Source organism: Lutra lutra, chromosome 2, assembly GCF_902655055.1.
Source record: "Lutra lutra chromosome 2, mLutLut1.2, whole genome shotgun sequence".
Lineage (NCBI taxonomy): Eukaryota > Metazoa > Chordata > Mammalia > Carnivora > Mustelidae > Lutra > Lutra lutra.
In genome coordinates this window covers 161,979,020-162,050,571 of record NC_062279.1, presented here as the reverse complement: position 1 = coordinate 162,050,571, position 71,552 = coordinate 161,979,020, and the positions used below count along the sequence as shown (strand labels likewise).

Genomic DNA, 71,552 nt, shown 5'->3' with positions numbered 1-71,552 from the left:
CCCTACCCCCCAGCTCTACACACACCAGTGGTGAAATACCTTTCCTTGCCCAGCAAACTCCTGTTCCTTCAAGACCCACCATATACATCACTGCTCCTCTCCAGTCTCCCTTGACTTCTGCAGATGGGGAATGCCCCCCTTGACTTCCACAGACAGGGAATTCCTCTCCTTGCCCCAGAGCATTGGGACACACTCCTGTTATGCAGGGTCTGTACTGTCTCTTTAAGGGCTCTCCTGCCCTCCGTGACTAGAGGCCCTAGAAGGAGGAGCCAGGTGCTGGCCTGGACCAAGACAAACAGAGGAGGTGCCTGAAGTTCTCAGTGGACAGATGACAGATGAACAGTGAAGGAGTCATAGGGAAGAGGTCGGCCACTAACTCACTGTCAGCTGTGCCCCTCCCAGGGTGCAGGAGGAGACCTAATCTTAGGCTGGGAGCCAGCTGCCTGGGTTTCCATCCAGCCTCCACCAAATCCTCCCTCAGGGATTCCGGGCAATTGCCATGCCTTGATTCAGTGCTGTATAAAATAGGGGTGATAATAATGCCATCCCGTGACCTGTAGAGTCACTCAGAGGATTAAAGAAACGAACACATAAAAATACTTAGCACACAGTCATCATTCAGAAAGTGCTAGTATTATTATGGCAGCTCTTGCTGTGGCAAGGCAAGAGGGCAGCAGGTAGCAGGGCGAGGGAATCTTGGAGGGAGGTGAACTCTGCTTCCTTCTTCCCAGCTTTGCCTGGGGCAGCTCTGAACCACAAGAACCATTCATAAAAGGCTCCTGTCAGAGGCACTGGAGGGAACCACATTTTCATTAACCTCCCTGTAATGTCAATGTAAAAACTGTTGTATTCCAAGACTTGCCCTTGACTTCGTGGGACCAATTACCAGCCCCTTTTCCTACAGAAAGAGCTGCTTTAGAGAGACAGAGGTGGGGTGGGGCCATGGAAAGACGTTGAACCCCCGAGCAAGAATACTGGGGTTAGAGTTCTCACTCCATCACCTGTTGGCTAAGTGGCCTTGGGCAATTTGTTTCACCCCTGATTTCCTCCTGGAAGGAAGAGAGAGGTTAATGGCCAACACAACCTCTGCTGGCTGTGGTGGGGTAGGGACAGCACCCTCTGTTAGCTGTGGGCCTCGGTGAGTTCCCCAGTCTCCCTGCACCTCAGTTTCCTCAACTGAAAAATGGGATGATAACAGCACCTACCTGGTTATGGGCTGAATTGTGTTCCCCTCCCCCAAATTCAGCCTTTAAGTCCTAACCCTTAGGGTTTCAAAATGTGACTGTATTTGGAGACAAAGTCTTCAAAGAAGTAATTAAAGTAAAACAAGGTCATTGGGGTGGACCGTCTTCCAATATGACAGGTATCCTTATAAGAGGAGGAAATTGGGCCATACACAGAGGGAAGCCATGTGAAGACACAATGACAAGCATGCCATTCACAAACCAAGGAGAGAGGCCTCTGAAGAAATCAACCCTGCCTACACCTTGACCTTGGACTTCCAGCCTCCAGAACTGTGAGAAAATACATTTCTGTTGTTTAGGGCTCCCAGGCTAGATCTTTCATTATGGTGGCCCTCGCAGGTGAAGATGCATCCCATTGGATGGTTGTGAGTGAGAAGATGCATGTCATATGCTTTGAGTTGGGCCTGGCAGGCAGTGAAGGCCCACCCGTGCCAGCTCTGCTCATCATAGGAAAGTCCCCGTGCACACAGGGCTCACTGGAGGTCTGCCATATCTGAAGGAGAATCCTTTCTCTTAGTTCTACTCAGACCTGAGGACACTTTCGATATTTATCACATGCCTACTGTGTTCTGGGCATCCACAGGGCAGGTGGGGGGACACTGCCAGCATGGAGCTTGCAGTCCAACCTGCAGAAAGAGAGAAAACAAGGAAACCATGGAATAGATCCTCACTGAAGGAACTAGAGCACACACAGAAATGGGGGCTGTGTGACAGAGAAATAGGGGTCTGACAGGGGCTGAGAAGGTGCCCAGATGTGTTGAAATGGATCTGGGAGGCAAGGCAGACCAAGGCAGCAGCATTTTAAAAGCCTGAGGTGGGAAGGGACCGAGAATGCTGGGGTAAGATTAGACCAGTAGTCAGTAAGGAGTCAGGATGCCCTCCTTTCTCCTTTTTCATGGGTGTGGGGCAGAAGCCAGGGTTGGGGCCCAAATGTGTCTCATTCTCCTTGTCAATAAAATGGGGAGGTAACAGTAGTAGCCCTCGGATTGTAAGGATAAAGACTTTATACATGTTGGAGACTTAGCACAATGCTTAGCATGCAGGGAGGTCTCTAAGTGTTAACTGTATTATTATTACTCCATAACAATAATAACAAACAACATTTATTGAGTACTTACCAAGTGCTGGGAATCTAAAAGTTTTACCCAGAATATATCGTTTAGTCTTTATAACAGCCTTTGGAGACAGCCATTGTCAAAATTTCTATTTCACTGGTGGGAAGCTGAGGCACACAATATTGTACCCAAGATCACATAACAGGACATTACCCAAGGCAGCCAGACACCAGGAAAGGGCACCTGGCAGCTGAAGCTAACACAGTCCTGGCAGGTAATGACACCTGTTGGTGTCTTCATTCAAGGAGTCTCAAAGCACACACGTGTGCACACACACACACACACACACACCACCACCAACAACAACCGATGTCCTCTCCCAAACCTCCAAAGTTTGCTCTACATCTGCAAGGGAAGCATATCTTTCTCTTTCTCTTTTTCCAGAGGCTTAGGAGAAGGCAAAGCTGAATTTTAAATCTCTAGCAAGAACAGAGCCTCTACACCTTGCCTTATCAGTCTCTGTTGAAGAGATCTGCGTGTTTTATTCTTGCACTGCCAATGGGCAAAGCCCGGAGGAGCAGAACAGAAGGTATTTCCTCCTCATGCTCACCGAGAAGAGAACACAGTGCTTGACAGATTTCCTCATTATGGTTTTGGTGACGTGCCATTTCTTTACACTGAGAAGAGGAGAGAATGGGAATGGCTGTGTGGAGCCTTGATGTCTTTGCTGGCAGCTCCTGTTAATGCCATAAACTCAGTGAGCAGGACCGGCCTGGCAGAAGGGGCAATGACGCAAGTCGGGGCAAGTCGTGGCTGGCAGAACCCATTCAACGTCGGTCTCCCTGACGGTTCCAACTGCTAGGTTCTCCAGGGTCTTTCTGTTTGGTTCTTAGAAGCAAGGCCATCCCTGGGCACTTCTGTGAAAAAGGCCAACTTTGCTTCTGACACTCCATCTTCATTCTTTGTACTGTATCAGTTAGGATTACATTTGGCTGAAACAACAGAGACCCAAAAGAGTAGTGGCTAACATTAGACAACTAATTATTTCTCTCTCACATAAAAGCCAGGAAGCCGGAAGTCCAGGGCTGGTGTGGTACTTGGCCAAGCCCCCAGGGACCCATGCTTTTTTCAGTTTATTCCTTAAACTTCTCAAGGGCCAGGATCATCCCCATGGTGCAAGACCACAACTAGAGCTCCAGACATCACACTCGTGTTACTGGAAGGTAGATGGAGGAAGGCATAGAGAAAAAGGGGCTCATTAACCACATTTTAAGCAAGGTTCCTAAAAGAGCCACATGACAATTTCACTTAATTACAAGGCCACATGGTCTTGCCAAGCAGACTAGGAAACATCACCTTTATTTGGGACAGTCATAGCCCCGCTAAACATGGTGGGATCTATGTTACAGAAGAAGGGAAAAATGATTATAATTTCATGGGGCAATGTATCAATCTCAACCTACGTCGTCACCACCAAACTTCCCAACAGAAACAAAACTAACATTTTGTGTAATGTGCTAGGCATCATGAACTTTCCCATGAGCTAAGTCACACTGGGTCAATGAAGAAGTGTAGAGTGGTAGGTAAGTGTTGGATTTCTAATCCCGACCTAGCCATCTACATATGGTGATACCTTGGGCAGATAATTAAACCTTAGTGTTCTAATAGACAAAGTGGGTATTATGAAACCCTATGAAACGTCCTAGGGTCGTCATGAGGATTGAACAAAAGGGCAGGTAAAGTTCTTGGCACACAATATGCGACCCTGGCTTTGCCAAGCTTCTGCGTCATCCGAGCCCGAGATTCTTCACTGATAAAATAAAGACCTGCTTCATAGGGTTTCGAGGATTAAATGAGATGAAAGATATAAAGCATTGGCATAATGCTTAGCTCTTAAGAAAACAGGTGGGGGTTGCTATTGTTTGGAACACTCAAAATTCCTGCAAGATGTCAAAATACGATGTTTAAGGAGTTAAAAACATGACTCTTAAAAAAAATTCCTCTTAGAAAATATAGAATGAGCACAAGTCAAAGTGTTACTGAACTCATTAAATACTGAGGGAACCAGTATGGTAACAAAGCTGATTTATAGATTATTTGAGTTATTTGTAGGCAAGAAAGAAAGAAAGAAAAAGGATATAGAATAAGATCATCCGGTTAGGTACAAATGGTTAATGTGGCCGTGAAGTCCTAGGTTGTCTTTTCTACAAGGAAGAAGTCACCTCAACCATCATCTCTACTGGGCAGAAATCTACTAGTTAATGTGCAACATTTAGTGTCTGGGCTCCCTTCAACAGCAAACAGCAAAGTCAAATGTGGGCACGTTTTCCCAGGGAACTGAATCATCCTTGAGGAACCTGGATGCCTCGGCACGACACTGAAAGGGGACGCAGTCGTTTTCTTGCTTTCTTTCCATGTTTTGGAAATTTTTTTTTCACAGAAGAATTCACACAGAATTCTCAATGATTGGAGAAACAATTGCTGAGTCCCTAACGGTGACCTGAAGGAGAGCAAGAAGGAACCCTTGCCCTCCAGGTTCTCCTTGTCTGGTGTGTGTACGTGGCGGGGAGAGGGGTGTGAATTGTTGAGTCGACTATGTGAACACAGTTGGCCATCTGACCCCGGGCAGACATCCAGGGCAACCGAAAGATGAGAAGGAGTCAGGTGGAAAAAAGGGAGAAGAACGTTCCAGACCAAAAGGTCCCTGAGAAATGGCATGACGATGGGGGTGGGGATGGGCACCTGGGGGCAGCTGTAGGCAGCGGAGTCTGGTCAAAGCAGAGCTCTCGTGTTTTTACAGATGAGAGGTTAATTAACTTGTTCAAAGTCCCACGGGGAGTAAGAGGAAGAACTGGGCTTGGATAAAGTCCATTCATTTCCCCACGCCTCTTCTCCTCTCCTGGCTTTTAAAAAATCTGTCCTCAAGGGACCAAAGGTCTGCGCTAGTCATTTGCACTTTGGTATTAATTCAAACCAGTATATTGCTTCTCCTGAGGCAGTTTGAATTCTAGGCCTGTCCTTCTGCAATGAAATGAAAGGTGCTGACCTGCATTAAAGGAATCCTTGGCATCCCGGGGGGCTAGAGGAGAGGGAGTGTCCCCCTGCCCCTGAAATCCCAGCACCCCCAGAGAGTCAGACCCAAGATGCCCGGCAACCAGAAACCAGAGACAGGAGCCTGAAGACTGTATGTCTGTTTATTTGTCACACGGAGAGAGATCACAAGTAGGCAGAGAGGCAGGCGGGGAGGAGGGGCGTGGGGGGGGGTGGGAAGCAGGACCCCTGCTGAGCAGAGAGCCCGATGATGCGATGCGGGGCTCCATCCTAGGACCCTGAGATCATGACCTGAGGTGAAGGCAGAGGCTTAACCCACTGAGCCACCCAGGCACCACTCCACCATTTTATTTTTACTCTAATGTGCTACCTCTCAGTCAGCCCAGGGACCCATCCCAACGCGGCATCCAGCCCGGGGAATCTGGGAGGGCTCCACAGCCTGGCGTATAGGCACCTGCCAGGGCCCTCCCCAGCTACCAGAGATCTTCCCTGCAGGAAGGTCTCCATGCTCTTTGGTAGAAACTACCCAGATGTCAGCTCCTCTTACAAGCCCGTTAGGTTTCATGAGATGTTGGCCTCCGGGTCCAAAGATGGAGGTAACAGAATCCTCTGACATATTCAGACTTATAAAATGGGATGTGGTTTAATTGCCTGAGAAGTTATTTCAAGACGTGCCCTGGCCTTTGCAGAGCCTGAGATCGCGGGTGATACTGGAGGGGCGAAGGCGGGAAGCAAGCTAAACCAAGTAGCTCTTACCGTTCCACACTTTACATCATTTGTTTATTAGTGGTGTATCAGTGAAGTCCCTGATGCACATGGATGGGAAGAAACTGTGTTTCATTTCACCCGGCATTTAAGTAATTCATAATCAGATGCAACCAATCTGCACCTTTGCCTCTGGGTGCTAACCTTGTTCAAAGAAGGCAGCTCTCCTCATTTTGCAAACAAGCCTCGCTCATTGTCACCGCACTTGCATGCGCAGCCCATCTCTGTCTCTCTGAGCTAGAAAGCACCCCCTTCCTTCTCCCACCATCCCAAATCCTCGCAGGTCCAGTTCAGGTGCAACCCCAGCCTTCCACAGCCATTCATTTTGCAGAGCAGGGGACAGTGGGGTCTCCATCTATCCAGCAGCCTTTTCCTCACCCCATTCATTTAACAGATTTTTTTTTTAAGATTATTTATTTATTTATTTGACAGTAGAGATCACAAGTAGGCAGAGAGGCAGGCAGAGACAGGAAGGGAAGCAGTCTCCCCGCAGAGCAGAGAGCCTGATTCGGGGCTCCATCCCAGGACCCTGGGATCATGACCTGAGCCGAAGGCAGGGGCTTAACCCACTGAGCCACCCAGGTGCCCCTCATTTAACAGAAGTTTATCAAGCACCTTGTTTGGTGCCCGGCAAAAAGATGGGAATGTGGCAATGAATCAAAAGACTGTGATCCCTGGCTTTCACGGAGCTTAGTTCCAGTGGAAAACCTGTTCCCACTCCAACCATGAGAAGGAACTGCCAACTTTATGTTAAGCTTCTCATTTATTCAGTTGATGAATATTAATGAGTGCCTGCTATGTGTCAGGCACTGTTGTCGGCACTGGGGCTGCAAAAGGGAACAGAACAGACGAAGCTCTTGCTCCCTCCAAGATTACATTCTAAACTAGGTGGGCTAGACCATAAGCCAATAAATGCATCAATTAGTCAGAAATCAAGGGAATGAGATAAGGGGGATGTCAAGGTGCATGGCTAGTTTAAAGACGGTAATCTGGGAAGCTTGCTCTGATGTGGTGGCATTTGAGCAAAGAGCTAAAGGAAGGGCGGGCTGGGTGGATGGGCAGTGATAGCACTTGTACACAGGGCTTCTGAGGGGTGCAAGTCCGGGAGTGGACCCTGCCAGGTATTCCTTGAGAGAAGGAGGGCAGCTTCCATGACCTTGTCTCTTATGGATGAGGAAACTGGGTTTCAGAGAAATGATCTCACATGAAGGAAAGGAGTCTGCAGCCAGGCCGTCCAGCCCAGAACCTGCATGTCCCTTTGTAGAATTGCTGAGTTGTTTCAGAGTGCCCTGGTCTCAACAGGTGGGCTCAGACTTCTTTTTTCCCGCTCACCGCATCCTGTGAACAGTGCTGCTTTGTGTCCTGGGTATGGGTCCCAGCTCTGCTCTCCGTAGCTGTGTGTGACTTTGGCCAAACTTAACCTCTCCGGCTATCTGATTTCTCATCTGTCCAGTGGATATGGTAGAACCTACTTCCTTGGGTCAAGGTGAGGCTCACAGGACGAACAGAGCCAATGCACTGGAAATGGTACCTTACCTGTCCCTAGCAGTATCCTGATGGAGATATGGGGGATACTGTGGGTTGAACTATGTCCCCTAGAAAAGGTACATTGAAGTGTTAACTCTCAGTACTTGTAAATGTGATCTTATTTGATAACAGGGTCTTGTTTGTAATTAAGTTAAGATGAGGTCATGTTCAGTTAGGGTAGGCCTTCAGCCAGTAGGATGGTGTCCACAGAAGAATACAAGAGACAGAGATGAACAAGGTGAACCCCGTGGGACCCTGAGGCGGAGACTGAAAAGCTGTGTCTACAAGCCAAGGAATACCATGGATTTCTGGCAGCAGAAGCTAGGAGGAGGGCACGGAACAGATTCTCCTCCAGAGCCTTTAGAGAGAGCATGGCCCCGTGGACACCTCGACGTCGGGCTTCTGGGCTCCAGAACTGAGAGAGAATATATTTCTCTCATTTTAAGCCACCCAGTGGTGGTACTTTGTGAAGGCTGGTACGGGAAGCTAACGCAGGTAAGATGGAGAGTCTCTGGAAGAGCTGGGTATCCAGATGGGGATGGGTGAGCTGGAGCCTGGCACGTGTGTTTGGGGATCAGTTCCTTAAGAATCTGCTGGTACGTGAGGCTTTGGTGCCAGATAATTACATCCTTGGGGTCGGTTTGGAAGTGGAGAGAGAAACCTGGAAAAGGTTCTAGTTAAATCCTAAACCAGAGCTCCGTCAACCTGGGGCTTTTGCCCACAGCTTCAAGGGTGGAATCTTGGGGTTCAGTCCGAGTGCAGGGACTGCCACAGACTTCTTGGCTCAGAGAAGGTGAGAGTCCATGAGCTTTTCTGGACATGAGGCCAGAACTCACAAAGCTGTCTGTTTCAATGCAGATGAAATCAGAAGCATGGGCTCTCAGCAGCGCTTACATAAAACCCAGATTGTCAAATTCGAGGGAGAAAGAGTCAGAACAGCCTGGCCAGGGTCTGCGCCAACATTCCAGAGGACTGATTCAAGATAGGGAACAGATTCTGGGGGCCCCTGGCCATCTCTAAACTGTCTGTAAAAGTATCAACACGAGCTCGGAGTGAAATCGTCCAGGCAGATACGGTATCATATCCCTGTGAAGATTCAGAGTTACAGCATCTTGGGGTGGGAGGGACCTTAACAGTCAGTCTGTCTGGTATGGCTGTTGGAAGCGAGGGTTTTGGAAGCAGCTGGACTTGGGTTCAAGTTCCGTCTCCTTGACTCTGAGGAGTGTCAGCTTCAAGATCCATGATCTTGTTCTTCTCTTCTTCTCCTTCTCCTTCTCTGTGGAACAGGCACCAGCTACTGGCATCCCGGGATCCAATGACGCTGGTACGGCACTTAGCTGAGACCCATGACAAAGACCAAGAGAGACGCGACTTGTGTGACTCTGATTGTTATTTAACTCCACTCCACAGCGGTGTTGGGTTTTCCTCTATGAAGGGCTCTCCTGTCTGCTTCCAGTGTCTCCAAGCCGTGCATCTCTGAATACCTCTGTTAGAACATTCTTTGCTACAGCGAGATGGCTCCTTGTAAAGAAGTGTCCCTTTGATGGGATGTGCTCTATGTTTACAGTCAAATGGCTTGGGGTTCGGGCCACTGGGCCTGCATGCAAACCTGTCTCCAAGTTAGGAGCTCCATATGAGCAAATTACTAAGGCTGTTGCTTAACTAAGGGTCATGAAGGTGACATTCCTTCCCTTAACCTTCCAGTAACTTGGTGTCCTTCTCTGGGAGATGAGGATGATGATGATAGTCCCTGCCCCCTACAGTCATCCTAAGATTGAACTGGAGAACATACACTTCATTAGAAGAAAGCCTGATGTACAGGAGGGGCTCTATAATTAGCTATTACAGAGGTAACATCCATCCCTGGGCTTAATCTGATCATGTCCCTCTGCCAGGTTTGTTTGTTTGTTAGTTTTTAAGGATTTTATTTATTTATTTGTCACATGGAGAGAGATCACAAGTAGGCAGAGAGGCAGGCGGGAAGGAGGGGAGGGGCATGGGGGGGTGGGAAGCAGGACCCCTGCTGAGCAGAGAGCCTGATGCGGGGCTCGATCCTAGGACCCTGAGATCATGACCTGAGGTGAAGGCAGAGGCTTAACCCACTGAGCCACCCAGGCACCACTCCACCGTTTTGTTTTTACTCTAATGCGCTGCCTCTCAGTCAGTCCAGGGACCCATCCCAACTCGGCATCCAGCCCGGGGAAACTGGGAGGGCTCCACAGCCTGGCGTATAGGCACCTGCCAAGGCCCCACACTTGGTTCAGTACTCTGCAGTCTCCATTTGGAAGTTCCTAACAAGTTTTGAACACCGGGCCCCGCAGTTTCATTTTGCAGTGGCTCTACCTTGTTGGTCCTGCCTGGGAAATTGGCCGTATTGACCCCTTGCCTTCCCGAGTAGGCAGAGCTGGGCAGGGTCTGCTCCTCCCCCCCACACCTGCCATTTCCCACTGCATGCAGCAGGACTGGTGAATTTGGGATTTGGTTGTCCAGTATACCCCCTCTATTCTTTCCTCACTCAACACTCCTCGCCATATCCCTGGCTCTCCACCCTATCCTCCAACTTTCCCTGCTTCTGCTTGGCCATCAAGGTCAGAACCCCCTTGTGCCAGATCAGGTGCCCCTGGCCTGTCAAGAGGCATCCTCCTTCAGAGGGGCCTCTCCTTTTCTCTACCGTGACGGTGGGAACAGTCTATGTGGGTCAGCTTGCTGGGGTGAAAATAGACACTGTCTTTGGCAGAGTGGGAGTCACAGCATCCTTTTAAAATTCATAAAGATGGTAGAGTAAGAATTCCAGTTTCTGAGCCTGGACGTTGGGTGTGAGGCTCAGCAAAGGGCTCCAGACTGAGGGACGCCCGAGAGAAGATTGGTGGGCATCGAGCTTTGCATCCAGTCATCAGGGAAATCAGGAAGGATCTATCCCTGTGCTTTCAACTGGAGAGCTGGCCCATCTGTCATGTCCCCAGGGTCCGGCATTATCTCACTTCCCTTGCCTATTAGAGGATCAGAAACTGGGTTAGCACTTAGCAAATGAAGTGGCCACCAGGAATGTTCTGGTCCCGCTTACCACATAAGATGTGCATGGAAGCAAGCAGATTGAAGAAACAAGGCAGCGTGTGCCTTAAGCAGAAAAATAGCGAATGGGTCTGAAGTCGCAGAAAACTCCTATCCCACCAGATGGGTCCCCCTGGAAGAAAGACCCCACCCAGCTAGACAATGGGGTAAAGGCAGCCTGTATCCCTAAAGCAGGGCAGGGGGTGGGAAGGAGACTCCTCCCTGGCTGTCAGGATGCGGAGAGCACTTGGCCCAGCTCTGCCTCAGTCCTGGGCCTTGGGGGAATCTCTAAGGCTGGGGTTCAAGCTCTGCAAAGGGAGGACATAAGGCCTGGAAGTCCACTTGTGCTGCTTCGGATCAAGGCCCCCAGGCTCCTGCAATCAGGCACAGAGCGCACAAGATGCCTGAGAATGGCAGATGGGGTGCTGGGATAATCCTTCTTCCATTTCACACATAGGGAACTGGCTTTCAGCTGGATGAACTGCTCCCCAAGGGCTCACTCCTCCTTTAATCATGCTGGGCCAGAGCCTCCTCTGGGTTGCCCTAGTAACCAGAGACTCCTACAGGGGTGAGGGCAACTGGCCTAGGCTGGTCAGGCCCGAGGGCATCTCGGAAGGGCAGTGCAGCTGAAAAGCTGGGGTGTCCCTGTCCCTGACTCCTGGGACAGCTCCAACCCCTGCAGTCTGTCCCCTGACTCAGAGAGCCTGGAGGCCGGAAGAAAGTCCCTGGGGCTTAGCGGCAATCGTCAAAACGGTGCTTTCCTTGCTTCTCCAGAGCCCGGAGGCTTCACCAGCAAGGGCCCTAGAGACAGGAAGGCCTGTTGTCCGGGGACTGTTTAGTCAGCCCTGAGGCACAGTATCTGCAAGCTAGAAAGGCAGCTGCTCTACCACGCCACACCCAGGGATCTGAAACCAGGACTTGATCCAGAAGGAGGCTGGGAAGGGGAGCGTGCAGGAGAGGAACAGCCGCATGCCCCAAGGTCCGTCTTTGGCCTGGGGTTTTAACTGGCCAAGCTCTGACTGGGGCTGGGGAATGCCATGGAGACCCGGCCTCAGGAGGAGAACCCCAGCTCCTGACAGGTGCTGGGATGGGGGGTAAGGAGAGACCAGGCTTGGCCACGGGGACAGGGGCTTGAATCCTCACCTTGTCACCCACTCCCTGACCAAGTGTGGGCATGTCACCCCCCCTCTCTGGGCCTGGTTCCTCATTTCCCGCTCGGAGGGGCTGGAACAGTCTCCCATGGGAGCTTCCAGCTCCAGTTTTGTGATGATTTGAGTTTACCATGTCCTGAGCTGGCTTTGCAGAGAGCATGTGGGGAACGAGGAGGCTGCAGAGAGCTGACTGGTGATTTCCCCGAAGGGTCTGGGACTGGTGGGGAAGCTCCCGCTGCCTGGGCCCCACAGGGCAGCTGTGGGCATAGGATTGGCTGAAACGGAGAAGATGAACTCATTAGATTTTTCCATGTCCATCGGTGCCTTTCACAGCTCAGTGTCCTGGGGAGGGGAAGGTTGAGAAGGCAGCTCAGCAGGGCCTGAAGCCCCGTGCCTGAAGTCTGGGCTGACACTAAAATGAGGCTGTAGGAGCATATTTAATGACACGGAAAAGTGTTCAGTGATAAAGCGAAAAAAAAAGCAGGTTATAAAAAGCAGCATATGTAGGACAATCCTCTTATTACGGGGAAGAAATATTTCCCTCTAAATGCACACACAGACACACATAAGGAAAAGGTTCTAAAACGCAAGGAGTGATTATCTCAGTGCACTGGGGCTCCCTGCGGCTTTTCTTTTCTTTTTTCTTTTTCTTTACTTTTTTTCCTTTTTTTCCTCATCTATCTATCTATCTATCTTTCTTTCTTTCTTTCTTTCTTTCTTTTTTTTTCTTCACAGCAAGCTTGGGGTACTAACCCTATCAAATATATTGGCTTCATTATACGCAGGAAGTCCTTGCCCACAACTTGGCTGAAGATCCAGGTCCTAGGTGGTCGGCCACGTGTTAATTTACACTGACCCATGTTGGCTTTAGAATTTCACCCCTGGAGTGATCTAGCGGGACAATCTGATTTGGAATTTGAAGTTACATTCAAAATAAATGGAGAAAACATCAATTGTCCATATAAAAGACTATGGGAGAGGCTAAACCTTCCACAACTTTCTCCTCTGCCATGGCCATCAAACCTTCAGGCATTTCCTGTCCCATCTTCTTGCCTCCGCACAGCTGATGGCACGGGCTGTGATCAGCTGACCCCACCGTAGCCAATCTGTGCACTGGCCAAGTCTCTATACAAAAAGGATGAGCCGGCCCATCAAATTCCAACAAAGGATGTGAACTGAGAAATTAGAAAAGAGTGAGGCAGTTGGCAGTGGGAATAGTAGGTGAAAGGAGACGCAGCAGCGTGACAGGGAGGGCCAGGAGGAGTGACAGACGGTGCGGAATATGAGAAAGTATAAATAATCATTAAAATGAAAAAGCAAAAGCCATGAGAGCAGACCTATGAGTTTTTGGAAAGGTTGCAGAGATTAGAGGCAAGGAGAACCCAAATGATAAAAAGAGAAGAGAGCAGAAGTTCAAGAGACCAAAGTTGCCATGTTTCTTCTTGGTTTGTGTTCTATGAGGAGCATACTCTGAGACAAGGATCTGAGTGCAAATCTGCACTCAAAATATTGGGTCAGTGGTCCCAGGAAACTGCAGAAGAGGAGTGGGAAGGGATATGGACAAGGAAAGGCAGCCACGAAATGGTGCATTGTCAAGCCTGCCACCGAAGTAGGCGACGAGGTCTTATTCCAGGGGGATATCTGAATACGCACACCTGGGTTAGCCCTAGCCAAGTGATAAGGGGGTTGGGGCATCCATACAGCAACTTCTGGAAATCACTGGTGGAGGGCTGTGCCCTCCACCCCAGAGTTTGATTCCTTGGCACTCTGACCCGCTGCTTGTAGAAAGAGCTGCCTTCCAGGCACCTGGTGTCTCAGTCGGTTAAGCATCTGACTCCTGGTTTTGGCTCAGGACATGATTTCATAGGTCTTGAGATTGAGGCCCCCATCAGGCTCCACACTCAACAGGGAGTTTGCTTGAGACTCTCTCCCTCTGCTTCTCCCCTCACTCCTGTGGGTGCTTTCTCTCTCTCAAATAAATAAATAAATCTAGGAAGGAAGGAAGGAAAGAAGGAAGGAAGGAAGGAAGTTAGTTAGTTTAGAAGGAAGAGGAAGGAAAGAAGGAAAGAAGAAAAAGAAAGGAAGGAAAGAAGAGAGGGAGGAAGATGGAGGGAGGGAGGGAGGGAGGAAGAACTGCCTCACATGGCCTCAGACAAAAGCTCCCTAGGTACAGAGATGATTATACTGGCTGTGGAAGGAACAGAAGCACACTGAAAGATCAGAGAGCCACAGACAAGGTGCCTGAGGTATCTGCCTCACTAAGAGGGAAGAGTGACAGCTCGGTTGTGAGGGAGATGATGATGGAATGGTCAGCCCCTTGAGCTCTCTATTTCTTATAGTTACCTAGATCTTGAGCTTCATTACAATAAGTCCCCAAGATTTGGACAAGTACAACCAAGACATTGAGAGGGAAGACAGAAGGAGTCACTCCTCTTCTCCAGAACTCCGTACCCTCCCCAGCCTCCCACAGGGAACGGGCTACCCTATATTGTCCAGGATTTAAAAACCATGAAAGACTGTCACCTTGGATTGATTCTTTTTTTTTTTTTTAAAGATTTTTATTTATTTATTTGACAGAGAGAGATCACAAGTAGGCAGAGAGGCAGGCAGAGAGAGAGGAAGGGAAGCAGGATTCCTGCTGAGCAGAGAGCCCGATACAGGGCTCGATCCCAGGACCCCAAGATCATGACCTGAGCTGAAGGCAGAGGCTTTAACCCATTAAGCCACCCAGGCGCCCCTTGGATTGATTCTTAAATAATAAAGTTTGAATCACTGACATAATCCCTCAATCCCTCTTCTAATTCCCAGTCACCATGCTAAAAAATTATATGGGAGTTCGCTGGGTATGGGTTGAGAAACCCTAAAAGGTTCTATGCCTTTCCATCAGTGCTTTCCATCAATGTCACCATTATGACCTCCTTGGGCATATTTAATCAAGTCTACTTTAAGCCAGGCACCGTGCCTAGTCAGCGTGGCAGGACCTCCTCCTAGTCTAGTAGGCAGTGGGTGCAGACACTTATAATTCCTTCACAATGGGGCAAGCGTTAAAATGGAACTGTGTTCACAATGGTGGGGAATATCAAAGCAGAAGAAATGAATTCTGCTTATGGCCATTAAGAAAAGCTTCACAGAGGAAGTGGCCCTTGAACTGGGTCTTGAGGGATGAATAGAAGTTCACTGGGGGATGGGGAAGGCTGGGGGATAGAGGAAAGGAGACAACTCCAGCAGGGAGCCCAGCTAAACAAAAGGACTGAACTAAGAAAGAACTGGCTGGTTTGGGGAATGGGCAAAGACAGCAAAAGCTAAATGGCAGAAAAGACTAGGAAAGTACCCCCACCCTTGACTGTAAAGAACTTTACATGTTGGGCTGAGTTTTAATTTTCTTTGGTGATCACTGAGGACCCACAAAATATTGCCCACGGGAACTATTATAATGTGGAAGCTTTAGGAGGGCAATAATCATCAGTTTTAAAGGGAGTGAGCCCATCAGATCACTCTCCCACCAGAGAACAGATCTACCAGAGCATTGGGCAAATCTGAGAGCAAAGTTTATTTTCTATATTTACTGAGGACCTAATTATGAAGCATAGCTTTGTGCTAAGCATGGCAGGGGTCCGGGGGATAATGTCACTTCAGAATAATTGGAGAAACAAAACTAATAGGCCTAAGAAATTAAACAATTCCTGTGGTGAGAAGAAAACAGATATTACTTTAGGAGCTAAAAGGGGAGTTCTTTTAGAGAGAGAACTAGTCTTTGCTCAGCAAAACATGTTATAAACCGTTTGTACTGGGTCTAATAGTGTCTCCTCAAGACTCACGTCCACTGGTCAGGTTAAGATGAAGTCATACCAGCTTAGGGCAGGTCCTAGATTCAATGTGACTGGTGAGCTTGTAAGGAAAGGAAGATTTGAAAACACACCGGCTCATACAGAGGGAAGAATTCCACAGGACATGTGACACTGAAGCAAGGACCGGAGTGAGGCAGCTGTAGGCGAGGAAGGACAGGGATTGCCAGCAACCACCAGAAGCCAGGAAGATGCAAGGAAAGATTCTTCCCTAAACTTCAGAGAGAACATGACCCAGCTGAAGCCTCACTTTTGAACTTCCAGTCTCCAGAATTGGGAGAGAATCTGTTTCTGTTGTTTTAAGCCCCCAGGTTTGTGAAAGATGTTACAGCAGCTCTAGGAAACAAGGACACCATTTGATTGAGAAAAGATCCTTGGAAAGAACTGGATACAGAGAGGTCTGAGCTGCTCCACAGGGAGGAGGACAAACAAGTGAAGTAGAGGGGTGGAGGTTGTAGGGAATCCAGACGGAGTAAAGGCTGATCCCCCCTGGCAGGAAACCGTGCCAGGGGAAAATATGGTGAACATGAAATTCGTCACTGGCAAGGATTGCACAGGGGCTTTAAGAAAAGAATCTGTAATGTGTCTGCTGAATTTAAAGATGGTGGAATCAGGCACTTTGCCCCTCCCTACTTGTATCAAAAATCACTCTCTGGGACACCTGGGTGGCTCAGTCGGTTAAGCATCTGCCTTCAGCTTAGGTCATGATCCCAGGGTCCTGGAATCAAGTCCCACATTGGACTCCCTGCTCAGCGGGGATCCTGCTTCTCCCTTTCCCGCTCCCCCTGCAGTACACTCTCTCTTAAATAAATAAATAAAGTCTGAAAAAAAAAAAAAAAAGAAAAGAAAAAAACACTCTCAAACAAGGAGAAGGAGGAAAGCAAACAAATACATCTTAGATGCACCTTTGTCACCCTGAACTGCAATATACAAAAATGGAAACCAGACGAAGGAACTAGAAGGAGGAATGGATGGACAAATTTTGTGGACAGATTTTTAAAGAAGGAACTCCTTGTGTACCCCCAAAAGGATGCCATTAGATAAAGCTTAAAAATAACTGTATCAAGAAATAGTGGATATGGAAATGTATACCTGAAGAAAACCCTAGAAGAATGGCTGACTTTCAGAAAGGAACAGGGTATTACTATTATTTAGTTTGGGTTTTATATATATATATATATACATATATATATATATATATATTTAGTTGTTATTGACTGTTGAAACTTTGATGTGATACTTTATTTTAAAAAAGCAATTTAAAACATGGATTTTTTTTTTTTTTAACATCTCACTGTTGCTCCATTGTAACAGCCCAAGACTTCAATTCCAGTTTTACATGCTGCCATGGGAAACTCCGGGGAAAAGAGTGTTCTCAAGACGGGGAGGACAGAGGGGGGCCAGCTGCTGGAGGGGCCGAAGGTGTGAGGTGATCTCCAAACCTGAACCCAAAAGGACAGTAACAGGAGGGCCACTCTCTGGGTGCAGCGGGTAAAGCCAGTTTACGGATTGGCGAGGACCAGTGGAGAGCAGTCCAAAAAAGAAACTGATCGTGTAAATTTAGCTCAGTGTCTCTCAAACTGCAATGTGCATACAATGTACTTGTACAGAGCCATTCAAGAGGATTCTGCATTTCTAATAAGATTTCAGGTGATGCCAAGGTTCCTGTGCACTCTGGTTGGCAGGGCTGGAGGCTGAAGGGGTTTGAGAGGGGAGCAAGGGCTTGGCCGAGGAGAGGGAGGAATGGATTTCACGGGTGCCAAGTCTGAGTTCATGGGACAAAGACCCTAGTCTTGTGGGGCTAAGACTAGACAAGCAGGACATCAGAGGAATTGGGGGACACATCAAAGACAACTTACCTCCGAGGGGTTACCTCTGGCCAGCTCTGACAAAGCTCTCAGTGTTTTGTTCTGGGCAAAGCTGGCCCGCTATGGGGCAGATAAAGAATTGCCAGCCAGACCTTGGCTATCTGGCCTCACCCTCCCCTCACTGCCCTCGCTGCGGAATGACATACGCTGATGATCTGTGCAGGAGCCCTGACCCAGGGCCGGGGGATGGCATAGGAGAGGATGTCAGGCTCCTCAACTTTCCTTCCTTCCCCGCAACTGTCAAAACCCCAACCTTGTCTCCTCCATCTTCCCTGTGCCATCTGCCCTTCCATAATGGCTTCTGTTGGGGGCACCAGACTCGTTCCTTCCTTTCCCACAGAAACAGTCTAAATGGTGGTAACATGGGTGCTCTAAGTCAGTTTAAAATAATAGACCAGTAAATACAATGGCGATGACTCACATTTAAAAGAGGGTCTCTCGGGGCACCTGGGTGGCTTAGTCAGTTAAGCATGTGCCTTTAGTTTGGGTCATGATCCAAGGGTACTAGAATGGAGTCCCACATTGGGGGCTCCCTGCTCAGCGGGGAGTCTGCTTCTCCCTCTCCCTCTGTGCTCTCTCTCACTGTCTCATGTAAATAATACAATCTTTATGAAAAAATAAATTAAAGAGTGCTTCCCTTGTGTAATCATTCTCTTAAGCACTAATTTATTTCTCCTAACAGTATCATTATCCTCCTCTTTCGGATGAGGAGACCGAGGCAGAGAGAAGGCAGTCCCCGAGGACACGGAGAATGGAGCTGGGATTCAAGCCAGGCAGCTGGTCTCACCATCTGCTTTCCTAAGAGGCTATGGCTCCTGGCACAGAGAAAAATTGCATCATAGGCAAATTTTCATCTGTAGGTAACAAGAGACAATGAGAGAGAGAAACACTTTTTAAACTGTAGACAATTGCCTGCCATTGTTCCCACTTAGCCATGCCCTAGAGAGAGTGTGGCACCTTCCAGCTATAAATCTGAGGTTCCCTTGGTCCATCCCAGTTCCTTCTCGCTTGTCAGACTCTAAGGGAATAACATCCCCAGGCACCGAATTTCATTCCATTTTAAAGACACATTTCAGCACGCGGTACAAATCCTGGGATGCAAGCCAAGTGCTTCATCCTGTGCCCGGGTAAAGAAATGGTTACCTGCTCTGGGCTGGAAGAAAAGCTGACGTGTGGGACTTACCAACAGACAAAGTGGCTAAGACTCCCCTTTAGAATTCTCTACTGTTGTAAACGTCTATAGTCCTTCAGGTCCATATTGTACCCCATCGGCTAGCTTGGGGACCTGACCATCCCTGAAAGCACCCCACCGCATTCCTTCGCCTCCCTGCCTTCCGCTGACTGGTCTCTCTTCTTGGCTTGCCCCGATTTCTTTGACTGGGTAATACCTACTTATCCTTTAAAATCCAACCCCTCTCAGAAGCCTTTCTTGGTCCACTCTGGATGAATTGAACACCCTGTTCTGTAGCCACAGCCCGCCCCACAGAGAATCCATTGCTTTGCTTGGTCAAGTTCTCCTGCCTGCTTCCTTCACTGTTAGGGTCAATTCCTTGAGGGTAAGGTTTTTGTCTCTATAATTTGCAAAGACTAACCCGTGCCTGGTTCTTAATACGCTCTGAACAAGTGTTTATCGAGTGGACACGGAAAATGTCTGAGCAGTTCTATATGCTGCCTCTCTATCTGGGGCAACTTACTCTTCTCCAGTGTGCACTTGCTTCTCTCTCTCTCTCTCTCCCCCTCTCTCTCTGTGTGTCTCTGTCTCTAATCTACATTGTATTTCTCCCTCAGTCTTCAGTTACAGTTTCCAGGTCCTCCTGCCACAGGTGCCCACCGCACACCATACTTCCCTCTCTTTAAGACGTGTCTCTCAGTTTAGTTTTTTTTTCCCCCACGTTTGTCTTCCTGGCCAGGCAGTCAGCCCCTTAGGGACAGAAACCTCGTCTCTGCCCCTTCTGGCACCTACCACAGCCTTGGGTACTCAGGAGGCACTCAGTCAACGCTTATTTAGTAAATGAACAAACAAATGAGTCAGTGGGTGATTATATTTTTGAGTTCCCCAGAGTCAAACCTTTCATTTGTAGCTGGGGCCGGGGAGAGGAAGGCCCAAGAGGCCAAGGGCACAGAACGGGAGAAGGCGCTCACTTCAGAGGCCAACTGTGAACTTGCATCAGCCTGGCAGGGAGGCCTCCTTCCCTCCAGGCCCTTGGGTGCTTGTTGTCTCACCCAAGTCCTGGCCCAGTTCCCACTTCCTCCTTGGAAAACTCTGGCCTCTCTCCATGCAGGCAACAGAAATCAAATACACCCCTATTAAGCCAAAAGCTGGAATTGATTCACTCACATAAAAGGAATCAGAAGAAGGGGAAGGCTCGGGGATTCCTGGAACCAGGAATTCCAACGTAATTGGAGCTCTTTCTACTTCCTTCTCTTTCCCATTTCCCTCTGCTCCCGTGTATCATTCTCTCAGACCAGCTTACTTTGGATTCTAAAATCTCCTGTTGGTTCTGTTTCTCTGGAGGGCCCTCCCTAATACAGTGCTAATGCAAGTTTCTTGAGAAATTGGATTCTTACTCTCTCCCCCTCAGCCAGTTCTAACCCCACCCTGCATTTTGGGTGTGGAGAAAGTGGCAGGAACCTGCCCAGGCCTCCCCCGTGCTCTGAGGCACGGGCTTTCATCCTTATCTCTTAGATCACGGTGTTGAGACCATCCAGAGGGCATGGGCCCTGCGACGCAGCAAGGGGAGTGCGGAGTTCCTCCGGTCCGGGGGCACCTGCTCCACATAATGCAGGGGAACAACCGACCAAGGTTGGCAGGGAAGTCAGGGCTGAGATGAAAAGGAACAGCTGGCACCCTTTGAAAGGCTCAGCGCATCGGGAAGCAGCAGACGGGTTTAGTCATTCCTAGCAACCCGCCCGGAGGCCCCCGGAGTGTGACTGCTCTTTAGAGACAGCGGGGGCTGGAGGAGAAGGGGGAACCGAACCCACAGAGCCGCCCTGCCGTGTCATGTCCTCCTCACACCGCCCCGCGACTAGCCCGGGGCATTTCTAGATTGTTAAAAAATAAGCCCTTGCCTCAGAGCGGGGGGCCAGGACCCTGGGAGCTTTCTGGAACTCCAGCTCCTGCCCGCTTGCTGGCTGTGCCCTCAGGTCATTCAACATCTTGAAAAACTAAAATGTGCGTCTTAAGAGCTACGTCTTAGATATGTTGTGAGGTTTATCCAATCCCATGAGGCACGGCAAGCCCTTAGCTCAGCAGGGGTTGCACAAATGCCAGTGGTCGAGGGCCGCGCTCTTCTCCCGGAGGGATGGCGCATCCCAACACGGGGAGGCAGAGCAGGCGGCCTACTCTTCACCCGAATGTGGGGGTTCTCCAACTTCACTGTGCCTGAGAATCGCTGGGGGACTGGCAAAAACCGGTGGCTGGAGTCCAGCCGCGAAGCTTCGGATTCAGCCCAGTGGGGCGGGGCCAGAGAAGGGGTTTCCCAAAGAGTGCCCCAGGGCTACCGCTCCTCGGGATCACAGGGATCACACTTTGAGAACCGCTCTTCTCCCGAGCCCTGCAGGCCCAGCTGCACCTGAGAGGTGCCAGGGAGGTTTATACACCGCTGAGATTCTGACTGAAGGGATTTGGGGTGTGACGTAGGTATCAGCATTTTTTAATGCGTTCCACATTTGTCCCCTGTGCCGTGCGCGTGGAGAACCGTGCTTCCAGCGGCTGTGAGGAGACCGTGCGAGGCTCATGATGTGTGGGTTAGGACACTGGGGTTCTGCCAGCTTAGGCCGTGCACCTTCCGAGAGAGAAAGGGCAGCTCCTACACTCAATTGGGAAATTTTCCTCTCCTGGGTGCTTTCTCTCAGCCTTGCCTCCCTTTCTCCAGCACGGCCATCTCCTCTGCCCATGTCAGGGTCCTGGGAGAGCCCTACCAAAGGCGTCAGCCCCAAGGTCTAGGTCAAGGCTCACTGGCTTCTGTTTCTGGATCCAAATCTGTGTGTGTGTGTGTGTGTGTGTGTGTGTGTGTGTGTGTGTGTGTGTGTGTTGGGTTTCTGGGGTTGGGGCCCTACCACTGATCACTGGACTCCAGGCTCTGACCTGTGTGGGTCCAGCTGCCCTATGCCTCCTGCTGGGCCTTGGGAGGGGGGTGCACTCACCCGCTGGACTTGACCCAAGGTCTGCTCCCTCTGAGCCCAGGTCATGCTGCTGGACTTCTGCTTCCTTTGTGAATCCTGTGACATTCTGGGCATTTAAAATGCCAGAGGTAAAGCCTTATATTTAAATTTCAGAAAGGGACCCTCCTTACCCTTTGATGTTCAGAACACAAATAGATCTTCAAAGGGTATAATACTAACCTCAGCTTCTTGGCTTCTTTAAAAAAAAAAAAAAAGTGCTCCATTGCTGAAATGCATCATTTCTAATTAGGGCCCTTGCTGGGCTGAGGAGGCTGTGGAAATGCTCCACCCATGTCCCCTCTCAATCCTCCCCACCCTGGCTTAGCTCCCCCATTGCACCTTGAGTCGGGTCCCCCTGATTCTCTGCTCCCAGCCTCTCCTTTCATGAGACCCACTCCCTCTGACAACATAACAGCTAGGATCGTCAGAAAGCACAGGCAACTTCCCATCACCCCCCAAGGATGGAGGTAGGTAGGGTGATTTCTTACCATCTCTGATATATTTCTAGGTCTCAACTGGGACTTTTCTCCCCTGCCTGGCCATCTCCATATCCAGCTAACCTCAGGACATGATAGGCAATGCTGCTGTAACAGGTGCACCTCCAAATCTCTGAGGCTTCTCCCCAAAGAGGGCTTTTTTCCCACGTAGGTTAAATCTAGGCTGGACAGCCTCCTCCAGCTTGAAGCTGCCATGTCTGGAAACCGTGGTCTCCAGAGCACCTGCGTCACTGCTGGAGAGGAAGAGAGAGACAGAGGAGGCTCAGTGGCTCATAACCACTTGGCCTAGTAAGTATCTCTGCCCCCAGTCCTTTGGCCCAAAGTAGGTGTGTGGCCCCAAACTGACTATAGGAAGCACGTGGAATTTTGGGTGAGCGCTAACTGCCACATCGTCCTTTCCAGGCAAACATACACTGTTTTCATGATAGTGCCTTAGATTTCCCAGTAAGACAAGTCCAAGGTACAGAGGGAGAGCTCTTAAAACTCTGCACTTAACTTCCAGATCCATACTCTGCCCTTCCCGGACTTGGAATCTCCTGTTCCTTCTGCTCCTCGACCCTCAATTGGGTTCAGTCAGTGGAAAATGAACACTGGGAAGTCAGCAGCAGCAATGGGAAGTTACCACCAGGAAATCAGGAGGTTGGAGGAAAGAGAGTGCTTTCCCATATTGACCTATTAAATCCTTGTGACAACCCTTGAGACAGATTCTACTATTTTCCCCAATTTTCAGATAAAGAAACCAAGAAACAGAGACTATGGAACTTGCCTGAGAACACACAGCTCTAAATGGTAACATTTGATTTTGAACCAGGGAGTCTAGCTCAAGAGTCCTTGCTCTTAACATCTATCCTACTATGCCACATTCTGACCCACTTATGTTTCCATTGAGCCCAGCCTGCATAGGTCTGTGGGCTTGCCAAGGGTTCCTTCCACCTTCGTCTCCTGGTTTCAGTGATTGTTCTGGTTCCCAGACCCCCCAATATCTAGGTCCAAGGAGGCTGTACTTGTGTGATCTCTGAGCCTCTGTCCACTGTGAGACATCTGTTTAGCCTATGATTAAATTATGTCTTCTTTCTCCCCTTCTTCTTCCTCCTCCCCCTCCTCCTCCTCCCCCTCCTCCTCCTCCCCTTCCTCCTCCTCCTCCCCTTCTCCTCCTCCTCCTCCTCCTCCTCCTCCTCCTCCTCCTTCTTCTTCTTCTTCTTCTTCTTCTTCTTCTTCTTCTTCTCCCCCACCTCTCTCTTAGCTCCTTAGTTCAGCACAGTATTGCCTTTTTTTGGTCTGTGCTCTCCAATAAGATACATTGAAGCCCTAACCCCCAGTACTTCAGAATGTGCTTTTATTTGGAAATGGGGGGGCTACACATGTAATTAGGTAAGATGAGGTCCTATGGGAAGGGATATGATGATGTCTTTAGCAAAAGAGGGAAGTTTAGACACAGATTCACAGGGACAACACCGTGAGAGACAGTGGCAGACAATGGGGGGAAGATTCTACAAGCCAGGGAATGCCAAGGATCAGCCATGGCCCCCAGGCGCTAGATGAGAAGCAAGGGATGGGTGCTCCCTCCCAGCTTCCAGAAGGAACCAGCCCTGCTGATGCTTTGATTTTGGACCTCCAGAACCATGGACAACAAGTTGTGATTGTTTGAAGCCATCCAGTTAGCAGCACTGGTGAAGGATCAACCTCTGTCACCATGGCAACCGCCTCTGTCCCCATCCCCACCTCTGTCACCATGGCAACCACCTCTGTCCCCATCTCCACCACTGCCCTGCCTCGGAGTGGCACTGCAGTCCCACAGTCCCCTCCAGTTGGGACTCCAGGCAAGATCCTACTGTAGAACCTTTGCACTCACTCTGCCCTCCTGGGGTGATTTCCTTCAGACATTCACATGGCCCCTTCCTTCATAATACAGTCTTAGGCGAGTAGAAAGACTTAAAGAACACCACTCATACTTCAGGTTCTCTGGTCCTCAGGGAGATTACTAAAATCTGCCCATACTGTAAAAAAAACAAAAACAAAAAACAACAAAAACCAAAAAACAAACAAACAAACAAACAAAACCCAAAAAACAAAAACCCAAATCTCAACAAATATTCACTAGAAAAAGCAAACCTCCAGGCAAAGGTACTGCTGAGAAATGGATGTTCTAGAATTAGCTGGAACTGGCTTTCCCACCCTGGATCTTCTAGATCATCTCTTCCACCACTTCATGTCAGAAATCAACTATCTAAAGTGGAAACAACAACATGTCTGTCAGAAAAGTCTTTGGCTTCCAAAATTTGTAGAGAAGCCAATAATGAATGCCTTGGACCGTTTAGTAAACACCAAGTGCTGAAGGAACTGACAGACTTGTTAAGGACGATAGCAAGGGAGCACAACTGAAGACGAGGAGTCAAGAAGAAACGGACACCTCATATATATGAAGATAGCTGCCATCAAAACCAACCAACCAACCAACAAACAAAAAACAGAAAAACCCAGCAAGTAAGTGTTGGCAAAGATGTGGAGAAATGGAAACACTTGTGCACTGTTGATTGGAGTATAAAATGGTGTTGCCACTCCAGAAAATAGAATTAGTGTGTGAGCCAGCCATTCTGCTTCTGGGTACATACCAAAAAGAAGGAAAAGCAGGGTCTTGAAGAGATATTTGTACACCTACATTCATAGCAGCATTATCCTAAATAATGCTAAAAGCTAATATAGCCTTCAATAGCTGTATTATATTTTAGCTCTAAAGTAGCTAAAAGCAACCCAGCCACAGATAGATGGATACACAAAGTGTGGTATACACTCACAATGGAAGGGTGTTCAGTCTTCAACAGGGAAGGTGCTCTGACACCTGCTACAACATGAAGGGACCTTGGAGACACGATGCTCAGTGAAATAAGCTAAGCACAAGCGAGACTCTGTGGTTCCACTTCCGAGAAACACTGAGAGCAGGTCAGTGCATGGCGGCAAACAGCAGAACACTGGTGGCCAGGGGCTGGGGAGGACGGGGAGGTGTGGTTCACGGACATGGTTTCAGATTTGCAAGATGAAAAGCATTCTGGCGGTTGGTTGCAGTATGGGTGTATTTAAACAACGGAATTCTGCACTTAAAAATGGTTCAGGGGCGCCTGGGTGTCTCAGTGGTTTAAAGCCTCTGCCTTAGGCTCAGGTCATGATCTCAGGGTCCTGGGATGGAGCCCCACATCGGGCTCTCTGCTCAGGGGGAAGCCTGCTTCCCCCTCTCTCTCTGCCTGCCTCTCTGCCTACTTGTGATCTCTCTCTGTCAAATAAATAAATAAAATATTTATTAAAAAAATGGTTCAAACAGTCCATTTTATGTGATGAACATTTTACCGAAACTAAAAATTCCATTTAATTAAAAGGAGAAATATGAGACAGAGGCCCCTGTGTGCACAAGAGAGACAGAGACAGAGAGATGGAGAATGGGGGTCTGGGTCCTTTGTTCAGCTTGGTCGGCGAGCTGTGGTGGCAGCACAGAACGGTGTCTCTGGGGCCTGTTCCTTCAGGGTGTTCTGAGAGAGGTAGGACTTGAAAGCCTCCCCCAAACCTAAGATCCTTCAAAGCCCAAGACCTGCTCTAGACTACAAATGTCCTGCTTAAGATAGAGAAATAAATGCATGGCTCTTTTGGGGTTGTTTTTCTTTGAAATTGTATTTTTTGAATAGGTAAGACATGCACATTGTCCCACGTTCAGAAGGATCACAGGGCATATGGTGTACACGGAAATGTCCCTTCTCCCCTGGCCCAGCCACTCATTTCTCTTCTTTGAAGCAACCACGGATTTGTGTCCTTTCACAGGAAAGCAGATTTATTCCCCTGTCCCTCTTTTGTTTTGACCTGAGTAATAGTATTCTAAGCCCCTTATTCTGTCTCTTGCTTTATCTTGAAGGTGTATCCCAGAGATGTTACATATCTGTGTAGGTAGACAGGCTTCCCTCTCCTCTTCTTTCCCCTGGGCGAATGTATTTACCAACTGACAAAAAAGGGACCGTAAATAGCCTGTGGCCTAACACCCACCTTCAGAATGACCAGCTTTGGAAAGTCACCACCACTTTCCCCTCCCATTGTTTATTGTATTTTTCATTTCAAACAGAACTAGGGGAGCTAGTACAAGGAGCCCCGTCTGCCCATCACCCAGATGCAATAATTATCAAGATTCTGCAACATTGACTTCATCTTTATCCTTTTAAACATGCTCTTTGTATTTTTGTTCTTGGCTGATGTAGTCCAAAGCCAACGCGGGCATCAGATATTTTTTCACAACTACCCTCTTCACTGTGCAGCTCTAAAACATGTCCATGCTGTGTCATATAACCACAAGTTTGTGACTGCACCTAGCGAAATGAATAGTAATTCTCTGATATTGTCTTATGCCCAGTTTATAAGCAAATTTCCCCAAGTGTCTCTTTTATAGTTCATTTGTTTAAGAAGATTCATATGTTTTGTTTGGTTGTTAGAAGATTTTATTTATTTATTTGAGAGAGAGAGAGAGAGAAAGCATGAGCAGGGGAAGGGGCAGAGGGAGAGGGAGAAGTGGATTATTTGTTGAGCAGAAATCCCTATGTGGGGTTCAGTCCCAGCACCCTGGGACTGTGACCTGAGCTGAAGGCAGCCGCTTGACCGACTGAGCCACCCAGGCGCCCCTCTTCATTCTCTTCTCATCTTGAATACTTCTACCACCATCTTCATCTAACACTGCTAACTTGTAGAAATTGGGCCAGTAGTCCTATAAAATGACCTACATTCTGGATTTGTCTCTGCCTCTTTGCGGTCTCATGGAAGTTGTTTTACCTACTCCATGATGCCTCCCTTGTTCCTATAAATGACAGTTGTCTTCAGGGTCTCAACTGGCATTTGTGGCAGACACACCTCCTGGTTTAGCGCAGGCTGCCTATTGCAACACTTTGGGAAACACACGACATCCTACTTTCTGTGGCTCTCAGATGGATCATTGGTTCAGAGAGCGCAGCCCGATCCCCCCATGGTCACGTCCCCCATCAGTCTCTCATCTAATGAGTTCATCCACTGGTGATCACTGCCTGGACCAATTATTTCTCTACGAATTACAAAATAATGATTTTCTCATTCTCTCCTTCCTTCCACATGTGTCAGGCTGTGTTCTTCTGCCTGATGTTTTAAGGAACCAGAGAATGCCTCTTATCCTTGCTCTTAAGTCTTGCTCTGAATGAGCACCTTCGAGATTCACACCTACAAAATCTCATTTCTCAAACGTGGAAAAAATTCTGAAGACTCAGCCTTCAACTCAGAAAGCAAGTCTGAGAGGGGAATTCTAAAAATTATTTCCTCAAGGTGGCATTGCTAGTATAATTATGTGGCAGTCCAAGGTAGCTGCTCATTTGGTTATTTAGCTTCTGAAAGTTGTGCTTAGAACAGAAATCAATCACACTGTTTACTACCATACCCACACGCACACCCACACTCAGCTCCCCCCACCACATGGATTTTGCAAAACTAGATCAAGGATTAAATCCTAGCGCAGGATTTCCTGTGTGCAATGTTTTTCCAGAAACCTATGGTTCCTTCCTGGAGCACCCACTTAGAGAGAGGCCAGGGCAAGGTGGTGACATAAACACCTGCTAAGATTTCTGGGAAGATACTGGTAAGGAACAGGACACCCCCTGAAGTTCAAAAAAGCACCCGAGGACGAGGCTTTGAAAAAATTCATATTTCCTCTTGCTCGTAGCCTTTCTTAGATTTGTCAGAGCAAGTTATCTAGTCTTCCTTTCCTCCCTGCTGTCACATGGATGAGAGTAATTGTCCATGGATCACCTTCGGCCGAGAGGAAATAGATTTCAGAATGTCCCTGCTGTGGTTGTCCTCACTTCTGTTTGTCTACTTGACACTTCTTTGCTCATCTCTTGAGCTTCTTGCTTGGGATTAGCCCAACTGAAGGGAAAGTGTCATTTTATTTTTACTTAGGTTTAAAAAAAATCAATCTCTGAAACAAATCAACTCCAAAACCAATAAAATCAGAGATTGTGAGAGCTGGAAAGGGATGCGGGGACATCTAGGCCATCGGACTTGGAACCCTGAGCTAAAAGACATCTTAGAGAGTTTGAAATCAATTCTCCATTTATAGCTGTGGAAAACTGAGGCTAACCCCAGAGGGATGGATTTACCCAAGATACTGTAGCAAAACTTGGAACTTCAAACCAGGTCCCTGCACTAGATCATGAGGTCCCCCTCCCCAAATTTTATACATGAGGACAAAGAGATCTGGAGGGGATCATGTCATTTGTCCAAGGTCAAAGAGTTAAGGCACTAGAAGCCTGCTCTGTTCCAGGTACTGTGCCAGGCATGTAATTACACTATACTGCTTCCGGAATGAGTAAATGTGTCCTTAGTACCATTCTTCATGTACCATGCAGCTGTTTCCCACAGAGAAGCTCATTAGATGTAAATACTCAGCATTTTGTCATTGCAGCTTATTTTTCTCCTAATGGGTAAAATGCACTCACTGTGCTTTTTAAGGAAAATTTTGTCTCTATAAAAATATCCTCCAATGAAACAACAATCCTAGATTCTCCAAAGTATGCCATTTCCTTCCTGTGTGGAGTAAGAGTGTGGAACTGGGAGTCTAGGGCCCAAGTTCTAGACCGGCCCCTTCGCCCCCAGCTGAGTGACCTTGGCCAAGTCCCCAGATGCCTCTTGTGAAGAGCAAGGAGGTTGGGCTGGGTTGGTTTAGTGGTTCCACTGTGCTTACACCAAAAGCCTCTGCTTAGAAAGATTCCTTCAAATACCAATGCTCTTGATGAATGAGCAACTGTCTCCTTACTTGGTAAAAGTTAATCTTAGCTCCATAACTGTAATAGCTTTTGGTCAGAATAATATACCATAAGAAGGATAGATGCCTCCAGCCCCTAATAGTGCATGTCAACATTTGGTCTGCATGGTTTTGTCATTGGTAAGTGAATGATTTCTTTCAGGCTTATTGAGAGCAGTTCTAAGATCTCTATTCCCACTGTGATGAAACATCCTTAACCTGTTCTAAGAAGTCTTGCGATCCACTTGGCTGAAAGCTTTAGACAATCCTATGGTTCTAAAATTCTTAAGGGAGTAACTCTTACAATTTTCCTCAGGGGTAAATATTTGGAGTTTCATCTACTGGTCAGTACAAAGCTTGTTTTTAAGAATGTGGTTGACAAACATAATACTCCAAACCGGGAGACTGGCTTAGTCTACATTTCTTTCGATTGAAGGCAAGGCTTGAAACAAGGATTCAGGATCATGTCAGTTATTTGGGAGGTGATGGGAGAACGGGAAAGTGGGATGGGGGAAAAAAGGAAGCCAGGTAAGGGGTATCAGTGAGTGGATTGGTGCTATGCCCAGTTGGAGGCTGTCCCATGGAGAGGCAAGAGAGCAGCAGGGTTTCTCCCCACCAACTCCCATGGTTGGGGGTTGCTCCTTGGAGTGAATTCCCTGGCAATTCTGACTCCGCCCATGAGTGTGCAGTCAGAGACCCTGCTTTGGGGGAACTACCTAAAGGTAATGGAGGGGATGCCAGTGGGACACCAACAGCTTTTCTGCAGACACTAAACCAAAAGCCTCTCACTGTTGAAAGTCATAACAAATATCCAACCATTCATTCAACAAATATTGGTTGTTAGGTTCTAGGTGCTTGGATACATCTGTGAGCAAAAGGGACGTGGATCCTGCTTTTCTGGAGTATAAATACCAAGAGGAGAAGGAAACACATAATATATATGATAAATACATGAATTATACATAGTGTTACAGATTAATATTCACAATAAATAGTGTAAAGTGTACAGTCCTGGAGGAGGGTAAAGGGGAGCGGGGGTGCCAGGTTCTGTGAGGAAAGGTTATACTTTTAAATGGAGAGATGAAGGGAACCTCTTGAAAAAAAATTTCTAGGAGGTGATGGGAGGAACCATGGAGGAATGTGGTGGGAGAGAACTCCAGGCCAAGAGAACAAACTCCGTGAGGTAGAAATATGAGCAGACCTGATGCATTCATGGAGTAGTGAGAAGGTCATTGTGCCTGGAGCAGAGAGAACAAGAGATAAAGTAAGAAGACATGAGGTCAGAGGTCAGAGGTGGTAGAGGTCAGAGCATGGAGGATGTCCTGGGCTTTCAGCTTTTGTTGCCAGGCCAATAGGAGACATTTCTGAGAGAAAGAAGGACAGGCATGGTCTATTTGCATTCTGACAGGATCACTCTGACAAGTGTGTGGAGAACAAGTGGGGTGTATCCATTCTTTGTGCCACAGAACAAACAACCACAAAACAACTACATTACCAATAGCTTAAAACAACACAAGTTTGTGTCAGTTTCCTTGGTCAGTAGTCCAGTATGGGTTAGCTGGGTCTTCTGCTAAGGGTCCCACCAGGCTGAAAGCAAGGTGTCCTTTGGGGCTATGATCTCATCTGAAGCTCCTGGTCTTCTCCCAGGCTCTCTGGTTGTTGGCAGGATTCATATCCTTGAACATCAACTTAGTAACCTAATCCCGGGCCTGACATCCATCATATCTACAACTCCAGCTCACACTCAGAAGGGGAGTACTCTGAGATGGGAGGATCTGCCTACCACAGGGGATGAAGATAGAAGCTGAGAGTTCTGTTAGGAGGCTGTCATCGTCATCCAGGCAACGGCAGATGGTGACTTAAACACTGACTCTAATAGTAGAGAGGATGAGAAGGTTTCACCGGTGTTTGGACAGTAGAGTCCATTGGTTTCCTGTCAGGTTAATTGTTAGATATGAAGGAAGAGAGAGGAGTCAAGGATGATGCCAAGGGTTTTAAGCTGAGCTGAAGGTGGAAGGGAGTTGTCATCCACTGGTGATAAAAATCACAATCCAAGGAAGTCCTGCCACTCTATGCCACATGAGTGGTATGAACCCCTAAGAAGCTAAAGGGGAAAGTAAAGGTCAAGGAAGCCTTGGAGAGAGAGTGGGGAAAATTTTTTATAGGTCTGGAAATTACTGTGGTGTTAGGTGATGGGAAGAGAGTGTTCCATAAGGAGTGGAGGAGGGCAGAGGGATGGGGAGGGGAAGGAAGGAATTAGTGGCACCCCGAGGAGCATGAGTAGATCGGAGGACTAGAATGGAGGGTCATGTGGATAAGCAGTATGGGAAAGTAGGCAGGGGTGAATCTTGGAGGAAGTTCAGCCTCAAGCTAAGGCCATGATCCTATACGATAAAGAAATTGAGTTTGAGAGAAGTGTATTCACAAGAGATAACAAAATGGCACCAGGCAGATGTGTACCGGGCGGCCACTGCATTAGTTTACCACAGATTGGGTGGCTCCAATAACCAAAATTGATTTCCTCACAGTTCAGGACCCTAGAAATCCAGGACCAAGGTTATGAGTAGGCTTAGTTTCTTCTGAGGCCTCTCTCCTCAACTTGTAGATGGCATCTTCTTCCCGTGTCTCCACAGTCTTCTCTCCCTGTGAGTCAGTGTCTTTATCTCCCCTGCTTCTAAGGACATCAGTCACACTGGATTAGAATGACAGCCCTGATGTTCTTGTTTTATCTCAATCATCTCTCTCGGATCCGGTCTCCAAATACAGTCACCTTCTGAGGTGTTGGGGGGTTAAGACTTCAACATATGAATTCTGAGGGGACATGACTCACCCCACCATACCGACTATGTTTATGTAATTGTGTTAGGCATTCTAGACACTGGAGAACCAACTGCCCTTACTTGTCTTCCCTTTCCTTGGCTGGAAGCTTATCCAGGGTGCCAGAGCTGGTGGGGCAGGCTGTACCAAGTTCACTGACATTCACAGCAATCTCTCTCTCCTCATCCCTGAAAGCCACTGTGTTTGGCAAGAGCTGGTATGAAGTTCACAGAGAGACCAGATGAACCAAGTAGTAATGAGTCTGGTGAGCAAACAATAACAGAAAAACAAGAGCAACCCTTTTGGGATTCTCAATTTCTTGCCTAACTTGCTCCCCAAAGCCACAGACCAACGTTCAAAAGGAAGGCACCAGCAGAAACTGAGTCGTGCTCTCTTGATTACAGAAACCAAATAATGGTTTTGTGCTCGGGTATTTTATATCTGTAATGGGAGTCCACATCAAGTGGGAGCACAAATAAAAATAAAAAAATAGCCATTTTAGAAGGCAGATTCTGCTTACTCCACAAGATAAGTCACCAGGGCTGCCATTTTCTTAGTAATCTCAAAACCAGACTTCAGTTATATTTTTTTTTTTCCCTAAACACAATCATCTTCATTTGAGCTTCTCAGAGAAAGTGTGCCCCTCTGGGTTTTCACTCAAGTTAGCAAGGGCAGCTGGCCGCACGCCCCTTACAGATGTTTAGCCAATACTCAGCATCACATTTATGAGGCTTAAGTGGCTCCGATGTGTTCCAGGGTGCATATACTTAGCAGAAAAGTTCAGAAGCTGGCAACTCACATTTGCTCAAATTGATTCCACATCTGCCTTAAGGGAACCGCTCTGGTACAAGCGTGCTTGGTTTTTTTCCCTTCCCTTCACGAGTTAGTGTATGTGATTAGAGGTTGAAAAGAAAGGGGTTATTTTAGAAAAGAAGCAAAACAAGTTAAAGGTCAGCATGGGGTTCAGAATATTGCTGTCAGTTACTGTTCCTGCTTTGAAGGAAACTGAGTTAACTTTGCTAAGTTATAAGACATTTCAACCCTGGCTCATTTGCTCACACTGTGTAATCCGTTAGTGCAAAAATCTTGTTACGGTAAAAATCTCAACCAGCAGAAAAATCAGGAAACCTCATCTATCCAGAACCATGCAGAAACAAAAAGCGAATACCAAAACTATCCCCGGGGCAGCCAAAATGTCACAAAGCCCTCGAAATTCATCCACACCAGAGCCTCCAAATCCACATTAAAGGCGTTTACTTTCATTTGATGCCAGATTCCAACATTTTGGCTAACTGTTTTCCAGTCTTACTGCAGACCAGAAGCAAAAAATCCGAGATGAGTCCCGAGCCTGCTCCTTACAGCTGTGAGGCAGGGCAGACATAAGAACCACGGAAGAGCCAGAAAGCTCACAAGCACGGCAGGAACATGCCTGACCCGTCCCGGCAGCCCCTCAGCGACATCTGTACAGTTACAATAAGCCCAAGTCATAAGGAGAGGCGGAACTGTGTTGAACAGCCTTTATTTAAGGTGGAAATGACATGTAAAACACATTAGGAGAAGTAATTAAAATATAAACTGGAGGGGGCGCCTGGGTGGCTCAGTTGGTTAAGCATCAGACTCTTGTTTTCGACCCAGGTCATGATCTCAGGGTCATGAGATAGAGCCCTGCATTAGACTGTGTTCTGAGTATGGAGCCTGCTTAAGATTCTTCCTCTCCCTTCCCCTCTGCTCCTCCCTCTCTCTCTCTTTCAAAAAAAAAAAAAAAAAAGGCAACATAAAACAAAAACAAAACAGTCCCCATAACTTTTTTTTTTTTAAAGATTTTATTTATTTATTTGACAGAGAACACAAGTAGGCAGAGAGGCAGGCAGAGAGAGAGGAGGAAGCAGGCTCCCTGCTGAGCAGAGAGCCCGATGCGGGGCTCGATCCCAGGACCCTGAGATCATGACCTGAGCCAAAGGCAGTGGCTTTAACCCACTGAGCCACCCAGGTGCCCCATAACTTTTTTTTTTTTAATGAAAGATTGTATTTATTTATTTGACAGAGAGAGAGAGCGAGCACAAGCAGGGGGAGTGGCAGACAGAAGGAGAGGGAGAAGCAGGCTCCCTGCAGAGCAGGGGAAGCCTAATATGGGACTCCATCCCGGGACTCCAGGATCATCACATGAGTCATGAAGGCAGTGGCTTAACCCACTGAGCTACCCAGGTGCCCCACCCCATAACTCTTTAAAATATAAAATTGAGACGCCCTAGTCAAAGGTCCAGACAAAAACCCAATTTAAAATGGTGCAAAAAAGGAACATATTAACAGTGTTTATTAATCCAGAGGTATCCTTCCTTCAGACACAAATGGATCCAGGAGGTGGAAACAACAGCATCAGGACCTGGCTTCTATCTCCTGCTGTTTCCTCCTCTAATGGTGTTAGCCTCAGACAGGCTCCAACCTCATAGTGGCAAGACAGCTACCAATACTTCCAAATCTGGTGAAAAAGACACCTTCCTCTAGTCTGACCATACAAGCCGGCAGGCAAGATTAACTCCAGCCAGACCTGATTAGCCTGGTTTGGGTCACATGCCCAAGCCCAAATCAAATCCCAGGGCTCAGGAATTTGTCCAACCTTCTGATTGGCCAAACGTGGACCACGTGCCTGCTCCGGGACAGTGGGGGTAAAGTCAGCTTCACCCAAAGCAGGGAGATAGAATCAGCGGGGTGAGCCCATGGGGAGTGGCGGGTGGTGATGAAATGTTCCCATGAGAGAGAGAGAGAGTGAGGCGCTGGGTAAAGGGAGCAGGTAATGTCTACCAGGGGAGGTAAAACCTCTAACTGTCTAGGAGATCCAGCAGTCCTCTTCTTTGAGACTCGGGCGGTAACACTTTTTACATTCGCAAATGATTGTGACCTAGGACGTTTGTATTTGAAAAAATGACCCTGATGATATAAACTGACCGTGACTCTAGAGTTTTCAGTTACACAACTGAGTTCCCTTTTGCACCATTTCCGGTTTGGTTTTTCTGTCACTTGCAACCAAAAGGGTCTGAACAAAGCATATTTATTTATTTATTCATTTACTTATTTTTAATTTAATTTTAATTGTGTATGGTCACACAGAGAACCCCAGGAAGAGGAGAGGGCTGCAGAGTGTTCCCCAACTTTTAAAAAAATTTTTTTTAAGATTTTTAAAATTACTATTATTCATTTGAGACAGATACAGAGAGAGAGAGAGAACAAGCAGGGGGAGAAGCAGAGGGAGAGGGAGAAGCAGACTCCCCGCTAAGCAGAGAGCCTGACATGGGGTTTGATCTCGGGACCTGGAGATCATGACATGAGCTGAAGACGGAGGCTTAACTATCTGAGCCACCCAGACGCCCCTGTTCCCCAACTCTTGTGAGGAATAGCCACCCCTCCTTTCTCCCCAGTGTGTTCAGATGATCAGTGTTTGGGAAACACCACTTAGGGGAGGAGCGAAGAGCACCCTGCTGCTTTCCATCAGCTGGGAGATCCTTAGGGTAAGCTAGCTGCTCCCCGGTCCAGGCTGGAAAGCCCTTCTCCAGGGACGCTGGCAGCCGAGTTCAGGTCCCTCTTCAGGCACATACTCAGTGGGATGCCCCGTCAGCTCCCCAGGGGGTCCCCCACCATCGCGCGCATGCACACACCCTGGGGTGGCCAGGGAGCTGTGCATTACCCTACCGACAGGCAGAATCAACAGCAGAAGGCCTCAGGCACAGAGCAGGGGCAGTCTGGGAGAGTGAACTGCCTGGCTATCCAGGAGTATCGCCCAGGGCTCAGGGCAGGTGTTCTCCTCCGGTGCTGCATCAGAACCAAGGAGCCTCGGGCAGGCAGGGCGCGCTGAGCACGTGGGACTTGCGGCCGGGGACTGGCGTGGACCTGAGAACAGGAGATCTAGCCCCCAGCTCAGTGCTTTTCAACCTACCTGGGGCAACGCTCAGCTTTTGTTTCTGAGTACCAATCCCATCACGGACCTGTAAACTACAATACAATTAGTTTCATCAGAAATTTTTAAAAAGCAAAAAAATATAAAATGCAAGCTCATTGTTTTAAATCGGATTCCAAAAATTAAAAACTTGTCCGTCACACTGCATTAACCTAAGTGCTTATTCTTTGTATCTGTACTTAGCTCACGTGGACAGCGAATAGGGTCGCCCAGCTCGGAGCACCAAAGTGATTAGCCCTGCTCTGGGGCGAGCACCTCGGCTTTCTTTTAACGCTTTCAGACTGCTTCCTGCTTCTGATGCTTCATGTTTATCAATTAAGTAGAACTTACCAGCTTGACATTCCGGGGTGTCCTCCACATGGTCGAAACTGCCATTCCCTTTATCTTCTCCTCTCTCATTCTTTTGGCCAATCATTCAGTCCACCCAAACCCTAATGAGCGCCTGCTCTGTGCCAAGCCCAGGCTGTGGCGCACAGGGCAGGCAAAGCCCACTGTTCAGTTGTTTCCCCACATACACCTGCCCCCAGCCCAAGCCGCTCTCAAAGAAGGGCTTAGTTTTGCTGAGTCCACACCTTTGTCAGTCACCGCATGTCTGAATCCCAGGCGCTTTTCAAAGCTCTGTTGGAATGTCAGCTGCTCCACCAGTGATAACAGCTCTCATTAATCTGGCCTCTGTTGGCCCAGGCGTCTGCTAGGCACTTTACCTACAGCGTCCGAATATCCCCAGCAGCTCTATGCCCCTCCTAAAACTGCTGCTCCTTCCACTGAACAGCGGGGCTCTCCGGAAAGTTTCCTGATTCCACTTCCTGCTCTTTTAAATCACATTCAACTTGTTTTCCTTCTAAAGCCAATCTCTGCACCACTTTTTTTTTTTCTTTAAACTTTGAGTATGACTTACATTTAGAAAAGAATGTGCACTTACATAGCTCAGGAAAGTAGCCGAAAACTCAATATACCCATGGAACCTGCACTCAGATAAAAAAATTCTAACCTATCAGCACCCGTGAAGACAGTCTGTATCACGTCCCAGTTACTAGCCCTCCCTCTTCCCAAGAGTAGCCACCATCCTGACTTCTAACTGTATGGCTTAATTTACCCTGTTTTTTATTCATCTAAATTAAATCTAAAAGTACTTTTGCAACTGGCTTCGTTTATTCAGCATTGTTTGTGGGATTCATCGTATAGTTCGTTCTGGTTGCTGTATCGTATCCCATCATGTGACTCTATTGCAGCTCATTTATCCATTGTACTGTGGGTGAGCATTTGGCTGCTGTGAACATTCTGGTCCATTTCTATTGGCGAGTCTACAAATGCATTCTGGCTGCATCCGGAACAGAACTACGGGGACACAAGACTGTCAGAAGACACTGTGAACATCTTGAAAGGCACTTCTCATGTTCTACTTCTCATGTTCAATCTTGTTTGTGAATTCACTTCATTTCCCTTACTAGATTATGCATGGCTCTTAACTGAAGAAATACTGTTTGGGTCCTGCCTCATTTTAACATGAGGGCTCTATCTAACATGCAACACAAGATAGAAAACTGGAGTGAGAAAATAGAAAAGAGAACAAAATCAGGGGGAAGAAGGGATAAAGTGAATGCAGTGGTCTCCATTCAACTCCACAGGGTTTAGGGACTTTGTACAAAGCTGGGCCACAAATGTGGCTGAGCTTCCTGTCGGCCTGTACAAAGAGGGGAACAAGTTACACACATGAGCCTCACAGGATAAATGTAGTGACTGCTGGGCAGTGAAGCTGTTTCTGGTTCTGAGAAGTAAAACCTGTCAGCCCGGCCTTCCTAAAGAGCATATTGTTTGACATTGAAAATGAAGGATCCAACAACTTCATTTTGTAGTAAGATTAAAAAATCCTGTATCTCTCCTCATAATCTCCCATAACGTAGACATGACAAAGCACATTCACAAGCGACTATTGGAAGGAACTGATTCAAACAGATACACAATTCTCAAGAGATCTGACTTAACCCAAGAAAAACAACTAGATGCAGAGTGTGGTCTAGGAAACTTTAGGGGTCTCTGAGAGCTTCTCATGTCTGCAGAGTCGAAACTATTTTTATAATACCACTAAAGTTTTTTGCCTTTTTTTTAAGTTTCAGAGGTAGAATTCAGTGATTCGTCGCATATAACACCCACTGCTCATTACATCATGTGCCCTCCTTAGTGCCCCCCACCTATTTACCCTATGCCCTCCCTCCCCTCCAGTAACCCTGCTTGTTTCCTAGAGTCAAGTCTCTTATGGTTTACCTCTATTTTGATCTCAATTTTTCCTTCCCCTCCCCTACATTCGTTTGTTTTCTTAAATTCCACATGAGTGAAATCATATGGTATTAGTATTTCTGACTTACTTCGCTTAGCATAATACCTTCTAGCTCCATTCATGTTGTTGCAAATGGCAAGATTTCATTCTTTTTGGAGGCTAAGTAATATTCTATTATATATAATACATTTTCTTCATCCGTTCATCTATCAATGGACATCTGGGCTCTTTCCATATTTTAGCTCTTCTGGACATTGCTTCTATAAACATTGGGGTGCAGGTGCCCTTTCGAATCACTGTATCCTCCGGATAGATACCTAGTAGTGTAGTCGCTGAGTCATAGTGGTTCTATTTTTAACTTTTTGAGGAAACGCCAAACTGTTTTCCAGAGTGGCTGCACCAGTTTGCATCCCCAAGAACAGTGCAGAAGTGTTCCCCTTGCCTTTTACTTTTTTTAAAGATTTTAATTAATTTAGTTGACAGATCACAAGTAGGCAGAGAGGCAGGCAGAGAGAGAGAGAGAGGAGGAAGCAGACTCCCCACTGAGCAGAGGGCCCAATGCGGGGCTCAATCCCAGGACCCTGGATCATAACCTGAGCCGAAGGCAGAGGCCTTAACCCACTGAGCCACCCAGGTGTCCCACCTTTTATTTATTTTTTTTAAGATTTATTTATACATTTGAGAGAAGCGGGGAGGGGCAGAGAGAGAGAGAGAGAGAAAATCCCCAACCAGACTCCCTGCTGAGCATAAAGCCAGACACTGGGGCTCCATCCCAAGACCCTGAGATCATATCCTGAGCTGAAACCAAGAGCTGGTCGCTTAATTGACTGCATCACCCACGCACTCCAGCTATCTTGCCTTGTTTCCTCTCATCTTCTTATGAGTATGTACTGTGGAGTTTTCAAGAGGCCATAGGACTTGTGATAGAGCAACAGATCAAATGCAGAAGCAAGTATTAGAATCTAGCTGTTAAGAGGATTTATTATGCCAGACATTAATTTGCAAAATTATTTTTTATCTTGGAAAACAAATTTTTCACACAAAAATATGTCATGTCATTCTATATATGGGTTTGTTATTAATATTCTTAAGTAAATTAGTAAACATTTTAAAATTTTAATTTCTAATATAGTATCTATAGGCATAATCCACTTTGGGGTCCTCAAAAAATTTTAAGAGTTTTAAAGGGTCCTGAGATCAAAAGTTGGGGAACCACTGATCTAGAGAAAGATTTCCCAAAAAGGATGTTATCCCAGAAGATAATCCACGAAAAATATTTTGTGACCAAATACATTTAAGAAATGGTAAGCCTCTTGGAAATCATCAAATTAGAAGCCAACAGGCCAAGTTTGCTTTAACTCTGTGTTTCCTAATGGTATCCGACCAAGATCCCTCTTCCAAGAGCTTCCATTATTGTCCTGGAGGCACACCGGGGCACCTCGGGATAAGGCCGTCAGGCAGTCCCCAAGAGAAGCATCTCTTACAGCCCAGCTTTTGTCAAGCCTGGGCAGCAGAGTCTGATGTGACACCTCTGACAACATGAAGACTGATCCTTTTATAAACATCAAGGCAGCTGAGCAGGACAGAGAGTTCCTTTTACCTCTACAAAGAGGTGTACCAAGGGCAGGGTCAAAGCCAGGACAAAGATCCCACTGAAGAGAAAAAACGGAGTCTGTTCCATCTGCCAAATAGGCAGGCGAGGTCCCAGAGTTCTCAACGACATCTTCCAGAGCAGATGGTCCATGCGCTTGCCTCCGTCATAAAGAAATCTCAATTAAGCGCCCACAGAATGCCAGACTTTAAGTTACACAACTTCCTGGTGCCTCCTCCAAGGAAAATAGTGGCCAAATATACCCTGAATGAGTCAACTTCTTTTATTGGGTTATTAGCCGTAAATCGATTAAATGTTAGGGAATGTCTACCAAAAAAATGATGCCTTTGGTTTCGGAACCATCGGTCTGAGTTCTTTTTGACAGTAATCACATAACTGTGTCAGTTGTCCATTAAACAAACTCCCAGTTCACAGTAATAAAATTATGTCATCAGGCAGCTCATCTAAAGAGAACCCACAGTAATGTGCAAGGCACTCTGGGAAATCTAAAAATGAAAAAGAGGTGTCTCTTCAAAAGCATATAATCTAGTAAGGGGCCAGACAAAGCACCAGAGAGAGAGAGATAGAAAGAAAGAAAGAGAGAGAATTCTCACGCTCATTTCTGCAGCAGCTGGTGAGAAAGCTGGTAGAGCACGGCAACAAGTAAGTATCTGTCTCAACAAATTTGCTATTTACCTTTAAAATGTTTACCTGAGGGCGCCTGGGTGGCTCAGTGGGTTAAGCCGCTGCCTTTGGCTCAGGTCATGATCTCGGGGTCCTGGGATCGAGTCCCGCATCGGGCTCTCTGCTCAGCAGGGAGCCTGCTTCCCTCTCTCTCTCTCTCTCTCTGCCTGCCTCTCCGTCTACTTGTGATCTCTCTCTGTCAAATAAATAAATAAAATCTTAAAAAAAAAAAATAAAAATAAAATGTTTACTTGAACACAAACTGAGAAACGCCACACAATCGAATATCTTATCAAATAGAATCTAGTCGGGACGCCTGGGTGGCTCAGTTGGTTAAGCAGCTGCCTTCGGCTCAGGTCATGATCCCGGCGTCCTGGGATCGAGTCCCGCATCGGGCTCCTTGCTCAGCAGGAGCCTGCTTCTCCCTCTGCCTCTGCCTGCCATTCTGTCTGCCTGTGCTCACTCTCTCCCCCTCTCTCTCTGACCAAAAAAAAAAAAAAAAAAAAAAAAAAGAATCTAGTCAAATAGTGCTTCTTAGTGCGATTTAATGAGTTTATATAGGATTTAAAAAAAAAACCACCATTGTGAATTAAAAATAGATCCTTTTAATATACATATTTTCACTTCTGTTAATTCAACACTGATTTCTACTATGCATGCACAGTCACTGGGTTGAACTGGCTTCATATTTATTTATTTTCCAACATGCAGCAACAAGACGGCTAAGCTGAACTGGTTATTCTTAAAGAGTACAATGTACCTTGTCCTCAGAGTTTTATCAACTCTAATGTTTCCAAAGAGCCCCATGAGGCTGCTCAGCACGCTGGCTTTTCACTGAAATTTCCTATTTGGAGGACGGCAAGACAGACTAGGATCTTCCCGGGTCTACCGGCTGCTTGCATTCACATCACAGCTTGGCTGGGAAAGCAGCAGAGACTGAATAATAAGTAGATCTCCTCCAACCACAGCTGGGTGAGAGAACTTCATTTTTAGAAAGTAAATCGAATCATGAAAACCTCCCTAATGGTGTGATTTGCTCCAGGGTTCTTTTGATACTTAAGAAGGGAAATATTAATCCTTGTGCACAGTACTCTTATTTCCAGCTTCATAGAGTTTTCTTCTCCAGCCATCCTTCTGCAGTGAGGCAATTCATTGTACTTGCGGCAGAATGGAAAGCATGAAGATGTCTTTCATAGTCGAGGTGGTGATAGCCTTCTCATTTCCTGCCAAATGGATCAGACCACACTTTTAACCCTATAGAAAGAAAAATGAATCAAAACAGGATCACTTTTAAACTTCCTACCACTTCCCTCAACTGCAAACAAGCAAAATGACATCAGAATTGAGTCGTGCAATTTCCATGTAGTTTGAGACAGTGCAGGCAAGCTGCCGGAAGCCTGGGATGCTACGGCTGGGCAGCCGTGGCCGCCGTGAGACTTAAATGGCTCACAAATTGCCCCACAACAGGAAGGAAGCTATGTATCTGGCCTAGTCAAAACATAAATAATCATTAAAAAAAAAAAGTTGCCACAGATTACAAGAGTTTTGGTTAATAAACTGAAAACCTCTCCTTCTCACCCAACTGGGATCGTCTGAAAGTAACTAACCATTTCAGCCACAAAGGGAACTTTAGAGCTTCTGGAATAAAGCAGAATCCTGCCTCAATTAAAATAGCTCTCAAGTAAACAGCCTTTATTCCCACGAGGGCAGGCTTTAACTAGGTGCTTGGTCTATCGGTCTACAGGACAGCCATTCACCCTTGATATTTGATAGTACACTTGTCACACTTTTATGCCCATTTATCAAATGCACAAGAGGAATGTGCCAACTCGCAAAATGTATTTCGGGGTGAACTGTTAAAAATAAGTCTTGGGTGGCTCCTATAAAATAGCAACTTCTGTGCAATGAAAGGCACAACCACCCGCCAGCCTCTGCACTCAAAAGATTTCTTCCACCCAGGGCAAACCGCCCCCCCACACACAATGGCACAGATGCGATTCTGTTTTGATTTCTAAGTTTACCTGGCGGCTGCACATTTTCTTGAATAATACCAGCTCGATTTATGGCTTGCTCCTTCTCTGAAAAACACAATAGAAAAACTGCTTTTACAAAGGTGGGGGGTGGGCTGTGGTGGTGGAAATCTTTCTATTTATGTGGGACAATGACATGGGACAATTCGGAAACAATATACACAGGACGCAAATACTCAAAGCTTTTAGGTTATGGACGTCAGATCCTACAGAGCAGAAAGACTGGGTATTTTCAATAAGAGCAAAGAAAGCCGTACTTCAAAAGAAAAGCTCTCGACTAACATCTCTTCTCGGTGATCTCAGCATTTTGGAAAGGCAACAAAACAACAGAAAAAGAACAATTTTGAAAGAGCTGGTGGGCGTGATATTGTGAGGAGAAGGCTGCTGAATTGAAGGAACAAGCACAATTAACAAGAAAACGATGTAGTTTCTATGTCTCAAATGTGCTCCGCTGAAGGACCAGACCCAGAGCTAAATATGCTATGTTTTTGATAGGAAATAGAGCAGAAAATTAATCCTTGGGTGGGTGGCTTTGGTTTGGATAATTGAAGCTTCCCTAATTGATTGCAGGTGCTGTGCCAATTAGTAAGCGTGTTCCAGCTACAGCAGCTCAGCCCATCTCTTTGGAGATGTCCAACAGGCAAGGGCCAAGAGAAATTGGGCATTTTATGTCTGTGGGCTTCAAGCATTCTGACACATCCTTTTAAGTGGTTTAGAATAAACCATAGGTCTGTGAAAACAAAGACTTATTATTTTAAGTATCTTGACAAACAAATGGTGACTTTTTAGGGGAAAGACCTGGAGCCAAAGGATGTTTACTACTAAATTATAGTAATTAAATGTTGTAATCAGACCTTTGTCTTAATCAGGCTGACACTGTTTCTTGAAATCCACATTTAGCTCTTATTTAATATTAGGCTGCTTCCTTTATTCTGGCCTCTGGATTCTCATGAAGTTACAAGAAGCATAAAGGTACAAGGAACAGGGATTTGCCAAATCGAATATTCATTGAACTCGCTTCTCCAGTGATGTGACAGAAAGTCAATCCTAAGTGACCTACCTGATAGTTTTATCAATGCTAAGTTTTGCTTTGGCAAATAAAACACTGGTCAATAAGGATTATGTGAATCTTGATATCTAATTCTAAGACAGACAGAGGGAAGACACAGCATAATGAAGCCCATTACAGACAATGGCCCGATGGTTTCCCTGGGCCTTTCTGAAAGTAGCAGGTAAGTGATAACCAAGACCCTCAGGACAAGCTATGCCAAAAAGCTTCTTCCATCTAGAGTGGATAATAGAGCTCTCGGGTGTCGGATTTTCTAAAATAACTCCAACACAAAAGGTGATCTCATTTCCTAAGACATTAAACTGCTATAGGATTGAGCCCTCCTGTACTGTCAACATGTAAGGTCTCGAAGTACGGATGTGTCTCAGATATGCTCTTAGAAAATGCCAACCAGTGAAAGACTACACTGCCATCTATGGTGCCAGGAACAAAAACAGATATGCTTTTCCATGCCTAAAAGGTCCATTTGCCTACATTTTGGAAGAGGTGAATTTTTTTTTATTTTTAAAGACTGCATTTATTTATTTTAGAGAGAGCATGCACACACGCCAGTGGGGTGAGAAGCAGAGGGAGAAGGACAGACAGACTCTGGGCTGAGTGAGGAGCCCAATGTGAGGGTCCATCCCACGACCCTGAGACCAAGACCTGAGCCAAAAATCAAGAGTGAGACACTTAACCAACTAAGCCAGCCAGGTGCCCCTGGAAGAGGTGAGTTTTTAAAATAATAATCAATTGCCAGCAAGCTTTCTACCCATAGATCTAAGAAAAATCAGACAGCCGGTGTAATTGAACACATTCTCCAAGATGCCGGTACTGGGAAGACACTGGCAGACTGCCAAACACCAAAGGAAGTTGACTTTTGATAGCAAGGACAGAATGTCTAATTGTATCCTAACCTCTTACAATGCAACAGAAAACCAAGTGAAGAGAAAGGAATCCCTGTCTTCACACTTTCTTGCTAATTGCTAATGAGGTTCAAGAGAGGCTAAGGATTTATTTAAAATAGCCATAATCTCTTTATAATCCTTGTCCTTATGCAACTACCTCTGTTTTTTTGGCTTGGACAGCCAATTTAAACCGATTTGCTGAACTAGTTCCTATCAAGTGATAACCGGTATTAGCATCCTATCTACATTCCCTGGTTCTTTAATCCATTAATGTTTTATAAATATTCTAAAGCCAAAGCAGTGTTTTATAAATTCATGATATAACACAAAGGCACTTTATAATTTGTGAATGCGGAATATGCTAAAAGGAAAACAAACAAGTCCCTCCGGATTTAGCAGTAGGTCTTGTTGAAGTTGACAGCAAGTTTTTATTTTGTTATCATTAAAGAAACAGCAAGTGTCTAGAAACATCAGGAAAAGGGCAAAGCTGAGGTCAGAGGTTTAACTATGTGAACAAGTCAGGATAAGCTAATTACTGACTTTTCAGTAGTGAGCATGTTTCTACCAGGAGTGAAATGATTAAGACGCAAACAGGCAATATTGGGCCTGGAGTTTCCTGATGCCCGTTAGAAAAGGCCCCACTCTAGTGTCTCAGCAAGCCCGACTCTGCCCCCTGGTGCTAAGGCAGTGGTGTGATTTGTAGTTTTAATTGAGGATCGTTAACTCTAATCAGAGGGCCAAAGTGTTATTATTATTAAAACTAATAATGCGTGTGGGCAGGCTGATTCTCCGACTGAAGTGACATAATTCACCTAATAATTCTGAAGTCTCTGGAAATGAAAACATATCTTTTTTTTTTTTTTTAAAGATTTTATTTACAAGTAGAGATCACAAGTAGGTAGAGAGGCAGGCAGAGAGAGAGGAAGGGAAGCAGGCTCCCTGCTGAGCAGAGAGCCCGACGCGGGACTCGATCCCAGGACCCTGAGATCATGACCTGAGCCGAAGGCAGCGGCTTAACCCACTGAGCCACCCAGGCGCCCCCCCATGAAAACATATCTTGATATTAAATGTCCGCACTGTCTAACAGCTCTACTGTGTGCCTTGTCACTTTCACATCCACAACCACACAGCAAAGGAAGACACTGTTCCCCAGCGCCCACTGACAGCTGACTGCCTGAGTGTGAGGGCTTGAGGCTTGAGCGCAGAAACGGCTGGCATCTAGAAACCAAAAGCAGGTGCAGGAGGTCAGGACCCCGGCGCCCTGCCCAGTGAGACAATGGCCTCAGGACCTCTCCCCGCCGTCTCCTTTTGGTCACAGACAGTTAAAAATAAACGCAGCTTTTTAAAAATAAAAGCAGCTTGAAACTTGGAAGTAATTGGACAAATGGCAACATTTGAGTATGGACTGTATATGAGATAATAGCATTGTGTCAATATTAAATTTCCTGGCTTGGTTAACTGCATTGTGGTTATGTAGGAGAATGCCCTTGTTCCTAGGAAATCCAGGCTGCAGCATTTGGGAAGGAAAGCTCACAGAGTCCTGAACTTACTCTCAAATGGTTCAGCAAAATAACAGAAATAATTATACGTATAAGTAATTATGTATGTATATGTGTATGTATGCAGGTATGTACAAATCTGTAACAGAGCATTTTGGGGGAAGCAAATGCATCAAAATGTGCGTTGATAAATCTAGGTGACAAATAAGCTGGGATTTATTGTACTATTTTTAGGTCTTTTCTGTTGGTTTGGATTTTTTTTTTTAAATAACTGAAATACACAACTGCAAAACAAGTTTTTAGGAGGTCCTTACACTTCCTTGTGACTGTTCTGTGATTACCTCACGTACACGTACCTCATGTAACTTTGACTACTTCAAAGGACCTCTTTTTAAACAGTAAATAAAAAAATTAAAAATTACTTGTTCAGTGTTCCCATTCTGCTGCTGTTACCTAGACACCTCTGTCTGCCTACGGATGGGGTCAACCAGGACCAGAAGCAGAAGGGACCCAAGAGCCGTGGTGGCAAGTGTGAACCAGTGGCTGAGGGGGACCAAAGGGCCAATGGAGGCACCGACTCCTCCCAACACTAGAAACACTTTGGCTTCCTCATCAGAGAGTCTGGTTGAATCCAGGGAGCTCTGTAATGCCGGTTAGAAAATAAGACTTTAGTCTGTCCCTATACTGCCCTGGACTCTCCAGTGAAAGAAATAAAAAGCACATTCCAGCACCTGGCATGGCATAGGGAAAATGCCCTTCCGAGGTAAGAAGTATTCCCAGGTCAAGCGATTTCTCACAACCCTGTTCCGACTCTGTACAACAGATTTCCAGCTGGAGCAGAAGGTGCAGCAGTAAGGCGACCATGTGGGAGACCATGTCCCCTCACGGCAATCCCGAGATCCCGTGCAGCCTTTCCCTCTGCTAGTACACACTCTGCTGTCTTCAAGGCATGAGAAACGGGGTATCATTAAGAAGCAGACAAGGTTGGGGAGTCAGGCTCTAGTGTCCACCCAGCAGTTAATGTGCTCAGTGACTTTGGACAACTCACCTAAGTGAGGGGATTGAAGGAGCATGGGTTTTCTGGCAAAACTCAGGATTTTATGCTTCTGTGCATCTACTTAAAAATGAACAGGGTCACCGAAAGCAATCTTATTCTGTCTCATCTCACAGGCTGGTATAAAATACATGTTATTTTTAAAAGGCCATATTCAGGATCACAGTCTAGTTCTAGGACACAAAGCCAGATTAGGCTCTGAGCTACAGCAGCTGTACTCTCCCTGAAATGGGGGCTCTTCCAACAAGCCACGCCGTGCCAGCAGGATGAAAGCTAAAAAACATCACCTGGGATTCCTTCCAGGAGCACAGCAGAACTGTCCCCATACTCCTGGTTTAGGCTCACTGACCACCAGTGCCAACGCCGTCTCCCCAGGGCTCATTTTGGACTCAAGTGTCACGTGCAGGACTGACCTTGTCATCCCTGTAACACTTAGGAAAGTCTGGCTGAGTTACCGCAAGAGTTGAAGATCACACTGAATGTCAACAGGAAATCCAGTGAGGCAGTCTTGTCAGAGCAGCTTGCCTGCTTTTAAGCATAGAAGATCGTCTTGATTTTATATTATCTAAGCAGCCTTCCCCTACTTCCCTGCTGCCTCAAGATGTCCCCCTCATGGCCCGTGTCCAGGCTCACCAGAATTAGTCAGACTGGCTCTGGTAAAGGGTCAGTGCTGACCTGACCCTCGGGCCCAACATGGGAACGTGGGTTCCTCCCTTGCCAGCCACAGGCCCTACTTCTCCAGGACTGGATGTCTGGCCTACCTTGTCCTGCACTTCCAAGAACTGTGGCCTTCTCCTTGGTCTGCCCAGAGTCCTGGGGAATACAAATGTATGAAGGATGGTCGGGAGAGGAAGACCCAACAAGAGAGGCTAAGAAGGAGTGGCTGAAAGGCAGGAGCAAAAGAGCAAAGGCTAGATGACTGGCAGCAGGGGTGGTCAAAGCAGCTCAGGGTGTGTCAAGAAGAGAAACACTGTCTTCCTTCCAAGAGGCCTCTCTTGGGCCTCTCACACTCACAGATGACCACGCTTCCTGTGTTACGAGAATGGAAGTCATCACGCGGAAGTGCCCACAAATTCCCAATATCAAACCTTTATTTAGCTGCATCTGTACCTGCCCTTCCTCCTGAGCTGGTGGAAGAGGTGTCCTGCCTTCAGTCCAAGGCTTTCCGCCACCTGATCTCAAGATCCCCTACCACCTGTCACTCTATGGATTATCTTCATCCTTCTTTGTTTAGTGCCTTCTTGGCTGCCCCATGTCTCCCTAAAACACAACTCTCCCTAGGCCCTCTGACCTGCTGCAAATACACTCTTATCATCCTCCTCTCCATACAAACACCTTTAAGGAGCTAACTGTGCAGAGCAGCCTGCGCTCTGCCCACCACCAAACCACTGAATGTATTCTTAACAAGCTAACTTTGACCTTCACCTTCTTTTTCATAAATCTACTGAATATTTCTTATCTGTCTCCAAGAAGCCCAATCCTGCTAACCATAACCCTCTTCCTCAAGAGTTGTTTTCATGGGACTTGTGACTGCAGCTTCTTCTGATTTTAACCCTCTTGCCCTGGCTGCTCCTTCTCCATCCATCTCCTTCGATGGCTCTCTTTCCTCTGAACTAGCTCATCCTCCTCCCTCCCAAAACCAATTCCTTCTTGTGTTTCTTAGTTAATGACCAGTGCCATCATCTACTCTACTGCTGGAGCCTGGAAACTGTCATTCTCCTTTGTCTCCTCCCTTCCCCTGTGGAGTTTACTTTTTAAATACAACTCCGCAATTCAGTACTTCTCCCCAGTCCTATAATCACCACTGGTTTGGGCTAGTCACCTCTGCCGACTCTCCTGTGACCACGGCAAGTACAACCTTCCTCTATTTGGAAATCTTTTTGACTCCAAGTGAGAGTGGATCTGATCGTCTCACTCTCCCGATTAAAATACTTCCATAAGCCTCTACAGGTTAGACGCTGGGGACAGCAGAGGGCTGTGGAAGTATTTTAATCAAGCAAGCAAGACGATCAAATTCAAAGAACAAATGGCATGACAACAGACTTTCTCAATAGCCATGGGGAAAACTGGAGGTTCTAGACATTCTTCTGACAAACAAGGATGACTTTTGCCAGTGACAAATGCTCCTGAAAGAAATATTATCAGATGCACCTCAGAATGAAGAAAATAGACAGTGGAAAGGAGTGAGATGTAGAGCCTGGTGAGTAAAGAATGCAGGCAAAGAGAAACCATCAGTGAGTGCACAAACCCTGCCAGTACTAGATGACCGGGGAGGAATAAACACACAGTGGGGCATGTGGTAGGAGGACCAAGGCATTCTCCCCAGGTCTTTGTATATTTCCTAGGAGGATAAAGATACTAACTTGAAACAGTAAACAGGAAAGAATAAAAATACAATGTAGAACTTTCAAAAGAATAGAGGAGAAAAAGAAAGCTTGAAGTTGCAGAAAAAGATAAAAAAATGTTACAGAAATAGACAAATAGAAAACACAAGGTAAGAAAACATATATGAAAATGAACTCAATCCAACAGTTAGGAGAAATTATCAGATTGGGTTAAAAAATCCAGTTTAGGCTGGTTATGAGATTTGAAGGCAGATGCCAAGGGGCCCCTGGGTGGCTCAGTCAGTTAAGTGTCTGACTCTTCATTTCGACTCAGGTCATGATCTGAGGGTTGTGAGATAGAGTCCCGTATTGGGACCCCACTCTGTGGGGAGTCTGCTTGCCTCCCTCTCCCTCTGTCTCTCCCCTGCTCTTTCTCACTCTCTCTCAAATAAATAAATTTTTAAAAAAAATTTTTAAAGATTTTATTTATTTATTTGACAGACAGAGATCACAAGAAGGTAGAGAGGCAGGCAGAGAGGCAGGCAGAGAGCGAGAGGAAGGGAAGCAGGCTCCCCGCCGAGCGGAGAGCCCAATGCGGGGCTCGATCCCAGGACCCTGAGATCATGACCTGAGCTGAAGGCAGGAGCTTAACCCACTGAGCCACCCAGGTGCCCCTCTCAAATAAATAAATCTTTAAATAAATAAACAATAAAGACAGGCACCAAATCGAAGAGGATAAATATTAACTAATAAGCGGAAAATACTAACCAAAACAATGATGGTAACTCTAATATTGATAAAATAGAACTGGGGAGGAATAGCAGGGACAAAGGGGACCCTTCATATAATGATAATTGGAAAAAAAAAATCTCCAGAATATTCTCTATTGTGTGCACCTAATAATACGGCCTAAATATACCTCAGTAACAGAATTAAGAAGTTTGGTCTGGAATCAACATATGCAGAACTCTGTACCCAACGATGACAAATACTCACTGCAAGCACAGAAGGAACATTTACAAAACTGACCTGTACTAAGCCACAAAGCAAATCCTGACCAATATCAAAGAATCAAAAACATACAGCCCTCATTCTTTAACCACAAATGCAAATAAGGTAGAAATCAGCAACAAAAGAATAACCAAAAAGACAACTGTGGCCACTGAGTGGAGAATGAGTTGGTAGCTGGGACCTGGCAGAAGCAGGGAGACCAGCTCAGAGTACAAGGAGCGGGTGAGGGAAGTGGGTTGGAGGACAGTGGGGACAGTGAGATGGACAGAATGCTCTTACCATCTGGTCTGGTTATGTACACCTGGCACGTAACACAGTACCAGGTACACAGTCACTGCTAAAATCCAAGTTATAAAAAATACAAAAGAAGCTACATAGATTCTGGTTCAAGCGCTGAAACAAACTGCAGCTTCATCCATGGCCTGGTCACCAATACCTCACCTGCCAGGACCCCAGTTTACTGCCAGGTCCGACAGCCCCTGCTTACATCTCGTTGTCTCACATCCCTGTCTTATGGCTCCTTATTTTTAAAACGTTTTTATGGGACGCCTAATATAAACCATACTAGGTGTTTCTATACCTATTACCTCATTTAATATACACCCCAACTTATAAATTGAGCCCTATAAACTCCACTGTTGGATGAAGAAGTGACTGAGCACACTGGGTGAAATCCCAGATCTGACTCATTGGCTGTGGGTCCTTGTACAGTCACTTAACTGTTCCATACCTCAGTCTGTCCACATATAAAGTGGGGGTGATAATCACACAGCAGCCACAAAGATGGTTGTGAAAACTGCGCGGGTTAATATATATAAAGTGCTGGGGATACACGGCACAAGTCCACACCTTCATCGTTGGACGGACGAGCATGTCTCAGCCCATGCACATCCTGGGCCGGGTGATTCTGTTATGGGGACTGTCCTGTGCACTGCGCACGTTTAGCAGCGTCCCTGGCCTCTATTCACTAGATGCCAGGAGCACCCACACCACACCACCCCACTCCGCCCTCAGTTGTGATGAGAAAAAATGTCTCCAGATAGAACCAAACATGCCCTGGGGGACAAAATCGTCCCCAGCAGAGAGTCACCACCGCTTTAGTCTTCATAATGGAAATTTTCCCAGTGGGACCCAAAGCACAGCCCCTATCCCAAGTTCAATTCTAGATGCCTTAAGAAGACAGCCTGGGGCATGGATCCAGGCAGGATGATGGAAGCAGATTATGCGGGGCTTCACCCCACCCTCTGTCTACCGCACATGTGGTGCCTGAACGTAGGCTGGAAGGTGGAATGCACAGGGCCATTTCAATGCTGGGTGATTGAAGAAGCTACCAGGAAATGTGACTGTGTACTTAAAAGGTTCTGTCTCCAGAAACCAAATGTTGTAGCATTTGTAACCGGCAGAGCGTTTACACAGAGCTTTTGTCTTCAAATCGCCAGGCTTTCAGCCTCTGCTAATATTCTCCAGGGGGCAGGGCTGGCCCTCTTCCATCTTCAAGATGATTCAGGTTTCCTGGAGAACAAAATGAGCCTCTAATGCCTACTATTTTCTCTCTGACAGATGGTTTCAGATTTATCAAAGTGCTAATCCTTGTTGAGGTATAGGTCTCCAGGAAGGAGAGTTTGGCTTTTAGAATGATAGAACTTGAATGATTAAGGAGGAAAATTACTCCCAGGATATTCACCATTGTCATGTGAGCAACCCGCTTAAAAATGAAGGAAGACAGAAGAATCTGAAAAAAGACCTGAGGAAAACTCAAAAACCCAGGATAACAGTTTAGGTCTGAAACATTTCCGCTTAAAGCTGTCTCTGGGAGTGGAAATGGAGTGCAATAAAAACACCTTCAGGCTCAGGAAGATTAGGGCTCCGTCTGCCTCCCTCCAATACCACCATTCCCAGCTTCCGAGTGTGGGAGAAGCCCTGCAGACACTGGGCAGGGCTGGAATATTCGCCTTCCAACTTACTAGCTCTGTGACCTTGGGCCTCTTATTCAACCTCTCTGAGCCTCAGTTTTCCATCCTGTGAAACGGGCATGAAAATACCTACCTCGAAGCGAGGTTGTGGATATTAAAAGATCCAATATTATGCCTAACCTGACACAGTCCGCGTTCCGCGAATGTTACCTGTGAGCATGAACTAGTATTTAGTGTCAACTTACTATGTGCCGACTGCTTTCGTTACCACCTGGGAGTCTCAATGGACACTGAACGGTCTTATTTTACTGATTACAAATAGCAATTTACAGATGCAGATGCTGAGAGTACGAGAGACTGAGTCAAACTTGTCCACAGTCACAAAGCCGCACACAGCAGAACTCGAACCCGGCACTGCCTGACTCCCGAGCCAAGCTCCTTCCACGGCCCCACGAGCAGGTGTGGGTGGGAGGGGGTGTTACTGAGACCAGGCCACCGCGCGGGGTCACAGGTCACTCACGGTACTCCTCCAGCCGCATGAGGGGCCGGAAGTAGATAGGGTAGAAGGCGGCGCCGATCAGGGAGATGAAGCCGCCGAAGATGAGCACCGTGCGAAGGTTCCGGGACATAGCGCTGGGTAAGGCGTTGCCCCGACCCGCTGAGAAACCCGCACACTGGTAGCCGCCGTTCACGCCGCCGGGCCGTGACCCCACCCGGAAGAGGCGGAGCTGCTTTCGCTTCCGGGCCTTGGAGGCGGGGCTAGGGGGAGGGCGGGGCGAGATCGTGCAGGGGTGGGGCCAAGGGTGGGGCCAGGGGCGTGGCTATGGGTGGGCGGAGCCGGGCGGGAGCCGGCGCGGGGCGTCGGTGCCGCTCACCGCTTCCCCAGCGCTGCCTCAGTGGGGGTTGCGCCTACCCAGCGCCCGCGGCGTGGTGAATGGGGTCTTGCTTGGCTGGATCCTACCCGCCCTCTTCTGGCCCCTGCGCAGCCCGCAGCCCCGTTCCCCCTAAGTGCACCATTCTCCTGACCTCTTTTATCACCCCCTCCTTTATCAACCAGGCTTCCTCATTCTCTCCCCACCCCACCATTTGATTTTAGTGCCTTTCTACCTCAAGCTGCGTGTTCTCTGTGACTCGCTGATTTAAACCTCATAATATCAGTTGGCCCATTTTACAGATCAGGGAACCCCGGCTTGGCCGCGCGGCTTTGCACAAGTCATTGGGTCTCCTTGAGGACTGTTGGAAGAGATGAGAGACGAAGGGGCGACTGGCCTGCCCCGGGACGGCCTGCAGGGGGCTTCTTAACGGAGCCACAGGGACTTCTGGACCAACAGTAGCAGGGGAGCAGTGTTGTTTCAACGTCGTCTAAACTACAGGAAGATTTGCTCTGACTCCGTTTTTCTATCCCCCTTCTCTCTCGCCGTTCCCTCTTGCTGAATGTCTGGGTTACCAATGAGGTAGGGATAAATACGGTCAGTGCAACTCAGAGAGCCAGTGGCCAGTCCAATTGATGGGATCTTAGGGTTTTGCCTTACTGCCTGGGGTGGGGGCTACTGAGGATAAACATCCTGTTCCCCTTCCTATGACTCCCATTCTCCATCCTTCTGGGTGGGCTATGAGAGCATATGAGCTACCCAGAGGTATTGAGCAGCTGAGAGTAAGGTTCCTTGGGCCTTCACTCAATCCTTTATAGATAAGAATGCTACCAGCAGCTGGAGGCTGGGGAGCAAGCCAACATTCATCCTGACCCCAGCAGTATTATTGAGTCTGGAAAAGAGCTATGATCTTTCCAAAACGGTGTGGAGAGCACAGGTTTCCTCTCTCTCTGTAGCTTTGTAGTTCAGTCAAGCTACTGTGTACCTCTGTGGTTCCAGAAGCATATAAATCAGGTGTTCAATCTGTCAGCAGATTTATGGACTAACTGCCATGCCCCAAACACCAGACAAAGTGTGACGAGGGACACCAAGATGAGTAAGATGTGACCCTTGCTCTCTGGGATCCTGCCACGTGGATGAAGAGACAGGACATCTACATAAAAAGATAACTAATGACCGGGCGCAGCTTGTTGCCAATGAGTGATAGGGTCCTGAGGGCTTCAGAAGTTCAGTGGAGGAAGACGGATGACTGTAGGGTGAGGCGGGGGCTGCTCTGAAGCTAGCAGGAGCTTGTTAGGGGGAAAACAGAGGACTTCCCTGTAGACAGGGGAGCTGGGATGCATGCTTTCTGTCATGTGATATAAAACCCCAGGTGTAGTGTGCCTTTGTCATTTTAGTAGCTCAGCCTCCACTTATCTTTCTGTTAATCACCCCAGAATATCTTTTGGCAAACCCCTCCTCTTCCATCTCAATCCGTGAAACTGGGCTTCTCCTCAGTGCCCCCTGCACCCCAATGATTTTTTTTTTCCAGCTCTGAGAGTTAAGTATATAACCAAGCCTGACCAAGCTCCCACACCACGAGGATCAATCGGGACAGGGCCCAGGCCTGATCACCCAGTATCGCTGCATCCTCCTGGCTACATGACCCACGTTGAGCCAATCATAGTGTTTTCCAGCTGCTGGAAATCTGATTGAAAATTTGACAGGATTGGATGCTGGAATCCCTGGGCACCACCATTTAGAGACTGAGAATGAGGACAGTACGGCAGAAGGAAAGCTAGGGAGTGGAGAGAATCAGTTGCTGACATTACATTTGAGCTCCTGGAGGCAGCTGTACCTGAAAGGGATTCGCCTTTGGACTTCCTCAGTAACATGAACCAATGAGGTTCCCTCTTCACTGAAGCCAGTTTAGTTGTTTTTTCTGTTTGTTTTTTAACAATAGGAGTTCCAGAGGAAGTCACCACGAGTGTGATTTCATTTGCTTTAACAATTCTATGAGCTGCAAGTCAAGGATTACCCTATTTTATAGAGCAGGTCACTGAGATCCAGAGACCTTTCTTAGGGTCACACAACATTAGCTGAGCCAGGACCAGGCTTTGGTTTTCTTGATTCCTAATCTGACTGGCTTCTCCTTCCTGAGACTAGGCTGTCTCCATGAACAAGCTCTCCAGGATGGCTGGATGAGCCCTACCCACATCCTGAAAGCCAGGATGTCCTCATGAGCCACCAGCAGTGCCTCCAAGGCAGACACGGACTCATGTGGGACAAATGAACCACCCCCATCTCCAAGTGGCAAGTAACCTGGTGGCTTCTCTGTCCCCTCATGTGAATCTAAAGAGTAAATCTGACCGGTGGCCAGGCCACAATCTATACAGATACAACAATCACCTTATTCGCTTGATCACACCAATAATTAGTTACTGAGCACTTGCTTGCCACTGAGTCCTACCAAATATAGGTTCATCTCTTTGGTCCCCATGTTCTCCTCATTTCTGAGGATCCCACTGACTCACAGATTCAATCAGCAAATACTTATCGTGTGCCAACTCCAGCAAAGCATTGCACTAGTTGATTGGGAACACGAAAAGGAAACATCAGCATTTGTGTATTTGACAAAGGTTTACTGAGCCAAGCACCATGTGCCAGGCACATTTCAAATGCTGGTGACTGCAGCCAGCAGTGAATTAACAAGAGAGTCTGTTGTCCCCATGGCATCTCTAGTGTGGCAGAGGGATAAGATGCGGCAGTGGATAGTAATTGCTTTTTGGTCCCTCAACCTTCTCTAATAATAGCTCCTGATTCTGCATTTGCATAGGGAGGAGCTGGGGGCATAGCAAGAATGACTAGCTCAATAGCTACTAATCGGCTGAGCCAGGATTCGAATCCAGTCTGGCTGGCTCCGGAGACCTGTGATTATCACCAGTGTACTCTGCCTTGCAAAGTCAGTGAGTTCATATTGTCTGAGTGCGGGTCCAATTCCAACCTGGTCCAACTGTTTCCTTTCTCCCAGACATAAGAATTGGGAGTTTGGTGACACTGGGACAGACAGACAGTACTGTTGCAGTGGATTTCTTCCATTGCTGATGTCCTGATGAGATGATTGCTTATCTTCCACTTGCCTGTTATCCTAGAGATTTTTTTTTATCCCCCCTTGCAGTCTTATTCCCCGTGGTTCATTATATTTTGCAGGCCACCCATATACTTCCAGTAAACTCTCTTTGGATTTTAGTTCGTCAGAGTCTATTTTGGTAGCATACCAACAGAAGACCTCATAGATGCAGAAAGTCCCACAGTCACCTCCAACATGTGGCATAGACAAGGGGCCAGGGACTTCATAGCTATGCTAATGTTTGCCAAAGCCAAAAGAAATTTGGATTGGTGGGGGAGCGGTCTTTGTGCAAAGGGGGAGAGAGCTCAAGGGATAGAAGGAGACAGGATGCAAGTCAGATATGTCAGGAGGCCTAGGGTGCATATTTTCATCTCAATCACTGAGAAAAAAAAATTGGTTCAGACTCCTATCTGGCACATTTATCCTTCTTCCCTTGGATGTGAAGATTGAATGCTTGCAGGGAGCAGACCACCAGTGGTGGCTCACATGGGGTTCAGACAGACATCAAAGTTAATCCGCTCTCTGATCTAAGCAAAATGGTGATGAGGGTTTCCTGGGACAGCAGATCCACTAATTGTGGCACTGCAGCCCGGCTGATGTATTTTTAGAATATTGTGAATTTTCATAAAGTACATTGCTTTCTGCAGGCAGTCAGACTAGAAGCTTGGGATTTGGAATAGAGTGGGATCTAATGCAGGGTCCTCTGGATCTGAACTTTTAAGAATGAGAAAATAAGGACAGGAAACAATTCCCTGTTTTTATCAGCCTCTGTGACTCTCTGAGTGTCTACTTATCTCTATAAATATTTCTGATTTCGATCATTTTTCAAGCTTTTCTCCTTTGATCTGTTCTTTACATCCAAGAGAGTTCCCCAAATATCTGTCTTGGCTTACCTCTTACCACACCATGCACCCTATAGTTTTAACTAATCTCTTTATGACTTTGTAGGGGCCAAGAGAGGGAGGGCCCAAGGTGGGTCACTGTGGCATGAACATTATTTTGAGTTAAAAGGAATCAGGGGTGCCTGGCAGCCTCAGTCCATGATGCTTTGACTCTTGATCTCGGTTGCAGGTTTGAGCCCAAGGTTGGGTGTAGAGATTACTTAAAAATTAAATCTTAAAAAAATTCTTTTAAAAAGCAGTCTAGGGGAGCCTGGGTGGCTCAGTGGGTTAAGCCTCTGCTTTCGGCTCAGGTCATGATCTCAGGGTCCTGGGATTGAGCCCCGCATGGGGGGGTGGGTCTCTGCTTAGCAGGGATCCTGCTTCCCGCTCTCTCTCTGCCTGCCTCTCTGCCTGCTTGTGATCTCTGTCTGTCAAATAAATAAACAAAATCTTAAAAAAAAAAATAAAAAGCAGTCTAAACCTAGCAGATTCAGGAAAAGTTTTTTTTTTACCTCTTTCTCAACTGCCTGCCTGTACCAGGAAGAACACTATTAATAAAGATTCTTCTTTACCTACGAAACTGATTTGCATAACAGGGCACCTTTGTTTTCCAAAGATTTCTTCTCACCTTCCTGCTAATGGTCCTTCTCACCTCTGTGTCATTGGATCCCTGTCCACCTCAGCTCCTGTGTCACTTCCCCTCACAGTCTTTGGGATTTCCCTGTGTGGATTCCCGTAACTATCCTATTAAATTTGGTTTTCTCTTGCTAATCTGTCTTATGTCAATTTGATTCTTACTCCAGCTCAAAGGACCGTGAAGGGCAGAGTAAATTCTTCCTCCCCAACGACTTCAGGAGCTGCGTGTCTAAACCAGCCTTTCTGATGAACTCCAACCTCCTGTGCCTGGGAAAATCCTCAGGTTCAGGACCCACTTGCTTCTGCCCTCTCGCCTTGATTCTCCCCGTGGCTGGTTTGGTTAGAGGCATTATCAGCTCTTCCTGGCCGTGGCTTCCTAACTCGCCTCGGGGTGCCATCCCCTTCCACCATTAAACTGTCTCATTCATGGGGTACCCGAAGATTGATGGAAGACCCAAAGCATCTCTGGAAACAAAGATCTGGTTCATCACTGTTTTTCTCAGAGAATTTCAGGTTCTCCCTAAAGTATGAATTACTCAGCCTGGAACTAGGGTTTTTTGTTTTCTTGTTTTTAATTTAAATTCAATTAATTAGCATAGTATATTATTAGTTTCAGAGGTAGAGTTCGGTGGTTCATCAGTCTTATATAACACCCAGTGCTTGTTATACCACGTGCCCTCCTTAATGTCCATCACCCAGTTCCCACATCCCCACCACGCCCCCTCCCCTCCAGCAGCCCTGTTTGTTTACTATGATTAAGGGTCTTTTATGGTTTGTCTCCCTCTCTGATTTCATCTTGTTTTATTTTTCCCTCACTTCCCCTATGCTCCTCTGTTTTGTTTAAATTCCACATATGAGTGAAATCATATGGTAATTGTCTTTCTCTGATTGACTTACTTTGCTTAACATGACACCCTCTAGTTCCATCTATGTCATTGGAAATGGCAAGATTTCATTCTTTTGATGGCTGAGAAATATTCCATTGTATATATATACCATGTCTTCTTTATCCATTCCTCTGTCAATGGACATCTGGGCTCTCTCCATAGTTTCCATAGTTTGGTTATTATGGACATTGCTGCTATAAACATTGGGGTGCAGGTGCCTCTTTAGATCACTACACATATCTTCAGGGTAAATACCTATTAGTGCAATTGCTGGGTCATAGGGTAGCTCTATTTTCAACTTTTTAAGGAACCTCCATACTGTTTTCCAGAGTGCTTGCATTCCCACCAACAGTGTGAGATGTTCCCCTTTCTCGGCATCCTCACCAACATCTGTTATTTCCTGACTTGTTAATTTTAGCCATTCTGACCAGTATGAGGTGATATCACATAGTGGTTTTGATTTGAATCAAATGTTTTGATTGTTGAATGATGTTGAATGATGTTGAGCATTTTTTTATGTGTCTTTTGGCCATTTGTAAGTCTTCTTTGGAGAAATGTCTGTTCATGTCTTTTGTCCATTTCTTGATTAGATTACTGGTTCTTTGGGTGTTGAGTCTGATAAGTTCTTTATAGATTTTGGACACTAGCCCTTTATATGATAAGACATTTGCAAATATCTTCCAATCTGTTGGTTGTCCTTTGGTTTTATCGACTGTTTCTTTTGTTATGCAAAAGTTTTTTATCTTGATGAAGTCCCAATAGTTCATTTTTGCCTTTGTTTCCCTTGCCTTTGGAGATATGTCAGGCAAGAAGTTGTTGTGGCTGAGGTCAAAGATGTTGCTACCTGTGTTCTCCTCTAGGATTTTGAGGGATTCTTGCCTCATGTTTAGGTCTTTCATCCATTTTTAGTCTATTTTTTGTGTATGGTGTAAGGAGATGGTAGAGTTTCATTCTTCTGCATGTGACTGTCCAATTTTCCCAACTCTATTTGTTGAGGAAACTGTCTTTTTTCCATTGCATATTCTTTCTTGGTTTGTTGAAGATTAGTTGACCATAGAGTTGAAGGTCTATTTCTGGGTTCTCTATTCTGTTCCATTGGTCTGTGTGTCTATTTTTGTGATAGTACCATATTGTCTTGATGATTACAGCTTTGAAATAGAGCTTGAAGTCTGGAATTGTTATGCCACTAGCTTTGGTTTTCTTTTTCAACATTCCTTTGGCTATTCAGAGTCTTTTCTGGTTCCATACAAATTGTAGGATTGTTTGTTCCAATTCTATTTAAAAAATTGATGGTATTTTGATAAGGATTGCATTGAATGTATAGATTGCTCTAGGTATCATAGACATTTTAAAAGTATTTGTTCTTCCAATCCATAAACATGGAATGTTTTCCCATTTCTTTGTGTCTTTCTCAAATTCTCTCATGAGTTCTATAGTTTTCAGAGTACAGATCCTTTGCGTCTTCAGTTAGGTTTATTCCTAGGTATTTATGGGTTTTGATGCAATTGTAAATGGGATCAATTCCTTAATTTCTCTTTCTTCTGTCTCATTGTTACTGTATAGAAATGCAACTGATTTCTGTGCATTGATTTTATATCCTGCCATGTTGCTGAATTCCTGTATGAGTTCTAGAAATTTGGGGGTGGAATCTTTGGGGTTTCCACATACAGTATCATGTCATCTGCAAAGAGTAAGAGTCTGACTTCTTCTTTGCTGATTTGGATGTGATTTATTTCTTTTTGTTGTCTGATCGCTGAGGCTAGAACTTCTAATACTATGTTGAACAATAGTGGTGAGAGTGGACATCCCTGCCATGTTCCTGACTTTAGGGGAAAAGCTCTCAGTTTTTCCCATTGAGAGTGATAGTCGATGTGGGCTTTTCATTTATGGCTTTTATGATATTGAGGTATGTCCCCCTACCCCTACACTGTGAAGACGTTTAATCAAGAAAGGATGGTGTATTTTGTCAAATGCTTTTTCTGCACTTATTGAGAGGATCATATGGTTCTTGTCCTTTTTAAATTAATGTGTTGTATCACATTTGATTTGTGGATGTTGAACCACCCTTGCAGCCCAGGAATAAATCCCACGTGGTCATAGTGGCTAATCCTTTTTATGTACTTTTGGGTCCTATTTGCTAGTATGTTGGTGCAAATTTTTGGATCCATGTTCATCAGGATATTAGTCTGTAATTTTCCTTTTTGGTGGGGTCTTTGTCTGGTTTTGGGACCAAGGTAATGCTGGCCTCATAGAAAGAGTTTGCAGACCTCATGTTTTGATCCACAGGCCACTACTGCATCTGTGTGTCCTCAGCTGAGTGGAATAATCTATGTCTACATTGCCATGCTCTGTGCCTATGGACAGATGTGATCAAATCAACATGGACATGTGACCTAGAACACAGTCAAAGGTCCAAAATCTCTGCCTAAATGGGAAATGGACTGACCCAATGAGATTCTCTGCCTCTAGAATTTCAGCTGGAAAGTCAGGGCAATTGGAAGATTGGCAGAGGGAGTAGAAGTTGGACAGATGCACAGGGAGAGACAGTAGCAGCATGGGGGGAGCTGTGAGTAAGTCATGGTGATAAATCAGCAGAAGATGTGAGAGCAAAGTTTGGTGAGTAGATGCTATTCCCAGGCAATGAGAGAATTGCCTGGGAATACCAGGAATCAGAGAATGAGGGAAGAGAATTAACATGAAGATCTACAGATCCCTGCTGCTAAGAAATAACAAGTTACTGTAAGCCCTAAGCCTGCCTTGGATCCATTTATTCATTCATTGTTTTCTACCATTTTCTGTTGAACATCCAGCATATGCCAGACCTCATTCCAAGCATTAGATGAAGTCCTTGCCCTTATGGATAAAGAAGTAAAACAACCTCATAGATACAGAGAACACATTGGTGGTTGACAGAAGTGGGTGATTGGGGGAGGGCAAAATGGGTGAAAGAGGTCAGAAAGTACAAGCCTCTAGTTATAAAATAAATTAACCATGGAGATGTAATGAACAGCATGGCAACTATAATCCAGAATACTGTATTGCATATTTGAAAGTTGCTAAGAGAATAAACCTTAAAATTTCTCATCACAAGAAAAAAATTTGTCACCATGTATGGTGATGGATGTTAACTAGGCTTATTGTGGTGGTGATTGTTTCATAATTTATACAACTATTGAATCATTATGTTGTACACCTGAAACAAATATAATATTTCATGTCAACTGTACCTCAATAAAAAAATAGACTAAAAAATATATGGGACAGTTTGACATTTCTTACAAAATTAAACATACTCTTACCATACAATCGAGCAATCACACTCCTTGGTATTTACCCCCCAAAAAGCTGAAGACTTGTGTCCACTCAAAAACCTGCACGTGGATGTTTACAGCAGCTTTGTTCACAATTGTCAAAACCTGGAATCAATCAAGATGTCCTTTGGTAGGTGAGCGGATAAAAAAAACTGTGCTACTTCCAGACAATGGAATATTATTCAGTGCCCCAAAAAATGAGCTATCAAGGCATGAAAAGACATATTGAAGAAATTTGAGTGCATAGTACTTGGTGAAAGAAGCCCATCTGAAAAGACTACATACATGTGATTCCAACTATTTGACAGTCTGGAAAAGGCAAAACTATGGAGACAATAAAAAGATTAGTCATTGCCAAGGGTTAAGGAAGAGGGAAGGCTAAATAGAGCCCAGAGGAGGTTTAAGGCAGTGAAAAAATTTTGTATGACCCCATAAAGATGGATAAATGTCATTATATCTTTGTCCCCACTCATGGAATGTACCACACCAAGAGCGAACCCTAAGGTAAACTATGGACTTTGGAGATAATGAACTGTCATTGTGGGTTCATAGTTTGTGACAAATGTACCACTCTTATGGAGGACGTTGATGATGGGGGAGACTGTGCATGTGTAGGGGCAAGAAGAATATGAAAACTCTCTGTACTTCCTGCTCAGTTTTGATGGGAGCCTAAAACTACTCTATAATATAAGGTCCATTAAAGAAATTCATGTTTTACAAAAAACTGGAGGAGAGATGACTCCAGATTAAAAGAAACTAAAGAAGCATTCCGTAAGTAAGTAGGTAAGTAAGTAAGTAAGTAAAGTAAATGAATGAATGAAGTAATGGAGTCATGAGTTCTAGGAAGAAAAACAGAGCTGGGTGTAGAGGCAACTATTTTTACTTAGATGTCAAAGAAGGCCTCCTTGGGAAGTTGACAGAAACATGAATGAAGAGAAGGGGAAACCATGTGAATATTTTAAAAAGGATGAACAATCCAAGTGGAGGGTGGAGGGACTATGAGTGCGAAATCGCTGAGCCCACAGTGGGCTTACTCTTCAAAAAACAATAAGAAACTTGATGTGGCTGAAGGAAGTAAGCAAAGAAGACAGGGAAGGAAATTAGGTCATGAGGATAGCCAGGCAAGAGCACTATGCCATGGGCCTCACAGGCTATAAAGGACTTAAAATGTTATTATGTGTTGCCTTGAAGGGGCACATGAACCCCACTGCTTATAGCAGCATTGTCTACAATTGCCATAATATGGAAAGAGCCCAGATGTCCATGTACAGATGAATGGATAAAAAAGATGTGGTATACATATACACTGGAATATTACTCAGCCATCAAAAAGAATTAAATCTTGACATTTGCAATGACGTGGATGGAAGTAGAGGGCATTGTGCTAAGCAAAATAAGTAAGTCAGAGAAAGACAATTATCATATGATTACACTCATATGTGAAGTTTAAGAAACAAAACAGATGAAAATAGGGGAAGGGAAGGAAAATTAAAATAAGAGTAAAATAGAGAGGGAGGCAAACCGTAAGAGACTATTATCTATAAGGAACAAAGTGAGGGTTGACGGAAGGGAGGGGGGCAGGGTCATGGAGTAACTGGCTGGTGGGCATTAAGGAGGGCACTTGAAGTAATGAGCACTGGGTATTGTAGGCAACTGATGAATCTACCTCTGAAACTAATAATACATTATATGTTAATTAAAAAAATGTTACTGTGCGTGTGATGGGGAGCAATAGGGGGATCCCTAGCAACCTTCTAATTCCAGTGCCTTCTGGGAAGTCCAGCTGCTCTGTGGTTTTCATTCTATAAATTCCTGTCTCCCTTACCTTATCTATAGAGCCCCATTGTTTCCCATAAAACCCTTTTTTCAGAAGAGCAGAAATGAGTTTCCTTTCTGTCAAAAAAGGAGGCCATCCCCAATGCTATCGTGATTTTACCCTGAACACCCCTTTCAGCTTTGTTTTCTTCATCTACCCCATTTCTTCCCTCTCTCTAGAATGACTTTCTCCCAAGAGACTCTTTCCTTCCTCCTTTCCATCCTATTCTCCAAGAAAATTTCAAATCCCATTTGTGCAAGGGACATTTCCATGATTACTTGATGTGACATGGACTCTTCTCTCCTAAATTCCTGTTTGGATTATTTTTGGCCATATAACTAATTATCCCAAACTAACTGCTTAAAAAATTTAAAGACAATTTATTATCACTCAGAAATCTGCAGATTTACTAGGTGTTCTGCCTCACAAGATGTGCCTGGGGGCTGGGACAGCTGAAGTCACCTGGAGGCTTAACTGGACTGACCCATGCAAGATGGTTCACTCCCATGGCTCAGCTGGAGCAGTTGACTGCAGCAGCCATTAGTGACATCTCGTAGCATGGAAGCTCTGCCCATGAGGGAGCACCCCAAGAACATCTGAAGGAAGCCATAAGTCTTCTGATGGCTTAATTTTGGGAGGCACCCAGAGTCATTTCAACTGAATTGTATTGGTCAAAGACCAGATCGGGGGTCAGTTTCAGGGGGAGCTCTAGCTCTTGATGGGGGCACTGTTGAGAATTTGCAGTTCTCTTTAATCCACCATAGCTCCTGTGGTGCTTTTTTCCAAATACTGATTATAGCCTTTGTCACCTTTTGCCTCATATTATAATTATTTAAGTGTTTCTTTATCTTACCTAGTAGATTTTCAGCCCCTGATGAGAGATTACATGTTACTTAACCCAAATCTTTCCATGTAATAATAACAACTACCACCACCACATTTATTTATTAAGCGCCTACTATAGGTTTGACCTCATCTCATCAAACACATGATCTCATCGTATCTTTGCCCTGATAGGATAGACATTATCCCCACCATCCAGATTGGGAGGCTGAGGCACAAAATGATTCAGCCTTGCCTAAAGCCAGATAATTGGTAAGTGGCCAAGCCGGGATTTGAACCCATTTAAAAGCTTATGTTCTTATTCCCTATCTTCTATTGTCATCTCACAATCTGTCTCCGCACCAGGGAAATGTGCTTAAGTCAGTCTGTGTTGGTGTTATGAAAGCGTCACTGAGCCAAGGCACAAAAGGGAAAGAGGAAAGCAAGCTGTACAGGAAGCGGGGAGGAGGTGGGGGGGGGGGGATGAAGTGGTTGTCCGATGCTCCAGGTGGCTCCACACACGGTCCAGAGGATCAGCGCTGAGTGTCCTTTGCAGCCTACTAGACAGAGCGCAGAGCATGTGGGAGCTCAGCAAGAGTGAGAGTATTTATTGGGTTTGAGTGCCTGATTCGAAACTTTCCTCCCAGATTCCAATTTTCTATCTGCCAAGATAAGTGATGGAGGTTTATGGTTCATGTTCTAGCACATCCACCCAGGCCCAAGAACTACAACTTTGAATTTCTGACCTGCTTCCTCCCAGCTCGGAGTGAATCTAGATTTACTTCTCATCAGGAATAAGCACCATGAGATCCTAGTTTTAGAAGATTCTGCCTTTGTTCTGGGTATATCCGTCTAAGTGCACATGGCCCCTCTTTGCAGAGAGGGAGATCCTTAAACCTACAGTAAGTGGAAATTTCACGTCCGGGCAGATGGCAACTAAAATCTCAATGCTTTTTTACCCTAAACCATCTCTTATACTTCTGTCCTATTAGAAACGTAAGGGCAGTGATGGGGCGGAAGTCTGAAAGGTCACCTCAGGTCCTGTCTTAGATCATTTGGGCTACCACAGATTGGGTAGTTTACCACAGATTGGGTAGTTTATAAACAACAAACATTTATTTCTCACAGTTCTCGAGGCTGGGGTGTCCGAGATCAGAGCGCCAGCTTGGCTAGGTATGTGCTTTTTTTTTCTGGTCCACAACCTGTGCCTTCTTGCTCAGTCCCCACCTTGTAGAAGGGGCAAGGGAACCCTCCCGGTGCCCTTTTAGAAGGCATAAGTCCCATTCATGAGGACCCTTCCCTCATGACCTTAGCATTTCCCAAAGATCCCATCTCCTAATACCAATACCTTTGACGGTTAGGATTTCAGCATATGAATTTGAGGGGAAGACAGGACACCCAGGCCACAGCAGTTCCTCTATGCACATGTGAACAGTCAATGCAAAAGATGCAGCTGAGATATTTTGGCCACTCTTCCCCATAGCCCTCACACTCACAGGGCTGACCATCCTCTGCCCACATATGCACCATTCCTGAAGGACATCACCTCTGAATGGTGACCACACTCTTGGCCATTACAGAGCAAGTGTGTCCTCACTGCTTCAAGGACATAATTACAAGACCTTTACCCACCTTGGGAACTACAAAAGTATTTCATTGGTCAGCCCACATTCTTAATTCTTTGTAGTCAATTCTCCTTGCTTTAGGTATATTCCTGAGCCCCTAGAAGGGTATGACCTAGTCAGCCCAGGTCTGAGGACCCAGAGGACGTCCTTGGCTTAGTGCAGGATGGAAATCACAAGTCAGCTAGGAGGAAGTGAGAGCAGAGTTTTTAAATAGTGTAAGTGATAGAGTAGAGTGGAGTGTCTAGGAGACTCAGAAAAGAAGCAAGTCTTATTGTCGTTTGGGGCTAGGGGTTATATTGGAAAGGGGGTCCAGGGTACATCTTCTTTTGGGCATCCAAAGTAGGGTGTGATCAAAAGCAAGTGTCAGGCATTATTCCATGAATCACTGAAGCTAGGGGGTGTTGAGGCCGGTGTCGACTGAGGTTTGTTTGAAGCTAATGTCCTGGAACATGCTTGGGATCCAGTTCTTAGATCTTATCATCTGTCATTATCAGGTGTATAGATGGGGCCTAGGATGAAACTCAGAGAATGACTAACTTTCTCACTTTCCCTTGGAGTAGGAGCATAGCTTCTCTGGTTTACTTAGATGCGAGGTGAGATACAGAACGTGAGTAAATGGGGCGTCACAGAAAAACAGCAGAAATACTGCCTTTCTAGGGGCATTTGGATGGCTCAGTAGGTAGCGGATCAGCCTTCGGCTTCCGTCATGATCCCGGGGTCCTGAGGTCAGGCCCAGCATCGGGGTCCCTATGTAGCAGGGAGTCTGCTGCTCCTTCTGTCCCTCCCCCTGCTTGTGTTCCCTCTCTTGCTGTGTCTCTCTCTGTCAAATAAATAAATAAAATCTTGAAAGAAAGAAAGGAAGGAAGAAAGAAAAGAAAAAAGGAAGGAAGAAAGAAAGGAAGAAGAAAGAAAGAGAAATGGAGCCTTCCTAAAATGGAGTCCTGGGGCGCCTGGGGGGCTTAGTCATTAAGCATTGCCTTTGGCTCAGGCCATGATCCCAGGGTCCTGGGATCAAGTTCAGCATTGGGCTCCTTGCTCAGCGGGAAGCCTGCTTCTCCCTCTCCCACTCCCCCTGCTGTGTTCCGTCTTGCGCTGTGTCTCTCTCTGTCAAATAAATAAATAATAAAATCTTTAAAAGTAATAAATAAATAAATGAAATGGAGTCCCTTCTGTTTCCCTATCTCAGGTAAAAGGATATATCAGCCTATAAAAATACTGCCTCAAGACCCTAGGAAGTCTGAAATGATAGAACTCTGCCAAACAGCAGAGAAACCCATTCTGAAAAATGCCAACATTTTGTGTAGTAAGGTCAATAAATGTCATTGAGTCATATTAACAGCAATATTATCTAATGTGGACATTAGCCCTACTGAATATTTTCTCTCTGCTACTCCCTGCCACCTACCCCCATAACCACACTCCACACAGCAGCCAGGGCTAACTTTTAGAAATCAAAATCAGATTGTAGGACTCCTTGCTAAAGCATTCCAAATGCTTCCCAACACTTAGAACAATATCCAAGCATCTTACCATGTCCCAGAAAGTTCTAGATGATGTGTCCCTGCTTGTCTCTTCCACCTCCTCTCCCTCCCTTCTCCCACATTAACTGGTCCCAGCACACAAGTTTCCAGTTTGTTCTTGAACACATCCTATCTGATCTGGCACCGGGCCTTTGCACTTGCACTTCCTTCTGTCTGAAATGCCTGGGGCCCCCTGTTGACCTGGTTTTATTTGTTAATTCAAGCATCTGTTCAGAAGGCATCTCGTCAGAGTGCTCTCCACCATCACCTAGTCTCCAGGAGCTTTCATTCCCCCTCACTCTCCCATTCGTCCCTCAACCCGCCTTGACCTTCACTCTAGAATATAAACACCATGAGTGTGGGAGCTTTCTCTGTCTCCCTGCTGTGTTTCCAGGACCTTCTGGAATATTTGGCACACAGTAGATGCTCAGTAAATATTTGTTGACTCACTGGTGATCCTAATTCCTTAACATTTTCCATGCATTTTAGAGGCAGTTTTGCATGGGGAAGATACTCAGAAACTTAATCTCCCTTGTGAAGGCAGGGAAAGACTTGCTTCTCCTTAATTATTTAATTATCTTCAAAGCGTGGAATTTCAGGAAGATTAAAAATCTTCCTTATTCCAGTTGTCACAGCTCCATGCTTCCAGGCCCAAGGGCAGGAGCTGTGACTCTGATACTGAGAGCTGGTGTCTGGCCTTGGGGTAGGGTCTGCATAGCAAGAAAGCATCCTCAGACTCTTACCACCAGCACCTTTGGAACTTTTAATTAACAGGGTATTTTCTCTTTCTTTCTATTCATAGTCAGGATTTTGATGAACTTGTAAGAGGGAACTCTGTTACGTGGAGGAGGTTGGAGGAGTGCTTGGGGCTGAGAGGGGCCAGGTCTGCCCTTAGCTGCCCGGTGGAAGAATCAGTGGTGTTCCAGCTGCCTCAGCCGGGATCTGTGCTGGCCACACCCCGTGCAGGAGGACGGTGATGTACCACTTGTTAGCTGCAGTGCACAGCTGCACTTGCTGGGATGCTCTGCCTACCAGACATTTCTGTCTGTCTACAGCATCTTTATGGACATGGGGGTCCCCACGTTTTCAGCAGGGGAGGTCAGCAGGTAGCAGTTTGCTCTGGTGTTTTATCATTTGGGCACCTTCATGTCAGCATTTGGGCTGCATCCAGGCTGTCTCAGCACTTCTGAACAACCAAGGTCTGGAAATAGTTTATTCACAGAGCTGGCTTGCGAAGGCGAGAGAAGGCTTCTCAGCCAAGCAGCCGTGCACATCTGACCACTCTCTACTCTGTGGCCCGAGGTCTAGGCCTGGCTTCTCACAGCCACGTGCTCCAGACCTTTCAGAGCCAGGGAAGGTCTGGAGCAAAGTTCAGCATTTAGATGCAACAACACAGTGAGAAAGATTTGGGTTTGAGTCTTTACTGATACATCGGAGCCTCCAGGCCTCAATATCTTTACTGTAAAATGATAAATATTATCTACCCCACAGCCTTTTTGAGAAGAATTAATGAGGCGCTGAGCACAGTGTTTAGAATAGTAGATCTCAGCTGTTATTATTTGGGTTCAGGTGTGTATATGACACCTTAACAAGCTCTCTGGGCCTCAGTTGCCTCATCTGTAAAATGGGGGTAATGCCTCATGGTTGTGTGACCATGAAATGAAAGTGTGAGATACATGGTCAAGCACTGTGCAAACGCCAGCACATTCCATCAGTGAGCTGTTTTCATTCCCATCCAGCCCTGCCATGAAGTTAAGTTGACATTTTCTCAAAACCCCACACATGAATATGTCATCTGTCTTACTCATTAACAAATGTAGAAGTATACAATAGGGAAGGTTGTATGCAAACGTTGGGAAGCTAAAAAAGAAGCAGAAGAAGAAGGAGAAGAAGAAGCAGCAGAAGCAGCAGCAAATAGCATTAAAATAATTACTGCATGAGTGACTGGACTATTGTTTCTCAGGGGAAAATATTTCCCAGTTTGTTTAGAATAGCAAAAAGAGGGGAAAAAAGACTTCATGGTTATTTCTAATCTGTCTCCCCCAGGGAAATTAAACCTGAGTTATGGGGTATTTTTTATAAAGCCAGAGTCTAGTATAAAATGAACAAGTTAAAGAACTTCTGTGAGGCGAGCCTAAGGGTATTGGGACAGGCTGTCCTTGGGGCACGGATGTCTGGACTCATGTCATTCCTGCCACAGAACTTCCTCTTCCTTGTGCCCCACCCCACCACCATGGCCCACTGGCACCTGGGTATGCCCATGAGGAGTTACCTCACCTAGCCATGTTCCAGTCCCCTTGCAAGGACATCCCAAGCTCATAGCTGAAACGCTGACAACTCTCTCAGCCCATGCCATTCCCACCAGCCCTCCTCACTCCTAGCATAACTGATGCTGCTAGGAGGACCACCAAGGCAGCTGGGCATTTGTATATTAAAGTAGCATGTTATTATACATAGTCTCGTTTCTGTTTGTATATTTTTAAAAAATTATACCGAATACTTTTACAGGACTCTGACTGTTTTTAACTTCATCTTTTGTCTTCTGTCCTATGGGCAGTTTCAAGTGTCAGGGGCATTTCTTATCTAAATCTCTCCAGCACCCCCTTCTTGAAGGAGAATCCTCTTCTCTGTAAGGACCCCATTCCACTGGAGGCTAACTCTGCCCTTCCCATTCACATGACCCAGAACTGATCACTCTATGGGTCCAACGCTCCTGGCTATTGTGACTGGTTCCAATGATTCAGACCAAGCAAATCAGAATCTTCCTGGGACTTTTTTCTAATGTTATAATCAGCAAAAGCCATATCTTTCCTCTGGGGTGGTTGGGCTGGGAGGGTTTCGGCCTGAGGTTGCTGGTAGCCAGGGGATGAGGGCCTGTTTGAGAGACAGGAGATCCCTGATAACATTGCACACTGGATCCAGCCCTTCCCAAAGCCACCTAGCTGGGCATTGTGTGAGCTAATAAATACCTTCCATGCTGCTTTTTTTGAATGGGTTTCTGTCACTGCTAACTGAAAACACCCTGAACAATCCAGTCATATTAGCCTTGTGTTTTGAAAATCTTGAAGACTTTATAGGATGGAATGAATGTGGTATAAAGAAATGTGAAATGGAAGGTAGCATGTAGGGTTAAGTTTGGAATATCCTTTTAAAAGAATACCTCTCATTTACTGCATACCTACTATTTGCGAAGCATTTTATATACTCTGTCTCCTTGGCTTCATACCACCATCGTGCATGTTGTATTATACCCATTTTAGAGGGAAGAAAATTGAGGCTCAGAGGAACCAACAGACTTGTCCAAGACCCTCAGGGAGAAACTAGTGGAGCCAGGATTTTGCATTCAGGGTTTTGGTCAAGTAACCCATATTTTACAGAGCTAAGCCTATTGCTTACTCCTTAATCCAGCACTTACTGGACATTAGCTATTTGGCAAGCATGGCATAGGCACTGGGGATATGAAATTAATAAGCTAGTGCCTGTTTTTCATCTGTTTACAATCCAGCTGGGGAGACCCTCACTAGGGTCATTATTATAGGTTGAATCATATCTCCCCAAAGATGTCTTGCAGTCTTAACCCTTGGTACCTCTGAATGCAAGCTGTTTTGAGACTAGGATCTATGCAGAGGTAATCAAGTTAAGATGAAATCATTAGGGCCGGGCCTCATCCAGCATACTTGGTGCCCTTATTAAGAAGGAAGTTTAGACACAGAGACACACAAGGCGAGTGCCATGTGAAGACTGAGGCAGAGATTGAAGTAATATCCTCTGCAACCCAAGAAACACCGAGGACTGCCCGCTGCTGGCAGAAACCAGGAAAGAGGCATGGAACAGATTCTCCTTGCAAGTTCTCAGAAAGAATCCATCTTGCCGACACCTTGATTTGGGACTTCTGGCCTCCCGATACAGCCATCCAGGGTTCCACCTCCAGGAACCTCTACTTATTTGAAACT

General features: G+C 46.1%; 1 protein-coding gene across 2 annotated transcripts; it reads right to left on the bottom strand.

Annotated features, from left to right (window-relative positions):
- Nucleotides 1–40,861: 40,861 nt before the first annotated feature.
- Nucleotides 40,862–52,856, bottom strand: SMIM20 (small integral membrane protein 20). Of its 2 annotated transcripts, none has more exons than XM_047719047.1 (3): nt 52,641–52,856; nt 42,355–42,411; nt 40,862–41,556 (listed from the first exon to the last, which is right to left on the bottom strand). In XM_047719047.1, exons 1-3 carry the CDS (start codon nt 52,747–52,749, stop codon nt 41,483–41,485), a joined length of 240 nt encoding a protein of 79 aa, XP_047575003.1. In that variant the 5' UTR covers nt 52,750–52,856; the 3' UTR covers nt 40,862–41,482. The 2 variants fall into 2 exon arrangements, with proteins under 2 accessions (XP_047575003.1, XP_047575004.1); XM_047719048.1 differs by having other exon boundaries at nt 40,862–41,587; nt 52,641–52,854.
- Nucleotides 52,857–71,552: the final 18,696 nt, after the last annotated feature.

Bases quoted from the DNA above. Each gene is read 5' to 3' on its own strand.
- SMIM20 (XM_047719047.1), bottom strand. From the start codon at position 52,749: ATGTCCCGGAACCTTCGCACGGTGCTCATCTTCGGCGGCTTCATCTCC. The intron at 42,412-52,640 runs GTGAGTGACCTG...TGTGTTTTTCAG, and splicing joins CATGCGGCTGGAGGAGTACC to AGAAGGAGCAAGCCATAAAT. The intron at 41,557-42,354 runs GTAAACTTAGAA...TCCATTTGGCAG, and splicing joins AGAAAATGTGCAGCCGCCAG to GAAATGAGAAGGCTATCACC.